At 36.2% G+C, this 55,693-nt stretch overlaps 4 protein-coding genes, 1 long non-coding RNA gene and 1 pseudogene across 8 annotated transcripts; 3 read left to right on the top strand and 3 right to left on the bottom strand.

Annotated features, from left to right (window-relative positions):
- Positions 1-248: 248 nt before the first annotated feature.
- LOC133851865 (ATP-citrate synthase alpha chain protein 2) lies at positions 249-5,777 on the bottom strand. The gene is made up of 12 exons (XM_062288467.1): positions 5,521-5,777; positions 4,486-4,662; positions 4,237-4,398; positions 4,051-4,131; positions 3,479-3,530; positions 2,625-2,739; positions 2,428-2,509; positions 2,188-2,283; positions 1,929-2,030; positions 1,722-1,838; positions 1,501-1,617; positions 249-640 (listed from the first exon to the last, which is right to left on the bottom strand). The coding sequence occupies exons 1-12, from the start codon at positions 5,617-5,619 to the stop codon at positions 569-571; spliced, it is 1,272 nt and encodes a 423-aa protein (XP_062144451.1). The 5' UTR covers positions 5,620-5,777; the 3' UTR covers positions 249-568.
- A 4,835-nt stretch (positions 5,778-10,612) lies between these two features.
- Positions 10,613-14,995, top strand: LOC133852136 (protein GET1-like). Of its 2 annotated transcripts, none has more exons than XM_062288814.1 (7): positions 10,613-10,794; positions 11,569-11,648; positions 12,638-12,708; positions 13,214-13,284; positions 13,375-13,456; positions 14,408-14,457; positions 14,833-14,995. In XM_062288814.1, the coding sequence occupies exons 1-7, from the start codon at positions 10,684-10,686 to the stop codon at positions 14,899-14,901; spliced, it is 534 nt and encodes a 177-aa protein (XP_062144798.1). In that variant the 5' UTR covers positions 10,613-10,683; the 3' UTR covers positions 14,902-14,995. The 2 variants fall into 2 exon arrangements, with proteins under 2 accessions (XP_062144798.1, XP_062144797.1); XM_062288813.1 differs by having other exon boundaries at positions 13,375-13,487.
- Positions 14,996-16,882: 1,887 nt separating this feature from the next.
- LOC133851700 (mediator of RNA polymerase II transcription subunit 10b-like) lies at positions 16,883-20,019 on the bottom strand. Its single transcript, XM_062288245.1, has 6 exons — positions 19,887-20,019; positions 18,379-18,649; positions 18,206-18,286; positions 17,995-18,097; positions 17,788-17,877; positions 16,883-17,152 (listed from the first exon to the last, which is right to left on the bottom strand). The coding sequence occupies exons 2-6, from the start codon at positions 18,600-18,602 to the stop codon at positions 17,093-17,095; spliced, it is 558 nt and encodes a 185-aa protein (XP_062144229.1). The 5' UTR covers positions 18,603-18,649; positions 19,887-20,019; the 3' UTR covers positions 16,883-17,092.
- A 7,532-nt stretch (positions 20,020-27,551) lies between these two features.
- LOC133852318 (phosphoribosylaminoimidazole carboxylase, chloroplastic-like) lies at positions 27,552-38,041 on the top strand. 3 transcript variants are annotated; one of them, XM_062289056.1, is made up of 16 exons: positions 27,552-27,850; positions 28,991-29,206; positions 29,306-29,417; positions 29,864-29,926; positions 30,045-30,183; positions 31,563-31,618; positions 32,701-32,774; positions 32,929-33,076; positions 33,218-33,391; positions 34,885-34,972; positions 35,073-35,189; positions 35,734-35,831; positions 35,930-36,047; positions 36,138-36,232; positions 37,229-37,335; positions 37,422-38,041. In XM_062289056.1, exons 1-16 carry the CDS (start codon positions 27,639-27,641, stop codon positions 37,513-37,515), a joined length of 1,911 nt encoding a protein of 636 aa, XP_062145040.1. In that variant the 5' UTR covers positions 27,552-27,638; the 3' UTR covers positions 37,516-38,041. The 3 variants fall into 3 exon arrangements, with proteins under 3 accessions (XP_062145040.1, XP_062145041.1, XP_062145042.1); XM_062289057.1 differs by lacking the exon at positions 27,552-27,850 and having other exon boundaries at positions 29,023-29,206; positions 29,302-29,417; XM_062289058.1 differs by lacking the exons at positions 27,552-27,850; positions 28,991-29,206; positions 29,306-29,417; ... (3 more) ...; positions 32,701-32,774; positions 32,929-33,076 and having other exon boundaries at positions 33,325-33,391; positions 34,885-34,958.
- A 7,088-nt stretch (positions 38,042-45,129) lies between these two features.
- On the bottom strand, positions 45,130-51,048 carry LOC133851034 (probable 1-deoxy-D-xylulose-5-phosphate synthase 2, chloroplastic; annotated as a pseudogene).
- A 1,375-nt stretch (positions 51,049-52,423) lies between these two features.
- Positions 52,424-55,321, top strand: LOC133852079 (uncharacterized). Its single transcript, XR_009895890.1, has 3 exons — positions 52,424-53,232; positions 54,651-54,976; positions 55,063-55,321. It is a non-coding gene; the product is annotated as an uncharacterized LOC133852079 (long non-coding RNA).
- The last annotated feature ends 372 nt before the right edge of the window (positions 55,322-55,693 follow it).

The following is a 55,693-nucleotide window of genomic DNA, read 5'->3' as shown; positions in this document are numbered from 1 at the left end:
CTCTCTTTCCTACATAAATTTTTGTCATCAACCTGGCCTTGTCTAGATAAACATGATGGAAAAAAATGAATAAATAAATAAAAAATCACATTTTGCAGTTTATGAATATCCCAGTACATAAATGGTACTAGAAACTCATCATCTTTGAGATTATGGGAGTTGAAATCAAATGTGGCCCACTATTGTACTGGTATTTGAGGCAACTCCTTCAAGGAGGGATAGGAAATGTTCTGATTACCAAAACAGCATCAAAAAAGAAAAATTTGCTTAGATCTCTCTCCTTGAACAAAATGTTTTCAATAGGGGTCAAAAAAAAAATGATCGACACTCAGATCATTAAGGATCACACTAGAGAATGAGTGGCGTTTACAACCAGGTCATGCTTGCTGGAGAGAAAAGTTACAAAATTTAAAATGAAAGAAAAAGTTTTAAAGAGTTCACAACAATCCAATCTGCTCGATCTTATTATGCCTTCAAGGAAGCCCAATGCTAAATTATTTCACGGCCCAACTTGCACCAAATTATTTTCTGACACATGTTGACAGAGGAGCAAAAAGAATTGTGAAAACTATGCTGCAGAGACGATGCAATCAATTGCCTGTTTGCAGATTCCGGTCATTGTGGCCTCGGGCCCATATACCTGCAACAAAAATATCAATTCAGCTCAGCCACAGAGGTATTACCAGAGAGATATTCCATATTTTTTTTTTTATAACTCATCATATATTGAAAAGCGTAAAGCACCCTTAAATACATAGGCAATATGCATAAGAGGCTCGAAAACCCAAGCCCTCAAACCCAAAACCCAACAAGCCCTCAAACCTAAGACCTACAAAACAGAAAAGCCCAAAACCCCCTGAGACACTCAACACTAGAAGACGTGAGACTTGCCTTTCCTCCGCCTAGAGGATATTTCAATCCTCGGAACTAGGAAAAAAGGGTGAAAAACCCTGGTGGAATTTCTCGGCAACTTTATGAATACCAATTAAAGAGCATTTTTCACAAAGGAAACTTTTGCCAACGGCCTCAGCTTTTTGTTTGCAAGTCTTGAAGGTTGAGGTAAAACTAAAACTAGGGGTCAAGAACTAATGCTATAAGATGTTTCAGCATTGAGTATGCCACTTATCAGCACCTTTCATCTTTACTAATGCAAAATGCTTTCAAATATGGTTCAACATAAAGGCAGCCTTAAGCAGACAGAACGTTGATTATAGATTCTAACATCTTTCGATAAAATAAAACCTTGTCCCAAACTTTCAGCCAGCAGGAGTAAGTGGCTCTGCTGTTTACAGTTTTATTTGACACAAGGTTTCCGAAAAACAGTGACCTCGTTTGCTAACGCCTTCTTTCTTTCCTTTTTTTTTTTTTTCCTTTTTACCGAAAAAGTAAAAACATTAACAAACAACTTTCAACACAAAACACTCACAAAAAACTTCAAAAATTACTTTCACCTTTATATCACACCAAAACACAAAAAACACCTCTATTGTCATTTCATACCTCTATGGGTACACCAAGTTCCTCTCCCAAAGTGCGCATCTTTGCCAAACCAGTCTGATAGTTAGGACCACCTCTTCGAACATAGATGTGCATTCTTGCTGCTTTTAGTTTAGACTCCTGTCACACAGAGAGAGAGAGAGAGAGAGAGAGAGAGAGAGAGAGAGAATTAATTGGTGAAAAGACAAACTAAGACTTTTGGGATAAATTTAACTAGAACACACCTTCTCTTTAAGGGCTCGAATTATCCCATTGAAAGTAGCAGCAACATCAGTGAAGTTAGCAATACCTCCTCCAATAATAAGGGCTCTCTTACGACCATCAGGATCTGAAGTAGCACACTGCAAGACCATAAAGCACACATTGTTTTACAACAAACGTAGACATGGAGAGAAGCTAAAGTTCCAAAAGAAGCCAAAATAGTTTCTTACATCAATAACAACCCTTGCATATTGCAACACCTCCTCCTCATTTGGAGCTCCGCTATACTCTGCATAGTTACCAAGCTCCTGCGCATAACCCAAATCGCCAACCTAGTTGAACAGAAGGAAAAATAAGTCACAGAAGTATCACACATTCCACCAGTCACTGTTAAAAGGTGCCACATTACTAAAATTTTCAGCAGAGACGATATTATGAGATCATGAGAATGGCAGCTGCGCTACTTGGTATGATAAGTGGAGCTCTTACAGTGTCAGCATATATAACACTTGCACCACCTCCAGCTACCATTGTCCAGATGCGTCCTTTTGGGTTCAACACCGTGAATTTCAAAGATGCACTTGTCTGCAGTGTCAACACAAGAATACGATTTATTCATTTCTCCTATGCTGTTGAAAGGAAAATTCCAGTTTCCATGATTGAACTCAGTCTTAGGCTGAAGACACTTGATGAATTTAAATATAAACATGATGACACATAAGCAACTACCTTTTCATCCAACGAGTGAATGAAACTTTCTGTTGGGTTCAGGACTCTTCCAAAAGGCAGCGGAAAGTCAATGTCACCCCACCTGAATGTATAAAAGTACATCCATGAGACAACACACTCTGCGAATTGCGTTTAAAGTGCACAGTTCTGATGTCAATCAAGCACGTCTTGAGAAACAAACATTAAGATATGTATACTTTTTAAAGTTCTTAAATGCAGCAGTGTCATCCAATTCGCCCCTCATATCCAAGGGATATGGCTCCCCGTTCACCAGCGTGAATGGATTCATCTCTATGAAACTGAAGTCAAGATCTATGAGAAGGAAATAAAAAGGTTAGGATTGAACAACATCAGTGTTAAGAAGATTTCCCACTCAAATACAAGTGATGACCAAAAGGTTAAACAAAAAAAGAAGAAATCTATTTTTCTTTCATAACAAAAACTATCAATATTCAATATTTTTTTTCAAAGTTATTTCTGCAAATAAATATACTCACAAAAATGAAATTAGTTTCTGTCCATTAAGATCCCCACATTATCGAGCATATAGATATGACTGAATAAATGTTGGCTGGACTCAAAAATCTTTCCCAAAAACTCCGTTTAGTAAAATTTTGAAATATTTTTGGGTTTTAAAAAGAGTTTTGATAGAGGGAAAAGTTGAGAATTGATTTGGTGGGGGCCACATTTGAATAAAGTTGAAAATTGGTTTGTTAAAATTTTGAAAAAAGAGTTTTGTAAAAATTAATAATAATAAAAAAAAAATGGTGGGTGGCCACTACTGCCACAACTTTTTTTAAAAAACAATTTTTTTTTTATTTTTTAAGAATTGTTGGGGTTCTGAGAAGAGTTTTGTATTTTGTTTTGGAAAATGTTAGCAATGGGAGTCGCATCTGAAAATCCTTTCGGTAAATCAGTTTTGAGAAGAGTTTTCGGTGTTTGAAAACCCATCAGGGCTTCTGAACAGTTTACCAAACACAGACCATGTTATTCTCAAAATTCCGCCAATGCGGCAGACCAGAAGCAATTTCTCTCGTTAGACATTGCATACCTTGAAATACAGCAAACACAGCCATTATGAAGTCAGAAATTTTCCCCCGAACCTGAGTAAAATAAAAGTAGAATTAGCGCATGCCAGATACACTAAGAAAGCAATACCAAAATGGAATGGACCAACAAGAAAGCAAGCAGGGCACTGAAAATCTGTAAGCATGAGATTTTTATTTATTTTTTATATAAGTAACTATCATTAATTAAGTGCAAAGGGGCACAACGTAACCCTACTACACAAAGAATATAGACAACCCCTAATCAGACGAAAAAGAAGAACAAAAATTCAAAAAATTTGCATAACTATAAACAAGCAAATTATAAGCATAAGAAATTTAAAAATCACAGAGATTAAATGGCATCTAAGGGCATTAAATGTGTCACAAGCAGACCCGGAAAACCAATCAAATGGTCACTTAGGCCACAATTTTCATGTAAATCTGGGCGGAGGTGCATTGAAAGTGAACCAGCTTAATGATCTCTCAGATTACTCATCACGTATCAGATTTTGCAAAAAAATAAAAGTCATTCTAACTGGAAAATGATAAATTAGAAAAGTATACCTAAACTCACCTCCAAGGGCAGTGTAGCTATCAATGGAGCGCAAACCTCCAATGTCATAGGCTTTTCAGTTGGAAGGAATATAGTCTTAACCTGCACAAGTCAAATACATGTCACCCTTTTGAGCTATAAATACACCAATCATAGATGAGGTAAAAGAGAACAATATAGGATATAAAATGAACTGTATGGCCATACTTTATCCCAGTTCTCTTCAATTTCAATACCCCCACATTCTGAAAAGCTAATGGTGGATCCAAGCCTGTCAGAGACTATTGAGAGGTAATATTCCTGGTCATGGGGAACAAACGGTTCAACAATGAATGTGGTGATTGGTGCCTTGCAACCGCCCATCTCAACCTAAAGAAGATCCAATACCCACATAACCAAATCAGTAATCACACAAATAATAATCAGAAAAATCCACAAATTTGTCTCGCCCATCACCTCAACCCCAAGGCGAGCTTTCACAAACTCAGCAACTTCAGCTAAATCCAAGTTCAGTGCCACCAAGCCGCTCTTTCCACGCTTCCCAAACAACATGTCGGGCTTCACAACCAATCTGGTGGATGAAAGCCATGGTTCTTGGTTTGTTAACTCGGCGAAGTCTGTTGCTTGCGTCACCTAAACCATAAAAATGTTTGTTTCTCACTCAGCCTTTTACCAAGATATATTGTTCTTCTTGTTTCTTTTTTTTTTTCTTTTGATTTATTACAAGTCAGCTTGATTGAACATTTACCATAAAAGACCAACAAAATCAAAACCATATAAATTTTAGTACCACAGGGGTAACATAGATTCAAAACACATAAACTTGGATACCAAAAATTCAACCTGTGTTGCTTATCCTATGTTTTTCCTGAAGAGATCACATACATACATTCATATACATGCACATAAAATTGAATATTAAGACTAGAATATCGCAAATTCACATGATACACAAAATAGTATCAAGTAATTGCATAGCGCAAGTATTTCCTGAAGAATCACATACATCCATTTATACATACATAGAAACACAAAAAAAAAATTGAATAACGTCGGATTCAATCCAATAAATTCTACGCGATGCATAATAATTACACACAAACATATAAAAATAGATAACGTTTTAATTGAATACCATAAATTCAACATGATACATTGATACATAATAAAATGCCAAGAATGTCGCTTAGCCTATGTCTTTCCTCAACATATCATATCACGTACAGGACATACACACATACATATATTGAAATTCATGCATATACACACATAGATAACTGACTGAACATGTTTAATTAGTCAGAATCGCAGCCAAACCAAAATAACGAATATCAAAAATCAAAATTTCTAGAAACTTCTGACGCCTCAAATATTCACTATAATCTATATATTTTATTATGAATCCGAATTTTCCAAAGCTAATCAAAAAAAAAGTTTCCAATTCTAGTAGGAAAAGCGGTTCTAGAAGATTCAAGAATCATCGGGATCAACCTGGGCGGAGTGAATTCGGAGGTCGATGTTGGCGAGGCGTTTGAGGTGCTCCTTCATGAGGCGCTTAGAGTCGTACTCTCTGATCTTCTTCCTCGCCATTTTCGCAACTGATTTTACAAATCAACAGCTAGCGCGAAGAAGATGAAGATAAAGAAGCGTGGGATCGGAGTGTAAGAAGATCTCGAACAAGTACCAATAAAGGAAAGTTTGGAGTAGAGCGGGTTGTTGGGTGCGTGGGTCTGGCCGTCTGGGTGGGTGGGTGGGTGGTTGGCTGGCGCAAATGACACAATCGATTGTCTAAATGCCACCAAGAATTCACTCGATTTTATAGGATAAATTACTAAATTAAATTTTAGGTATAATTACACTTTGGTCACATAGTTGGCCTAAATTATAAATTATTTCATGTGGTTTAAATAGTTTACGGAGGATTTTCATGGTAAACTATAATTATAAATCATTCTCTGAACACGTTTTTTATCCATCAAATTAACAGATTTCGTTAGTCAGTCACGTCACACCTGATAAGAATCTGTTAACTTGGTGAATGTAAAATGTGTCCAGTGACTGATTTGTAATTATAGTTTACCACGATGATTCTCCATGAACTTTTTGAACCACAGGATGTGATTTATAATTTAGGCCAACCCCAATGACCAATGATGCAATTATTCCTAAATTTTACTGCCTTAACTACCCTACCACATCATTTGCCCTTACATTCCTTAAATTCACTGCAATTCGCGCATTATTAAATTACCACTTATTTTGAAAACTTAAATTAATAATAAGAGATAAATTTAATTATTAATTAATACTTTAACATTCTCTCCTCACGTGTAGGCTCAAACTCTCTTTTAATAGGCGAGGCTTAACACGTAGAATGTTTAATTGAAATGGGGTAAATGATGGAGTCAGGAATATAACTCAGAACATTTAGCTCTGATATCATATTAAATTATCATTTATCCTAAAAACTTCAACCGATAAAAATAGATAAATTTAATTATTAATTAATACTTTGACACACACTTTGACCTACTAATATGTTAGAGAAAATAATTTCCTCAAATTATTTGTTCAATTTTTTTTTTAAATAATAAAAAAAAATTGATAAAATGGGTTTTACAAGTGGTATCTCACAATTATTTGTTCTAATTCACTTAAATTCGGACAAATAATTTAAAAATATTATAATCCATATGTAACCCAGTCAGATGAGAGGATCAAGTGCGGATGGAAAATGCCTAACACTTGACACTTGTTTGTTTATTTTTCTATAAATGCCATCATTTTGATTGTGCCAAAAGACAAAATTGCCCGACCTATTGATTTAATCTAAAATAAAATTGGTTTCCCAAAATACCCCTTATTTATTTGCCATAGTTTTTCAGTATTCAAACATAACTATTCTCCACTTTACAATGTTTTTATTTAAATCAAATATGTTTATATATATTAATGTTCTTCTTACGCAGGTATGGGATTTTGACACTTTTGCCATTTAAAAAGAAAGACCACACTCCCGAGCCAAAAAAAATGTGGATTTACATTCTTACTGAGGGTATATTTGATATTGTGATTTTATAAATAAATAAAAAAAGGAGTAATTTTAAATTAAATCACAAAAAAATAGATCATATATAATTGTATTTTTTTAAAAAAACACAGAATTTTTTATTTTTTTTCAAATCGAATGCAATGGGATTTTTTTAAAAAAAATTGTAATTTTAAAAGATAAACTGCAATTTTATAAGCCAAACTACAATTTTATCAAATTTTTAACTGCATTTTTGAAAATTACATTTTTAAATTACACATTTTTAAATCACAAATCTAAACATACCTTAAAAAACACTTATAGGATAATTCACATTCCCATGAGAATATAGATTACATCCACTTAAATGCAATCAAACAAAGCTATATTTTAGGATTCACAGCAATCTTAAAAGATTACCTGCTTTCAAACACCCCATACTTAAAAGTAAAATCAAAACGGCCAATACTTAAAAAGAGTAAAATCAAAATCAGGGGACAAGATGTTGTCCGCCAGCCTCAAAGCCCAATAGTTACTGAATTTTGATACTATAAAAACCAGAGTGTTAGAATTTTGAAGTATAAAAAGGAAAAAATTATATAAAAGTAATCTAATATTATTCAGGAACGTATTGAGTAATATAATAGAGAAGCAAAGATTGTAAATACCAGTACCGTGCTTCAAGCAGGCGACGGCATTGCCCGTATTTATGGACTGAATTTTGATACTATAAAAACCACAATGTTGGAATTTTGAAGATCTATAAAGGGGTAAAATATAAAAAAGTCTCATGAACTAACCTTTGATTTTAAAATAACCACTTAAATTTTTAAGTATGCTAAAGTGACTAATCAAACAACCAAAGTGTGCTAAAATAGACATTTTTTAATTATATTCCTATAATACCCTTATTCTATTAAAAACTAAAACAAAAATTAATAAAAAAACAATTTTTTAAACAAAAAAATAAAGGAATTAATATAAAATTAAAAAGTTAAATAAATTCTCAGAATTTGACTACAATGACTAAATTGTTATTTTTGGCATAACCTGAAGACCTTTGAATTATTTTTATTCCGCAGTGAGCGATTTGTAATTCAGGCCAACCACGTGTATTGATTTTGCATTTATTTTTTTCTTTTCTTTTATTTTATTTTATTTTATTTTATTTTTAAAAAAAAAAGAGTTTAGTTTTGTTTTTAAAAAAGAAAAAAAGTTTTTAAGAGAACAAGGGTATTATAGGAATATAATAAAAAAGTAGCATTTTTAGTACATTTTTGATAGTTTGATGGCTCACTTTACTACTTTAGCATACTTAAAAATTTAGAGAGCTATTTTAAAATAGATTGTTAGTTCATAAAGTTTTTTAATATTTTTCCTTTTATAAAGTTAGCAGCATATATTATGCCAAAAGAAAACTGAAATTAAAATTTTTTGGTTTGGTGTGAGCAAAAATAATACTAGTAAACAAAAAATGATTTTTCCGATCAACAACAACTTTATCACTATATGGGAAAAAATTGTTTGTGCCTCTCAAAAATATAATGGTGTGTTTGGGTTTACGATTTTAAAATAGTGATTTTAAAATATGCGACTTGAGAAAATACTTTTTAAAAATGCAGTTAAACGTTTGGCAGAATCGCAGTTTGGCTTTTAAAATCGCATGTTAACCTTTAAAATTTTGCATTTTCAAAAAAACACATAATTGGCTGCGATTTGAAAAAGTAATTTTCTACGTTTTCAAATCGCAATTTTCAAACGATTCATGTTATACGATTTGGTTTTAAATGACACTTTTTGTCTCCAAAATTACAATCTCAAATGCACGCCATGTCATTTTTATGACCTTGTCTTTCTTCCATGGTAAAGAAACTAATGATTACACAGAAAGATTTTGGCTTCCACACCTTTTGAACGTGTGGGCTGTTGTGTATTTATAAATCATTCAGTCAACAAGTCCACAAGCCTATTTTCTATTCAAACGTGATACATTTAAATTACTCCTAGCTAGCTGTTTAGGACGTTTCCATATATCGTGGGATCAATCTTGCTGTTAGGAGATTTCGCATGAATCGTGGGATCCAATGTGCTGTTTAGATTGAGTTGTTAATCAGCTTCAATATCTTGTGAGATGGGATTTGATGAGTGTGCTTTGATACTTCGACCTTCAAAGAAACAATAAAAAAATTTGTGATTTTCTTGAAAGTATTTTCAATCAAAAATATTTTTCTTCGGGAACTATTTTACGCTGTGACAAAATTTTAACCATTTTTAAAATTAATATTGGGAAAATTTTTGGTACATGCATTATTCATACGTTTGACGGTTTGAGTCACGCCACAGCCCCAAATATCTGCATGGTAGACGGACCGGGCTTCAAGCCAAGCCTTGGACTCCTTTTACCGTTGCTAACCCGCCCCATTAGAGTCTGGTTCCTGCTCAGCCCGAGTATTTAATTGATCTGCTCACCATAATCGTTAGGGGTGTATAAGCGGGACGGTTATTAATCGAAAATAACCGCTAACTGAAAAACCGAAATAATCACAATCGGATAACCGAGTATTCTATTGCGGTTATCGGTTATAACATTTTAAAAAATTGGTTAATAACCAGGTAACCAATAACCGGTTTTTATTTTATTATTATTATATATATTTATATATATAACCCAATGTTTCACTTCCATCTGGTCTGTTTGTTACCAAATTTATAAAACCTCTTCAATGCTCTGTTTCCTTTTATCTTGATTACTGTGGTTTTTAGGATCTAAAGACGAAGAAGCTGATTGGTGGAGGTCATTAAGTGAATGGTTTGTACTGCATCAATCATGTCTCTGCAAGTCCCGCTCTTCAATCTTCCTCAAGTTCTGATTCATTTCAATGGCATTGTCATCTTCGTCACCCATCTGTTCATATTTTGCGTCACTTAGTTCCTAGGCTCAAGTTCTAATTCATTTCAATGGCGCTGTTGTCTTGGTACTGATTCCTGTATTTTCCATTATATATATATATACATGGTATTTAACATTGAATATTGAATTTTACCAAAAAAAAAACTGAAAAGATTCAACAATATGGAAAATCGATTATCCTGTTAATATCTGATTTTTAATATCTGGATAGTAGGTTAAAACCACATCCGGTCTACCGGTAAACCGGTTGTGATTGCGGTTGCAATTGCAATTGCGGTTATTAAAATGAAAAGAATTGAATACTCTATAACCACACTCGATTGTACGGGCTTGTTTGGCAAGTAACATTACAGAACAGAACAGAGTAGTGGGTTGTTAGTTTTGAAATTAGTAAAAAGTGATAATGTGATATAAAATAAAAAGAATTTGTATAAAAAAGTGAAAAAATTTTGTATTGTAGTAAATTTTTTTATTTGAATAGTAATAAAAAATTATTGATGTGATATAAAAAAGTGAAAAAAGTAGGAATATTTTGATATTGATTAGTAGTGAAAAATATAAAAAAAAAAGAAAAAAAAGAAAAAAGAAAAAGTACATAAACAATACCGTAATGTATTGTTCGTTGACAAACAACCCCTACATCTCTAAATTATTTATTATTAAGTCGCTCCTTTGTCACGGTGAGAACAACGAAGAATCGAGCGAGAGAGAGATGGGAGGAGAAGAAACAGTAGTACATCGAGGCTCGCTCGCTGCTCCTCTAATCTTCATGATTGTCATCAGCTTCCAGCTCCTCTCCAGGTGGCTCGAATACTTACAAAAGGTACATTCAGATAAATTAAGCTTCATTCGGTTCCTGTGCGCTAATACATTGAAGATTCAAATACTGTTGTGTGATTTATGTGATACTTATTTCTGTGAATTGGAATGCGGTTGCGAGGAGAGGTGGTATCGCATTATTGCTTAGGAATCGGTATTGTAGTTGATCGATTGTTATACTTGATAGTTTTTAAAAATCTGTGGCACAATTTGAATTTTATAGAATTGAATTTTGTTCTCAAAATTGGTTGATTTTATATCAGCATTTTTTTTTTTCAGAATTCGCCTCAAAGCAAAATATACTGTTAACGGAAAAGCTTAACTGAAACTAAGACTATGAATCTTAGGTTATCTTGAAGTGTTTTGAAAGGTTGGGCATTGAAAATTACGATTGTCTGCAACGTAGCAGTTCACGAACACGTGTGTGTGCGCGCGCGCGTGTATTCATAGATAGATAGATGGATGGATAAATAGACAGATGTATATAAATATAGATATAAATAATGTTTGTTAACAGCAATAATTGTTTGCTGGTTTTCTCAGGGAAAGATTTTGGTCTGCTCACTCCCCATGCCATAATTTTTTGTTGTATAGGAACCAAGAGATTACTCTTGTATTGGATATCTGGGGATAAATATTTTGAGGTTGCAAATTTCTTTGACTAATTGAAATTTATTATTCTTAATATAATATTGGCAGTGAGGCACACGAAGTTGATTTCTACTGAAGTTGCCTGTTCTTAAATAAACTCTTATTGGGTCATGTGGTTTCTTTTCAGAAAGGATCCAAGAGTGCAGTGGTAATCCAGTTGCGTGGAGAGATAAAACAACTACTGAAAGAAGCGAGCTCCTTGTCACAGTGAGTGATTCTAGTGGTTTATGTGAAGTCTCTTCCCTCACCTCCCCATCTAAATCCATCATATAGAAATTTTGTTAATGTCATGGGCATTCACACTCACGTTGTTGCGAGGTTAAAAACTTCTTATTTGATATGATTAGCTTAGTTTACTTGTATGTTTGCCTGAAAAACTTTAAGCATATGTTGTTTGTTTAACTTCACGTTTTTTTTGTGTTAATTGACAGTTGTACTTCGAAGCATTTTACTTTCAATGATGATATCTCTTTTTTCTTTTCTTTTTTTCATATATATATATAGGTAATTGACCCCAAGGGGACTTTCAATGAAGATATCTCATGAATAGTAAATGCCGATTCAAATGAAATATAAAATTTGTGTCATATTTATGACCTGTTGCATGTACCTTTGTCATGATTGACATTGTTGCCATTAGGATGTAACACTTCTAATCATTCTTGTGTTGCCTTTCTCTTGTTGGTGGAATTTTTTTACCACATATATTTTTTAGTAGGGGCACTACTATCAAAACTCTGATTAAGCCTAAAACAACATTTCATGGGTATTAGTTTTCGGATGAAACAACTTGGTAAAATATTTTGTGACGTTTAATCATTAGTCGTATATTATCAAGCATCATGCAACCTTTGTAATTATTGCAAAATCTTGCAATGCACTTCTGTGCTGCCTAATGAGGACCCTAGACTCGTAGTAGATTATGTCTAGAATTAATTCTGCTTTAAAAAAGTTATGCTTGTCGGGTATCTATTTAGGATGAACTGAGCAATTCTTTGAAAATGTCTTTGATGAGACAATTTGAAATAAATTAATCACCTGTGCATTGTCATAAACATATGTAGTTCCCCAAGCATGCTTGAAACATCAATGGTGGAATTAGTGGAATATTTTGGTCTTAAATATCAATTTTCTTGTCAAAGAGTCTATGTTAAACATCGACATAACCATATGATTTGCTTCTTTATTGATTGCAGGCCATCAACATTCGCACAAGCTGCAAAACTTAGGAGGTCAGCAACTGCCAAGGAGAAGGAACTTGCAAATTGTGAGGCAATTTACAGCTCAACTCATTCGCTTATATTTATTCATTCTAGGGACTTGTCAGCATGTATAATTTATAAAGTTGTATTTCTTCTAATTTGTTGAATGATCAATTGTGCTATTATGGAAATTATTTGCTGCTTACTGATCACGCCGGTCATTGTCTTGAGTTTTCAGCCTACTAGCTTCCTTTAGATTTATTGTGTCGACTGTTATTCTTTTAATTCATTTATGTCTAATGTAGTTATCGCACCTGGCACCCCCATTATGCAAACCTTAAAATAAACCAACAAAAAACCCTTAGGAGATCCTTCTTGTGGAGGTTTTTGTGCTTTATCTTTTTATTTCCTATTTCGATTGAACTTTAACTCCTGCTGCTTTCTTTTCTGACATCCATGTCTTCCAGGTTGGAAATTATTCGACTTCTGTTAATTTGTTTTATTGTTCTAGTTTTAGTTTATTTTTTCCCCCATACAAAAGGAAACTTCTGACACTTCACTTATTTCCAGATCAAGAATCACAGAGCAAGGAAATGAAAATGTCATATGATTTGTATCTGAAAGTTCTATTTCTTACTAAGGTGATTTTGGAGTATCTTGGGGATTTGTCAAGTTAACTTGCTCCCTTGGTTGGGTTTCAAAAAGTTTATTAATCTGGTTGTGACTTGTAGGTTTTGACATATTTTGTGCTCATTTTCTGGTTTTGGAGGGTTCCCGTTGCCTCTATATCTCAGCAACTTGTGCAACCCTTTGGTAATTGCTTCTTTTTTTTGGATGAATTTTGGTAATTGCTTCTTGCCATTAATCATTTTATTATGTTTGCAAATGCTCTTGCAGTTCTGCTCTGTATATGTGTAGTTTGATTGATCAGCTTATGACATGCTTTTGTAAACTAAGACCTCATTTGTTTCGACCTAAAATGTTTTATCCCGTTGTTTAGTTTTGCTTGGAAAACATTTTTCGGTCAACTGTAAAACAACCCTTTATTTTCCATAAAATGGTTTACATTTTTCTAAGGCGTAAAACATTTTCTTTCACACAACTACTGTCTTCAAATATCTCCTTCTCGCAAACACCCACACCATGGCACACCCCAGTATTAGCCCCTCCTGCAAGCACCAACCCCTGTCGGAGCCACTCCCACCAGCGGAAAATGTTTGTGTGGAAAATTCAATGCATACCAAACAACAGGGAGATAGTTGAACATCGGAAAATAAGTAGTTTTCCAAGAATATGTTCAGTTGAAAGTCAAAATAAACGGGACCTAACATAAGAATGGACTAAGTAGACAAACAGCAGGTGGTGGGGCAGAACAGGGTACGCCTCCCCCTCAGACACACACACAGATACGTTATCTTATGTTTGCTTTTCGTGAAAAAACACCAATTGTGTATATATATATATATATAAAGGGAAATTAGTAAAGCCTTTGATTCAACTTTGCTCTTATGGTTATTTAATAAGTTAGGTAACCTCTGCAGGACAATACGTATTATCAACATAACCTCCAAATTTTATGTAGATTTTCATTTCCGCCCACAGCATTCTGTTTAAAATTTTATTGAGCTAATAATACTATGCTACTTTCCAAATTTCCTTCCACTGGTAGGCATGATATTCATCAAGAATAAAATTCAAACTATACAGAATATTCCTGCCATATTTTGTATTTAAGTATCTGTTTCTTTTTATTTTTCTTTGCAGGGAGGATGTTATCTTGGAGAGCTGGAGCTACCTTAAACAACAATGTTATGGTAAATAGCCTTTTATATTAACTTTTTCTCTTCTCTTATTGTATCCGCTATAAGAGTAGCCCTAGGTGAAGAATGGAGAATTTGTTACAGTAGCTATCCACTGAGAAATGGCTGGGCTGAGCCTCACTTCCTATACTGGCTGTAGTGCATCTTAAACTGTTGGGAATCCCTTAGAAAGGTTGGATGGAAATTTATTTATCAAGAGAACACTTGGTGCAACCTGATAATAGAAAAAGCTATGAAGTGGGTATTTCCGTGTTATCGTGGTGGCCATTGACCGATGTACAGGGATGAACACCTCCCATTGCATGCATTCTAATGCATATTTGTTCTTTTAATATTTGCTTCTGATTGGTCTCCCCATGTTAACTGCAGGTTGGGATAATACCTTGGTTAATAATATCTACCAGAGTAAGCAAACTTGTTTGCCGACTCTCCAAGTAGAAAAAGGATACTGGTGATTGCTATCCTCTCACTCAGAAATTGTATATAATTTTTGTTTTCTGAATTTCAAGGAAGAAAAACAATTTCATAACCATTTCCTGTTACAACGTACATTATTTTGTTTATTTATTATTTGTCCTGCATATAAATTCAGATAATGTAGTAAATAATAAAATAGCCTCTACGTCATTGTTATACAACGAGAGTAATGTGGCAGTCAAAATCAAATTTTTTTTTTATTTTATTTTATTATTATTATACAAATGCTGATCCAAGGGACACACTGATTCTAATAGAAATTGAATATTCCCAGTTGGTTGCTACAGCAATAAATTTACTCGTCAGCGTCATTGCTTTATCGTATTCTCCGTACGAACAATATGAGGATTTGGTCTTACAATTATCAAACCTGATTTCCCAAACACTATTAAGATTTAATGCAGTTCAACCTTATATTAAGAATAGATCAAGATGGTCAAAATTTGGCAGCGTTGGAAAAGGCAACGCCAAAAGCAATAGTCGGATGCACAATTTGCTTAGCATGGAACATTTGCTAACAACTTAATGAATGGCGGAATTCATACCAAAAAAAAAATAAAATGAATGAACGGCGGAAGACTAAAAGATTGCCCTTTAAAATGTAAATGCTTTTCTTCATTAAATTTCCCTTGCAGAACTTAGAGATCTTGTTGAAAAAGAAGTGTGCCAATGAAGCATAGCTAAGAAAAAATATTAGATAGAGCTAAGGGAGCTCTTTAGTCATATTAGACTTATGGTGAGTAATGGCTTCAAAAATAGATTCTAGCATCATGTAATGGGTGGGATCAAGCCCTCAAGATAGGCTTTTCGGCCTTGTTCAGTATTGTCTGTCATGACAGATCATTTGGAGCTTTCTAGTGTTTTTCATCAATGAAAAGTTAACTTTTTGAAGCGGTTCATGATTAGGAAGTGGATCACTTTATCTCGTTCTCCAATTTGTTGTATTCCTTCAAATAGAGACAAGGTAGTGAAGATAAATTTTGTTAGGTTCCTTCCAAACAAGGGTTGTTCAACATCAAATCGTACTACAACGTCCTTGTTCCCCATGATAGTACTCATTTCTCATGTATGAGTATTTGGCAGAATAAGGTTCACTTGAGAGTTTTTTTTTGCCTGATTGGCCACATTAGGGAAGATCATTTCCATGGATAATCTAAGAAAGCAACATGTCATTGTGGTTGATTGGTACTGCATGTGTTAAGAAGAGTGGAAAATCAGTCGATCATTTTCTACTCTATTGTGAGATTCCCAGTGCTCTTTGGAATATTGTCGTCAACAATGTAAGGCTAGCCTGAGTCATGCTTAGTCGGGTTGTAGACCTCTTTGCTAGCTAGAAAGCGCAAGGTGGTAGGCCTCAGTTTGATGCAGTATAGAAGATTTCGTAATGATTTATGTAGTATTTTTAGAGGGAAAGAAATGATTGAAGCTTTGAGAGCATTGGTGGAATTAAAGGCTTTATTCTTTGACATTATACCTTTGGGCTACTATCTTCGACTTTAATATTTCTAGCTTTCATATTTTTTTAGATATTTTTTCTTCTAGTTAAGTCTCTATCTCTTGTATACATCAAGTGCATTTGAGTTGCACCTTTGAGGGAATAATGAGGTGATGTCTATATATATTATATATATTACCTCTAAGCAACTCTCTAAATATCTCCCACAAATTAGGATTCCCTTGCAATGCACCAAAATTAATAATTCTGCCATGTCTTTCCGCCACTCACTTTTTCCTTTAACAAAATTGCCAACACTAACTAAAAAGAAAGGGAGGGATGGAGGGAGAGAGAGAGAAAGAGAGAGAGAGAGAGAGAACAAAATCTATAAAATCCAAGTTCATGTTTACTTGAGTAAGAAAAACCTGCAACTGCAGGAGATACTCTCTTTATAATACATCAGTTAACCATATGAAAGGTACATGCACTTATCTAAAAAGGATAATAGACAAGCCAAAATCATGGCAATCAAAGCCTTCACATTCCCAAATTTATGATCAGTATGTACTGAAAAGGAAATTAAGCCAAAAAAAAATTCTGCTATATTAGATCAATGTATCCATTTGGCTTTTATCAACAATCATAAGATCACATACATGCTAAGAGATGGACACTAATAACCAGATGCAATACTGACATGGGCACCAAAAGGTTGGCTTAGACTTTCGTATCTCCATTTGGTAATATACTTTGTGCTTGTGCAAGCCGTTTCGATTCCTGCATTAGATGTGAAAGAGCTTAAAAGCTTAAGATAGTTAAACCAAAAGCAAAATAGCATTTTCTTTTTCTGTCTACTTTAAGGTATATGCCTTTCAAATGCTGACTAACATCATGAATCAAAATTAACTTAAAAAGTTCGGAGTTCGAATTTTGTGTGCCATACATTCAGTAACAAATCTACAGTTGAGATTATACACATTGATGCTTCTAGCATTTCATTCTTCTCATTGATAACTTGTGACTTTGCCCTAGCTTTGTTCTTATTTGATTAATGAACTATCTGAAGTCATTACTGCCAATAACTAATCATCACTCATTAATAACATAATCATTCAGGGAATGAAATGCACATCCAGTATGTTCAAGGAAGACATGTGCTTCACATTGTATGCAACAACAGAAGATTACAACAAAAAACACTAACAAATAAAGAGGTAACCTTTTGCAAATAGTGATTAGATCTTCAACCAAAGCAGAAAGGGAATGGGGAGAGGGTGGTTGGGAACTTGGGAGGATGTTCTTGTAATTTTGGCAAAACAAAAAATGAATGTTATATGGACGAAAAGTTAAGGAGGCAAATCTGTAGAGAAAATCATTCTAAGAAACTGGAGGGTCAACAAAATATTACTTACAGCAGCAGAGGCTGCACGTATCTCTCTGTAAGATTCAACTTCATCAGGAAATGTTTGCTCGAGTTCTTCCAGAAGATGTTTGCGTAAACCCTGAAAAAATTAAACCACACACAAGCAAAAAATTCAATAGCAAATCTCAAACTTACTTGAAGCATTGAAATAGATAAATAGTTATATAAATGTGTCATATCAAGATATAAAGCCAACCTTAAAGGCATCCGTTTTGCCTTTGGTGATCTGATTTTTGGCAATACAGCTGTTTATGACATCCCTTGTGAATTCGTCTGGATTCTTTCCATCATCAATCAAACTAAAAGCAAAAGTAAAATATCAGTTATCAGAAAATAAAGAAAAGCTTGAATTAGGTCATAAAAGAATAATTGCAGTTGAAGAAGAGGCAATCATGGAAAAAACTCACCTAAGAACCTCCATAGGAACCTGAATGTTGCACTTCTCAGCTAATTTAACCATGTTGTCGAGCTCCATAACAAGAGAATTGCTGCAGAATCAAGCCCACATAAATAAATTTCTTGGTAAACCAAGTAACAAATAAAATAATTAATTGCAACAGAAAGGATTGCAGAAAGGTACAGGCGTTGGAGAAGAGGAAGCTGAGAGGCAGCATTGAAGGAAGACACAGTAAGGTAGAGCTGGTGAAGAAGGCCCAAATTTTTCTGGATAGAGTTAATGACCTGGTTCAAGTTCTGCTTTGGATCGTCCACATCAGTCGTTGCCGTGTCATTGGCTTGAGAGATGATCATCCCATTGCCGCTACCACCAGTCCCTGCTGCTGCTGCATTCTGTGACGAATCCATCGTTGTGTTTTACTTCCAAGACCTCTCTAAAACCCTTGAAAATGAATCTGTCACACAGAAATAAAGAATGTATAATATGAATGTAAAGAAAATAACATAAAACAATTTTTTTTTTTTTTATAAGTAAAACAATTAACAGTAAAATAACATAAAACAATTAACCGTAAAAAGTTGATCTTTCCTCAGATGTCAAAAAATGTTAACTCATCCATCGATATAATCCAACCAAGACAATTATCAGTGCATCAATCATATGTATAAACAAAACCACGCTATTTAAGAATTATATTCAAATGGATTTCTCTTATCTAATCCTCTTTTTGGCGATTTAAGAGTTATTTAGAATATTATCCATTCTTAAAATGAAACTTGTTGGCACCAATACTGCATAGTGTGGGCCAATTATGCAACATCTGCATCACTTCATCTCTAAACAATAACAGCAACAACACTGACTCTAGGCTTTTCATATAATTGCAGGACATCCTTAATTAAACGGAGAAACTATATGAAAAACATTTCCGCATCCAGTCACGTGTTTGTTACAAAAAAATGGTAAATCATTAGATTATCCAAGTAAGATATAATGTGAATAATCACCTTAGCTTCTTAGACTCTTCATTGGCCCCAAACAACGTAGCCAAATCCTTCACATCCTCCTCCCCACCAAGATTTTCAATTCTAATCATTCTGTGTTTTTCTTTTAGAGGATGAGTAAATCACTGCACCACAGATGACGTTGCATCTTTTTTCTTTTTTTCTTAAGAAAATATAAAAAAACAAAGACACATAAACTCTCAGTATATCTTTAGCTTTCTCTTCCTTCAGGTTTTAAGCGACCAACCAGATCTATTATCACTGCACAACTTATTCGACACCGTTTCTATGAGACTGTCATCATGTTGAAGGATCACTCAGCAGCATTAACACAAAGAACCCAGCATTTACACCACAATATCAAACCCCAGAAATCAATTTACCCTTTAAAATACAAATTACACATTAAATATCAGAAAACCAACCTGAACAGAGCAAACCCCAGAAACAGGTTCAAGAAACCCACATCAAATATCAGAGAATGGTACTAAACTAGCAAATCCAGAAGCTCAAAAAGCTAATTAGCACATACGTAACATGAAAAGGCTTCAAATTGATCGTAAACCAAGTAAAATTGAGAAACACCAAGATCAGAAATAGCTCCAAACAATCCAAAATTGCACACTTTTTGATATAAACCATGATTAGAAACAACCCCCAAAACAACAGAAAATCAATCGAACTTACAAAGTCTGTTCGACGAAAAAAGTGGCCGATGTATTCCTGTGACCGTTGGAGAGCCAAGAAAGCTAATTTGTGTTTTAGAAATTAAAAGAGTTTTGAGTCCAATTATAAGATCGAGTGGATTTTAATTTGGGCATTTATATTTCTAAATCTAGTCCCTATAAAATGGGAAATTATATTTCACACTGTATCGCCCATTATTTTTATGTTTTTTAAGAAAATATTTATATTATTCATCTCACAAAACAATAGGGATAATTGCACCACTGGATCCTGAGGTTGGCCTAAATTACGAATCACTATATGTGGTACTATAATTACAAATCACTCCCCAAACCTGTTTTCTGTCCACCAAGTAAACAAAGTCCGTTAGTAGATTACAATACAAATGATATTTAGAGGTTGTCTCACTACTTATATGACGTACAAACTAACGGATTTTGTTAACTTGGTGAACCAAAAACGGGTTTAGGAAGTGATTTGTAATTATATTTTACCACAAAGACCAATTTATTAACTTTTTGTACCACATGAAGTGATTCGTAATTTAGGCTAACTCAGAGACTAGTGATGCAATTATCACAAAATAATATTATAAATACAAAAACAAAAATCTTCCGTCCAATCTTAGTATATGACATATTTACCAACTGTTTTAACTAAACCATGAGCAATAGAGTGTACCTTCCATTTGACATAAACTATTTGCCAAACTGGCATCATTTTAAGCACATCTCTAATTTCGTTCATTAGATGTCTATATCTATTTTAGTATCATTTGCTCGATTTAATAGCATTAACTATTTAGAGCGTATCACTCTCCACACAATTTGTCGCTAACCCAAATCTCTACAAAACTTTGCATTAGGGCTGTCAACACTTCAGCAGTGATGAGTTCAAGATTTCCTAGCTTTGTCAGGCTTTTTGTAGCTATTACGTATCCCTCGTGGTCCCTTACTATGGCTCCCAATCCCATACGCCCAGTAATCTTATCAATTGCCACATCCAAGTTAACTCTGTAAACGTCAGTTGGTGGTGCTTCCCATCGAATATGTGTTATCCCTCCATTCGTTTGTTTCCCATCCCTCTGATAAGGAACTCCCCCCTTTAGGCCTCTATAGTGTTCTGACGGAACCATATTCTTCGAGATATAACCACAAATAACTTGAATTCTTCGATAAAACAATTTGAGGACATACCCTCCACAACTTGCAAAAATTCAGAGCCGTTACACGAGCTATCTTCATTTTTCTTCCCACACACTCCCAAACATCCCAAGCAAAAGGCAACTCCATAAAATATATATGACGCTTTCACCCACAATACCACAAATAGAAACATAAAGAGTCATTAGTAATACCTCGTTTCAATAAATTTTCTTTGCGGGCATAAGGTTGGGGCAGGCATGTCAAAGGAACATCTTTACTACATATAGTAATTTCATACTCCAGATAAGGCGCCAAATGTCTTTGCCTCTCTCACTATTGGATCCCTCTCATCGCCCTTATCTTAAAACGGCGTTAATTCGATACAATTTTGTCAAGTTATCCCTTATATTTTTTGTACTGGGTTTTTTTTTTTTTTTTTTTTTTTGATTGATAGCAAATCTTGTATATATTATTCAAGTTTCCAAACATCTCACTTAAGAGTACTCCGTTATGATTTGGTGTTAAATCCTAACTAAGTACCCAAAATACCCCTTTTTTTTTTTTTTTTTTAAGGAAAAAATGCTAAGATTTAAGTGTTGGTCATAATTTAACATAATTTACAAAAATATTCATGCCTGAATCTTTGAAAAATTTTATAATTTTTTTTAAAAAATAAACACATGAGTATTTTAAGAATTTTGGCAAGATTTAACAGCAACTCCTAATGAAGTACTAAGTGAGACGTTTAAAAACTTGGATACCAAAGTTTGAGACATTTGCTAGTTCAATACCATTATCTCAAAACGACGTATAATTCGTAGGGGTGTAAATCCGGACCAGTTATAACCTGTCAGGAAACCGACTCTGGGCACTAACCAACTCCGAAAAACATGGAAACCAAGTTGGTACCCAGTTATTTATAACCTAGTACTTTGACACGAAGCCAAGTATTAGTATTCAAAAAATCTGATTACAATCGGGTAACCGGCTCTGAGTCTATTAATATATTTAAAAAATAAATAAAAATTACCCCATACCCTTTTACCCTAACATGGGGACCTTTCCGCCATTTCACTTTTGTCTTAAGCCATTTTCTGATATCTCTACATTTCACTTTTACCCTAAAGCTTCACGCTGCCATCTTCTTGTCTTCACGAATCATGCCCTGCCTTCTTCTTCGGTTCTTCTTATTCACTCCTTCTTCAGTTCTTCGTCTTCAATTCTTCAAGGCCATTTCAGTTCTTCATTTTGACTCCTTCAATTCTTGAATTTTCAAATCCTCAACTCTGCCTCTAAAATCCCTTTCTCTTTACAATGTTAGGAACTCTAACCCTCCCCGCCAGAAATCCCCTTTGTTTCCACATTCACCAAGGTCGATTCGGCCACAAAGATGCATGCAGAGACCGTCCAGCCTGTACGAGATGCTCCGAGTCAAGTGGACGACGTCGCCGACGGAGATCAAGACAGCATATCACCCGGATGCGGTGCAATCGGACGGCCAAGATTTCATGGAGATCCACAACGCCTATGCCACGCTGTCCGATCCAGTGGATTTCATGGAGATTTACTTTGATCTGTACCACTTATTTTGTTTTGGTTGTGAATTTTTGTTGTTTGCAGTTTAGTTGCTGAGAAAATGCGAGAAATGAACGGAATTGGAATTCTGGTTTCTGTATGGTTTTTCAATTTTTTTAATTACCCGGCCTGGATAACCGGTTTTCACCCGGGTAACCGGGTAAAACCCAATTAAGTGGGATACCCGGTTTCGGTTACTGAAATTCAATAACTGGCTCCGGATTTACTCACCTAATAATTTGATACCATTTTTTGAAGTTATTTCAAAAATAAATTAGAAGAAAAAATTATATTTACCCATTCAAATTACCCCAAACAAAAAAAAAAAAAGTCTACTATTTTTTTGAAATGAAACAAAAGACTTCATTACTGAATATAAGCCCCACAGGGGATTACACTTGACCAAAGGCCAATACAAATACAAGAGAAGCTCATACATGCCTGAAGGCAAAAAACCACTGCCCGTAGGCCATTGTGGCTAGATTGTAACTAGAGATAAAGAAACTCCATCCACTAAGTCAAGAAAACCTGACTTAAAGTAGTCTGTCAATTGATAGATTGTGAGAAAGATCAAGAATATACATAACAACAACTACTCAAATAATAAATAAACATTACAAGGAGTAGACTTTAAGCCTCTCTTAACAATAAAACACAACTTAGCACAAAGAAGAGAAGAGAGGCAGATCTAGCATCAAGCCATCAAACAGTTCCCATAATGTCTGAAAATTACAAAGGGAAACCGTAACAGAAGACACAAGCAGAAAAAAAACAACACAGAGAAAAAACAGCCGGAGACAACGGCGTGTGAGGAACACGCGCCATCACCAGTACCACTCAGCCGAAGATCAGCCGCCGGAGACCCCATCCCCACCGTGCAAGGCCAGAAAATCGCGGAACATGGCCGTCACGTGTGCCAAAAAGCAAAGGACTCTCTGGCGCGTACAGGCCACGCGCCGAACTCCGACATACGGCGTGACCTATGCGACCGGCAGCAGGAGTAGATGGCGACGGAGAACTTGGCTAAGGGGTGCGTGTCTAGCAAAAATCGGCGGACGTGTGTAGATCTAGCTTCAAAAAGCTGAAGAAAAAACAATAGAAAACCGGCCAAAAACACTCCAACGACGACACAACAAACCGGCCACTCCCCCAACTTGAACAACTAGCGTTGAGACTTCATGCCTGAGCCAACAAAGCACAAACCATCATAGCCCAAAGGGCTAAGTGAACAGCAACCCCAACCGGATCAATCGGGGGAACAAAAGCTCCTACAGCCCTAAAGGCTGAGAGAATAATTAAACTCTAAGAAAACTAGGAGACACCACCACCGGGAGAGGGAGACGTAGAGCCTCCCTCTCCTAGCAAAACCAACTTCAAACTAAGGACTCTCTCTCAAGAAAAAAAAAAAAACGGGAGCTTCTCTCTCCTCAACTTTCTGTATCTTAACTGATGTTTATTAGACTTAATTTCCGATGATAAAAAAAAAAAAAAAAAAAAAAAAAAAAAAAAAAAGAGTCTACTTACACAAGATAAATTACAAATATCCTTATACAAAGCGAGGGCATTTTCATCATTTTTAAAGATATTTTTAAGATTTAACAGAAAATCTTAACTTGCAACAAATTCAAAGGTTGAGGGATAAAATTGAAAGTTTTAGAACTTTAAAAGGTAAATTTCAAATCCAATGAAAGTTCGAAGAATTTTTGAAATTTCTCATTTTTCTTATATCTTCTCACCTTCTTATTCCTTTTTCCTTCTATTTTCTTTCTTTCTTTTTGTCTACTTTATGCAACCTTCCATATTCGTGAAACATCTGAAATGGCTGCGACAAACATGCGGATCTGAAAAAACCTCTGCCTTATGCTCCGTTTGTTTCGACAAAAAATGTTTTTCAGGAAGTTATTTTTCAGGAAAATGTTTTTCGCTGAAAGCATTTTTCGGTGTTTGGCGCGTATAAAAAATCACCTGACATCACCCAAAAAACCCACTAAACACAAATAATAATTTTTTATAATAAATAATTATTATTTCAATCATTATTTCACACTACTTTTTATAACACCGATTATTATACACAACTTTTTATACATTCAATAATTTTTTATCATTAAAAAACACTACTTTTCAATCTAAAAAATCCAACACCCAAACACAATTTCAAAAAGAATTTAAATTTTATTCATCATCCAAACACATTTTATTTGCCTCGAAATTTACAAACCAAATAAGAATTCAATTCTGATTTCAAAAATCTAACACCCAAACAGACCATTAAGATTCGGAATCCTTATCTCATTCTTCTCCCTCTTTTTCGTTTTCCCTAGCCTTCATTTAGATTCAAAATCCCTAACTTTCACGTCCGTTCTCCACTGACGATGACCATCAAATACCAGGTTTTTGGGTTTTTCGTCGACAGTAAGCTTGACCGTCCACCGTCTTTCGTTCTCAAGCTTTTTGGTTTGTGGGTTTTTACCGTCAACAACCACTGATCGACGACGCAAAACCCAGGTTTGCGGGGGTTTTTTTTAATCCTTTTGCAGGCTTGTGGGTTTGGTTTTTTCTCTATTAGTCTCTCTTGCTTATGGTTTGTGTACATCAAGAACCATGGATCTATGCTTTTGATCCAGAGTAATCACGGTTGAGCGTGTGGTTAAGGTAATTCTGTGACGTCCCACATCGCCTGGGAATGAGGATGTGCTTATATGTATAAATGCACCCTTTATGACACAACGCGTTTTAAAGCCGTGACGGTCATGAACTTATCAGAACTCCGCAATTAAGCGTGCTTTTGCGAGAGCAATCCCAGGATGGGTGACCTTCTGAGAAGTCTGATTTGGGGAGCCAAAAGCGGACAATATTGTGTCATTGGGGGTGGGTCGTTACAATTGGTATCAGAGCCATTGCCCAGCCTGAGATGGTGGGAGCGTGCACAAGCCAATGAGGGACGCCAGCGGGGACGCTGGTTCCAAAGAGGGGGTGATTGTGACATCCCACATCGCCTGTGAATGATGATGTGCTTATATGTATAAATGCACCCTTCATGACACAACACGTTTTAAAGCCGTGATGGTCATGAACCTATTAGAACTCTGCAGTTAAGCGTGCTTCTGCGAGAGCAATCCCAGGATGGGTGACCTCCTGGGAAGTCTGATTTGGGGAGCCAAAAGCGGACAATATTGTGTCATTGGGGGTGGGTCGTTACAAATTCTCTCTTCCTCTCACTTATCAAAGCTTTAGTAACTGATTTGAAGTATAATTAGCAGCGAACAAGATTTTTTTACTTGTTAAATCGAAGCGTTGGGAGTAGTAGTAATAAGTGATAGATGTGATATAAAGTAAAAATAATTTGTATAAAAAAGTGAAAATGTTTTGTATTGCAGTGAATTTTTTTTATTTAAATAGTAATAAAAAATTATTGATGTGATATAAAGTTAGAATGTTAAGACCTCTCCCCTTTTTCTCTCTCTTCTTCTCCCCTCTCCAGAAACTTCTTCCCACCGTTTGGTCTTACTGCTTGCCGGGGGAGGGAGGCTTCAAGTCTCCCTCCTCCCGGTTTTTTTTGGTTTTTTTTTTTGTTTCTTCTCTCTACCCTTTTCGGGCTAGAGAGGTTAGAGTCTCCCAGCCACTAGGGCTGTTTGGAGTTTTCGAGTCTCCCCCGGAATTATTCCGGTGGTGGAGTTTTGCCCTCCTTAGTCCGTTTGGACTACAGAGGTTTGTGTAGTTTTTTTAGTTTTTTGTTTCTTTGGTTGACAGGAAAACATCCCAGTGAGGCGTCGGAGGGGGAGATTCCGCCGTTTCTGTGGTTGGCGGAAGTTTTGGTTGGGTCTCAATTTTTTCATCCTTTGAAGCCAGATCTGCGCTGTTCCACAGCCCCCCAGGCGACACGCGCCCCCTTTCCATGCTCATCGTCTTCCTCTGGTCCAGACGCTGCCTTCTACGGCCGGGGTGCTCAGCGGTTATCGGCGCGTGGTTTCCATGCGCCAGGGTGCTCTTCTCATTTTGGCCGCGCGTATGGGCACGTTTCGTGTCATAGCCGTGCAGGGTGGTTTCCCAGGGGTTTTCATGCTTTAGGCAGTTGCTGGGTTGGCCCCGAGGCGGCGCGTGTGCTGCACGCGCCGTCTCCGGTGGGTGTTTCCTCCGTCGGCAGCTCCTGTGTTTGGGTGTTTTTCTGCTTCTACAGAATGTATTTAACAGTTTTGCTTTGGGTTTAATTTAGCCTAGTCTTTGCTTGTAAGCACAGCTTTGTGACCGGCTCCATAGTGCATAGAGTTTCATATCTTAACGCAGAGGCACATTGCTGTTGATTAGGCTTATTAGTAGCAGCTGTTGATATATTCTGTGTTTTGGGTAACTGTTATGTGACTCCTGTATTATGTTGAGTCTCTGATTCCTTGTAATCTGTACTTCCGTTACCCTTTGGGTGTTTTTAATGAAATGTTTACACATTCCCCTAAAAAAAAAAAAGTTAGAATGTTTTAAAGTTTATTGTTTTTGAAAAAAGTAAAGATAGGATTGCCAAACAAGCCGAAATTTCAAAATCTAATTGCATCATTTTCTTCTATTTACGAGGGTCAACCAATTTTTGAGCAGACCGCTTTGCATTATGACTTATTGCTAAAGAACGATAATATGAACGAGTTACTCAAACAAATTAATTGATTATGAAGATGAGAAATTATAAAAGTTGAACAAGTTTTCTTTTTCTTTTTGAGATAAAGTATTTGTAGTAAAACTTGAATCCATTCTAACACTTTTTGAAGGTTCAGGTGATATTTGGTAATAATTTTCTATTTTCTATTGAGGATGGGTAAAATGGTAAAAAAAAGTAAAATGATTATTTTACCATTTTTAAATATACTAACCGGTTCTTAGAATCAGGAGGATGAAGCGCATATCGGGCTTTACATCTCCTAAAATTTTAATGAAATTATAAATTTTAAAATTGCAGATTTCTTCTGGTCATTCTTTTCTTTAGACAGAGAGAGAGAGACAGAGCGCGGCGTGGTCATCCAATTCAAACCCTCAGAGAGAAATGCTCCACCAAACGGCAACCGCCGACTCTCTCTTCGCTTCGGATCTCAGCTTTAGACCGCGTTTGGCTCCGCCAATAAGACCAACCGCACTGAGCTTCCCCATGGACCACGGTACCCAAGAAAAGCGTCTAACCAAGCAGCCTTCCAAGCACAAAAATCCACTCTTGGCTTGCGGGGCGGCGCGTGACAGTCACGAGACCTCGCCCAGTTTGTAAGCTGCAATGAGCGCTTTTGTTTCGGAAACTTACTTCTCTGCTTTATAATATTGGAATTTGAATAGATGAGGCACTGTTTGGCTAGCATGTAGACCCAAAAGCTCAGAAATGTTTTTGGGCTTTTAGAAGATACAAAAAATTAAAATAAGAAAGAAAATAGTACTTAGGAAATGCTAAGCAAGCGTTGCCTTAGTACTTTTTTTTTTACCAGGCTGATGATTAACAATCTATTTCATCTTTTAGATAATAAACTTTTTTTTTTTTTGCCTATTGTGTGGTGAATAGTTGTCTTGATATGATTATGTATTAATATTATTTGTGCTGGGTCTTTATCAATGTTTGAAACAGTCAAAGAATAAGAAAAGAAATATGCAATCTTATGTTACATGTTTTGTCTTCAAAAGTATCTAATTTCTGTAATAATAATCAACGAAAATGTGAAATTAAGTAATGAGACTTCAATTCTTTTCAACATATTTATTGGCTACCACTCTTCGCTTGCTGGAAAGGGCATTTTGGTAGGATTCAAAATGCTGCTACGTGGAAGATGGTTCCATCTTGCCTTATGTGGTGCCTCTAGTGGGAAATAAATGATCGGAAATTTGAAGACCATGGACGGACAGTGGTGGAGTTTTTTTTTTTGGAGAAATGCTTGGTGTCTCACTCCCATCCAAGCCTTATTTATGTGGACCAATAATGTGAGAGATATTAGAGAGAGTGTAGTGGGAGCCTTATTTTTTAACAACATTATTGGTCCACGTAGACAAGGGTGGGATGAGAGTGGGACACCAAGCATTTTTTTTTGTGATAAGTAATAAACCAATGTGGTGGAGTTGAAAATATTTTTTCTTTGAGACTCTTTTCCATTGGACAACTGTTTTAGACTTAAATTTTTTCCAGCTTTGATGTTTTCTTATCTTCTTTCTTCTTGTAGCTAGTTGTTTCTCTCATTTACTTCCTGTACTTAGTTGCGCCTTTTGCGCTCTTTTATAAATTATGTTTACTTGTAAAAAAAAAAAATTATTGGCTACTGCATGGACTTATATGAATGAACCTAGTGATATTATTGAAAATTATTTGGGAGGTGAAAGATTTATTTAACACAGAATCTGCCGCTACAATAATTGTATGTGTAGGAAAGATGATGCAACTGTACATGGACTATCTGATATGATTGTTGGAGTTCTGGGAGGAGGGCAACTGGGTCGTATGTTATGTCAAGCAGCGTCAAAAATGGCCATTAAAGTAATGGTCTTGGATCCGCTCGAGAATTGCTCAGCAAGTGCACTTTCTTATCATCATATGATCGGAAGCTTTGATGACAGTGCTATGGTCCGGGAATTTGCAAAGAGGTTAAATGTGTATGAGATTGATGACATTATGTTTATACCCATTGCCCTACATCTTTTGTGATTATCTGGTAATAATACGTCTATGTTCTTGGTAGATAGATGCGGAGTATTAACCATAGAAATTGAACATGTTGATGTTGCGACCCTAGAGATGCTTGAGCAACAAGGAGTGGATTGCCAACCTAAAGCCTCTACTATCCGAATAATTCAGGTATGCCTTTCTCTATGTTTACAATTTTTGTCTCTAGTGCCATCATGTAGAACATAACTACAAATAAGAAGTTGTATGGATTCATTTCCTTATGGATGAAGCTTTTTCTTTTTGAGGAAATACCTTCTATTTTATATCAACATAAATGGGGATCCTTGTGGATTTTTGGCGCTGCAGTAGATACCCACCCTTCCTTTAATTTAGGTTTTTCTTGCAAGTACTTGTTTTTGTGAAATAATTGTCAGATGTACACGATTTAGATAACAATGTTTAGTTGTCAATGTGCTACAAATGTTTTTCTTTCAACCTCTTTTAGGTTTAGTTGGCAGTGTTCTAAAGCTGTTTTCTCCCTCTTGTTATACTAAAATGAATGATGATTTTTTGTACATATTGATTCATATATCTTTGAAATAAGATGTTGATTATACATTTTTTGATTCTTACAGGACAAACATCTCCAAAAAGTTCATTTTTCTCAGCATGCCATTCCACTTCCTGAGTTTATGCAGGTTGGCTACATTTCATTAGTGTCAAAAATTGAAGGATTTAGCTAATCATTTCACCTTTTACATTTAATATCCATTGAAGATATTTTGATTCATTGATCATGAAACATGGCTAAGACAGATAGATGATCTTGAAGGAGCCAGGAGAGCAGGTGACCTGTTTGGCTATCCTCTTATGGTTAAGAGCAAAAGGTTGGCATATGATGGGCGTGGAAATGCTGTTGCTGGCAATGAAGGGGAACTCTCTTCTGCTGTAACTGGTAACATGTTCAGTTACTAAAGATTAAGTACTATAATTGTAGGAATTTCTTATAATTTAGTATTCAAATTGAATGATAAGCATGTAATGCCCTACTTATCTTTTTTGCTGCCATTAATAAAAGAAGCAAATTATTACCTTTTCTTGTTTGGTATTCTACATATGTGTTGAGTTGAAAACATTATGGCTGGAGAGAAGGGTATAATCTAATTTTCTTTTTAGAACTTTTTCTTTTTCTTTCTTTATGTTAAAACTAATGAACCAACATTGAGGAAAACAAAACTGTTTAGGTGAAGGCTGCATTTATGCAATCATATATGTTATTCCTTTTCATGATGTACTCCTTCATATATGTTATAAGGTTTTGAGGAATATTGGCAATTTCTTTTACTCCTTCCTCACTAGGGAACAGACATTAGAATATTTTGGAGCTTATGAGTATCTTGTGTGTGTGTGTGTGTGTGTGTTTAACTTCATATATGTTTAGCTCTTGCTTTTGGGTGTTTCTCTTGTATATTTAGTCACATGATTCAAGGGTTTCCTTTTTTTGACATGGAATTTATCACCTTTCCTTTGGAAGAGTATTTAGCGGAATAAGGCTCCCTTGAGAGTAGCTTTCTTTGCTTGGTCGGCTGCCTTAGGGAAGATCCTCATCATGGATAGCCTAAAGAAACAACATATCATTGTGGTTGAGTGGTGTTGCATGTCTAAAAAGAATAAGGAGTCAGTGGACCATCTTTTCCTCCATAGTGAGATCAGAGGTGTTCTTTGGAATACTATCTCAGCAGTGTAGGGCTGGTTTGGGTTATGTCTAGAAGGGTGGTAAATCTCTTTGCCTGCTAGAGAGCGCAAGGGGGTAGGTTCAGCTTGATGTAGTTTGGAAGATGATTGCGCCTTGCCTAATGTGATGTTTATGGAGGGAAAGAAACGATCGTAGTTTTGAGGGCCATAAAAGGACCTTAGTGGAATTAAAGGCTTTATTCCTTAAGACTCTATTATATGGATTGTTGCCTTAGATTGTAGTATTTCAAACTTTCATGCTTTCTTAGATCTTTTCTCTGCTACTAGCTAGGCTTTTCTATTGTATACTCCCTGTGTACTTGGGTTGCGCCTTTGCGCTTATTAATGAATTTGCGATTAGTTAAAAAAATTAAAAAATAAAACAAAAACAAAAAAAAAAAACCTTCCTCATCCTAGCTACCTTTTATATCTATGTAGTGTTTCATGTAGCCCATCTTCCTACCATTTTCTAGATATTTCTCTTTTTCTTGATTAGTAAACCCACTTGCAACGTCTTGTTTTCATGAACCAATATTTTATGTTTTCAAATTTGTCAATGGACACTTGCATTTCCTTATTAAGTTTGGGACTTTTTTGCAGCTCTTGGAGGATTTGGTCGTGGTTTATATGTTGAAAAGTGGGCACCTTTTGTAAAGGTTAATGAGCATATACTATTTATTTATTTATTTGTTTTTGTTTTTGTTTTTTTTTATATGTTTCTATCTGTATGTATTTTGAAATTTATGCATATATTTATACTGTAATGTGTTACACATATATTCCAAACTTCTGTTGATATGCATACGACTTGTTGGCAACGTACGTGTACTTCTGAAATAATAACTTAGTAGGTATTCTCTGAAGTTTTGCACTTACACATCCAAGCTTGATTTACTGCAACTTGCCCCACACATGTGACGTGTTTTCCATCCACATTTAATGGCCCAATCTAACCCAGGGTGCCACTCAGAACAAAATGGTAGTTTGTAGGGGCGAGTTGCAGTGAGTCAAAGTTTAGAGGTATGATTGCAAATGGGGTGGTAGTTTAGAGGGACAAAGTGTAATTTACCCTTATTTATAATAGAAGAAAGTAGCGAGCTTCCAATTTTTCTTTTGGGTATTGTAAATTGTGTGTCCCACATCAACTTCCTTCAGAAAAAAAAAAAAAAAAAAGGATGCTTATGAAATTAAAACAATTCTTTTAGCCACTTCTATTTTGCACATCATATGGAAAATACAAGTTGCTAATCTTGAAATCTCTTTTCAAAAACTTTTGTATATTTTACTGATATTTTGCCGTCAAAGCTATGTCTGCTAAAGAACCATAATAAAGTAATTCTCTTCAGCTTGATGCATAAAATTTTAATTACTTTCTTTAGGCTAGAACTCCTCTCCATTTTGACTTCCAAGCATTTGTATTTGGTTGCTTTTATATAATTTTGAGGTCTATACAGAACTCTGATTATAGTGCTGCAGCTTTTATCATTAGGATTTTAGGGTCATTTCTGTACTGAGGTTGCTTTTAATTTGATGAAAGTAAATTTTAAATCCATAAGTTTAGACCCTATTCAGGTCTTGCTTTCATATGATCAAATTTCTTTAACATTCCCTTTTTTGATATGTTCGGATATGAAACCCTTTATTTGTTTATAACTATCTTTTCTTTTTCCTTTAGAAAGTCTAAAAATGTAGCATCTTAATAGGTTTTCTTTACTTCTTTTTTGGGAAATAACTTTAGGAGCTCGCTGTCATTGTGGCTAGAGGAAGAGACAATTCTATTGCGTGCTATCCTGTTGTTGAAACCATTCACAAGTAAGATGTAGATTCAGTGTTTACATTGTCCATTTCCCTTTATGGTTTAATCATAAATAATCTAGAAGTATGTGAAAAGCATTCACTTGATGGTATTGACATTTTAACTTGTGCAACCGTGTACATCTCAATGAGGATCTTTGATCTCTTGTAGGGAAAACATTTGTCACATAGTCAAGGCACCTGCTAATGTGACATGGGAGATTAGGAAACGTGCTGCTGATGTTGCCTACAGAGCTGTTAGCTCGTTAGAGGGCGCTGGTGTATTTGCAGTAGAATTGTTTTTGACTGGGGATGGTCAGGTTGTCTGCTTCTTTCTTTGAGACTGCTAAATTATTGATTACTTCTTGACGCTACATTGACTCTTTTTTTTTTCTTTCAATCTTTGGCTTCAGCAATTTTCTGCTTTTGGCTAATCAATTCATGTTCTAAACTCTCAACAGATCCTGCTAAATGAAGTGGCTCCTAGACCTCACAATAGTGGTCATCACACAATTGAGTCCTGCTACACCTCACAATACGAACAACATTTGCGGGCTGTTGTTGGTCTTCCACTTGGTGATCCATCAATGAAAGCTCCCGCTGCCATCATGTACAATATACTGGGTGAAGATGAGGTGAAGTTCTTTTCATTTCTATTCCCATTTTTTCCCCTCCTAGTTTTTTTCTTTCTTCAATCTAATATTTGATTTGTAACAAATAAGTTGCATAAATTTTACCTTTGGAACCATTTGGTTAGATGTGCTTTTGAGAGCAACTCCAGCTGAGTAGCTAAAGAGTTCATAATAGCTATATTTAGCTATTATGAGCCCTTCGTCTCTAACAAATTAGCTTCAGAGGAGGCAAAGTGCAATTTTTGCTACAGTGAATAGCAAGAAGTCGCCGTTCTTAGTTGCAACTTCTTGCTATTTACTATAGCACAATGTTCAAGGTTTTTTTTTTCTTTTTTCTCCCTCTCTCCCTTGGTTGCTGTCATCGTCGAAGGGCTTCTCCTTTTGGAAGATGCATCACTTCTTCAAACTCTTCTTCTGCATGAACTCGTTGTCTACCGCGCAAGCCACAAAAGATCTCAAAACTAAAAACATATAAGAACAAACAGAACCTGAAGAGATCAGAGTGTGCTATAGGGTTTATCTGTCACGGTTCTTCACAAACACGGACCAAAATTTCTCTCATCATATCTCAGTCTGAATCCATCTTTTCTGAACAAAACTAACGTAACAAAACATTGTAAAGAACAAAAAAATTTGGGAAAGGTGGGGACGAAAGTAATCTCTATCATTTTGTTGCAGTTTTTCTCTCCTCACCTGATCTTGCTTCTGTGGCTTGCAATTGTTGTTTTTATGGCTTCTGTGTTTGGGAAAGTCAGAGAGGCCTTTTGAGAACAACGATGACAATGGAATATGTTTTGGGGTTCGGATTCTTTTGTGTAGGATTAAAAGAGGCTTTTCAACGGTAGGTTAGAAAACAATAAAAAAAAATATTGAAAAAAATATTTTAAAAAAATAGAGTGGAATAGATAATTTACTGGAGTTTGTTTTGAAAAATGAGTAGGCAAAATAGAAAAGAGGGCTTTTTGAGTAGCTAAAATAGCTCTTGCTGTTGGAGATGCTCTGAGGGAGAGAGAGAGAGAGAGAGATGTCTTGTACTTATGTTGACAGCATGAAGCTGAAGTAATTGGTCTTATATGTAGAGAAAAATTGGAAAATAAATTTCTTCCTGAACTCTGGACAAAAATATACACAGTTGACAACCTATTTCTTGTCATATATCTCCGATGAAAATATTCTACTTGAAGTTTGTTCAAGTTGCACTGATTGTATAGGTTGAAGTCTGTGCTTGAGCTTATGACATTGTATACCATTCTGCACAGGGAAAATTTTAGAAATCTTAATTATTTCTCCATGACACATACTACACATTTCCATCTGTTTTATCTTGTGAACCTTGTAAACGTTAGTGAAAATATGTATCTGAACATGGATATACTACAAAATGTTTTCAAATCTTTTTAGTAAGCATACCTCTTAGAAGATAAAGCAATTAATAGGGTGTCGTCTGCCGTGCCACTTCTTTTTCTTTTCTTTTCTTTTTTATAAAAAAATTTCAGGGTGAGCCTGGTTTCTTTTTAGCACACCAACTAATTAGAAGGGCATTGGGCATTCCAAGGGCTACTGTTCATTGGTATGATAAACCAGGTTATATTCTGCTTACACTCTCTCTCTCTCTCTCTCTCTCTCTCTCTCTCTCTCTCTCACATATTTGACAGTAGCCTGCATTGCCTCAATGACTTTGCAGAAATACGAAAGCAAAGAAAAATGGGCCATGTCACTATTGTTGGGCCTTCTATGAGTGATGTGGAACAACGTTTAAAATCAATGCTGAAGGAAGAAGGTTCTGATTGTCAGTCTGCAGGTTAGTTGCCCTAGTTATTTACTGAATGCCATGATGCTTGTGGACCAAGAAGTAAGTTTTGTCTAAATGCTTTATAGTTTGTGCTCATCATGTCTATTGCAAATATTTTGAAAGTTGCATCTATATGATCTGCCACTTTTATATTTACGGGCTATAGGCTCATGGGTAATACATTCTGCATACAGAAAACAGTCTTTCCTTTCCTGGGGTGGAAAAATGAGGGGGGGGGGGGGGGGGGGGGGGGGGTGGGGGTGGAAGAGGGGTGATTACAGGGAGGCATGGTTTGTCAAACTGCTTGGAGCTTACATTATATGATTTCCTTTTAAAAGATCTATTACTTCTTCCTTTGGCATTGCTGCTCTCATTCTCCACTATTCCTTGGGGGATGGGGGATATCCCACGCTTACATGTAAGCTCTGGCTCTGACTTTGATGATAGTTCCAAGAATTTTCCTTTTGTTTGAAGTTTATGCCTTAAGTTGTTGTGATTTTGAAGAAAGTTTGTTACATTCAAATTACACTAATGTTCTCCTTTCTGAGTGCAGTAACGCCACATGTTGGGATCATTATGGGCTCTGATTCTGATCTTCCTGTTATGAAGGATGCTGCAAAGATTTTGAATATGTTTGATGTTCCTTATGAGGTTTACTTTTCATGAATTTCTTTTTTGGGACTCATCAATCACTGATTCTGTTTTCTTGTATATTCCAGTTCTAACTGAACATGTATTGTAATTTGCAGGTGAAAATAGTTTCAGCACACCGGACCCCTGAAATGATGTTTACTTATGCCTCCTCTGCTCAGGAGCGAGGCATTCAGATTATCATTGCTGGTGCTGGTGGTGCAGCCCACTTGCCAGGCATATTATATCTAAACTACACTCCATAAATACTGTTGTAGTTCCTCAAATGTCTCACTGGCATTAATTAAGCTATGTCATGACTTGCAGGTATGGTAGCTGCACTTACTCCCTTGCCTGTTATTGGTGTCCCTGTGCGTGCTTCTGCATTGGATGGGCTTGATTCGCTGCTATCCATTGTGCAGGTATACCGTTTTTTAACTTCTATGTTATTAGCTTATGGGATGTAAAGTTTTGTGAAGATCCAGTACCCTACAAATACAATCTTAGTCTAGAAAGAATAGATTCATTTTTAATTAGATGACATATCCTTTCTTCTTCTTCTTCTTTTTTTTTTTTTTTAAGTAATGCAATTTATTAACAAGTGTAAATGGGTGCAACCCTAGTACGCAGGATGTAAATAAAAACAGAAATCCACTTTTCACAACATACGCTAAACCGCCATCTTGAAAAGTTCTGTAACATTCTCCCACATTCTCGTCTTTGAAGAGCAGTTCCTCCATTTTCAACAACCATATCACACTCAATTTACCCAAAATCACCGCTCGATAGACACCTTTACTTCTCTCTGCTAACTAAAATCCTCCGTTCCCAACTTCTGACCGTATCTCAAATGACTTTGCTTTGACTTAGAAAAATTCTAAGCATCCCCATTGCTTATTAGTACTAGCTCACGTTATGATGTAAATTCTGAAATCTAAGAGATGCCCTTTTCTTTTTCTTATTTTTTTAGTTCACCTTATTTGATGAGAGCACATTCTATTTAATTCTTCGATTTGCATTGGCAGGAAAACGATATTACTTTGTTCTTTTGTTGTTATTTAGAATTACACATGTTTCCTTGGCACAAATACTCCTAAAATTTAGGCAAGTGGATGGAGGCGATTTTTTTAACCATATTAATCAAATGCAGAATATATGTGGTAGCAAAATAATATCTGAATGGTGGAAGTATGCGGATGCTGCTTAATCATGTTAGTTTCCGCACAATGACTTCCATAGTAGTCAAATAACAGATCATAGAGCCTTAGAGAAAAATGTTGCTTTATTTGTGATCTCCAAGTTCATATTTGATCTCTGTTTCCCCATTTTTTTTCATTGATTTTTTGTTTTTTGTTTTTTTTTTTTCAATTGTCAGGCAGAAAGTCCTAAAACTTTTTTCCTCTTTTATGATTATGCAGATGCCAAGGGGTGTCCCAGTTGCAACAGTTGCAATAAACAATGCTACCAACGCAGGTTTGCTCGCAATAAGGATGTTGGGGATTCAGGATGCTGACCTACTGGCTAGGTTCCGTTCTGATGCGCACTGTGTTATAAACCTAAGAATTGTTAATATATCCTGCATTTACCATCTGGGTTTAACATTATTTGCAGAATGAGCCAGTATCAAGAAGACACAAGGAATGGTGTCTTGACAAAAGCAGAGAAGTTGGAGAAGGATGGTTGGGAATCTTATCTGAATCCGTAAGTACGAAACCGCTCTTCTCCGTGAGTTCAACACTTAACTGTGGAAGTTTGAGTTTGTCCCTCACTGCCACATAAAAGTTCAGAATGAACAGAAGATATGTCCAAATAATGAAGTATCAAGTGGATCAAGATTTTCTACCATGAATACAAATACTTGTTAAGAAAGGACGAGTGCCAATGAAAATTGAGAGGTCAAGAAGGAAAGAAAATAGAGAAAACAGAGAGGGGGGATGGGTTTGGGCGTGGGAAGAATCCCTGTACCCATTGTAATGCTACTGAGCATCTCCAGCAAATGCTTTAAAGGGCAGCCATTTTGACTATCTAACAAATGCTTCAGAGTAAAATGTTTGCTAAAGTATATGAAACTTTCATATGTGAAAGTTGACTGCAACACATTGAACGAATATAATCTTGAGGGCAATGGTTTACCTTTTGTTTTTTCATTGGTTTCTCTCAAAACATTAAACAATAATATTTATACTCTGTTTGTTTTGGCGTAAAATATTTTATGAAAAATATTTTCAGTATTTTTTTTGTATTTGGTGCAACCGAAAATAATGGTCAACACAAATCATTTTTAGTTTGACAAAAAAAACTTCTTTAATTTTTGGAAAACGATTTACGGTTTAAAACCGTAAGTCGTTTTCTGAATTAACTCTTCATTCTTGCACGCACGTTTGTGGGAATTCGCCACCGTCGGATGTTGGATTTTATTGGCGGCCCAAATTTGCGCCGAAAGTTATCGAATTTTAAGATTTGGACACCGGAATTCAACGACACTGGTTGTCGGATTCTTGCCACTTTTGTCTGATTCCGATCATTGTCGTCAGAATCCGGCCGAAAACTGTACATTTGCATCGGATTTTGGCCACCGTAGCTGGATTCTGGCAATTTGAAAATTTAACAAAAAATCTTAACGGATTGGTGAAATCGAAAAAAAAAAATTAAGAGATAAATATACTAAATTAAGACTTTTTTTAAGTTTAGGAAGTAATTACAAAAGCGGCGACAGTTTAGATGGGTTAAATGAAGTTTTTCCTTATTATTTACTTCCTAAAAGTATATATATTTACGTTGATATTTTTCTAACCTTGGCTTGTTTGTAAAACCTAATCTAAACGTCCTTATACCAAATTTTTATGATTAATCTCATTTCCCAACAAAAGAAGTGTACAATCATAAGCAAGAAGTCATTTATGGAAAATTAAGATACTTCTCAAGATTATATGAGATAATTATGTATGTATGATCCTACTTCGTCTATGATGTATCATTCTTAATACCTTTATGAGAAATGCTACGTAAACTCTCACGCTTATACTCTCTTACTTTCTAATATGGTAATTGTAGAAAGAGAAAAATACTCTCTTACTTTCTAATATGGTAATTGTAGAAAGAGAATAAGCACTTGGAAGTAAAAAATGTTGTAATAAAAAACCGACGTGACAACTGCCATCTTAGGGAGAGTAAAAGCACTTGAAAGTGTAAGAGTGTGAGTTTGTATAGTATTTTTCTACTTTAATACTTCTAAGAAGAGAAATGCTACACATATTTCTAAATGTTCACTTTCTAACATAACAGTAAAAATTACCATTAAATGCTACACATTTTCATTTGTCTTTCCCTCCCCCGTAATAATTTTTACTAACTAGCCAAGAACTTCACTAGCAAGAAGAGAATAGTATAGGTGTGGGAACATGTGCTTGTGTTTTTTTTTTTTGGGGGGGGGGATTGGGAGTAGGGATGACAATTTTTGACACGATCCGCAAACTTGACACGAAGTTAAAGGGTTAGGGTTAAGCTTAAAAGGGTTGATCCGTTAGACCCGTTTAATAAAATAGTCATTACAGGGTCAACCCGTTTGACCCATATACTTAAACCTCTTTTTTCTTTTTTTTTTTCAACATTAAAAATTAAATCTAAACAATCATGTTACTTCTCTCTTTCTCTCACTGTCTAAAGAGTAAAGACTAAACTAAAAAAAAATCACAAAAAACAAAACAAGTCTTTTTTAAGTTTAGGGAGTAATTACAAAAAAGGCAAAGACTTAAAAAATTTGCGGAGTTTTTTTTTTTTCTTTCAAGTTTTTGAACTTAGAAGTTGAATGAGAACAAGTAATAATGTTTTATATTTCAACTGTGAAATAATATGATTATATTTTTTTTAGTTTAAATTTGTGTTTATGTTTATGTTTTTATTTTTATTTTTATAGACTTTATTATATAATGGGTCAAACGGGTAATGTTGTATCAACCTGTTATTTAAGTGGGTCGTGTTAAAGTTGAAGGGTCTGACCATTTTATCTAAACAGATCGTGTCAGGGTTGATCCTTAACGGGTTGGCAGGTCAAATATGACGGGTTAAACGGATCGTGTCAATCCATTTTGACAACCCTAGTTGGGAGAGAGTTCAGAAGCCTTCACATCAAAGGCAGAGAATGCAAACATGTGAAGTGTGCCATAAACACAATAAACTCATCAATGCCTTAGCTGTCCATTTTTTACTGCAAAATCTAAAGTCGTATAATTTGGCACCCTTTTCAATGACCTTCAACCCCTACCATATTCCATAATACTACCTGTCTTGTCATTATAGTAAAACATTTTAATTTTAATGAGCAACTTAATAAATGTGGGTATGATTTTTATTTTATTTTTTAATATAAATTTGGAGTATCGGTCTCTAAGAAAAAAGTACCCAAACAGTATGAGAGTGTTGAGAATAATCTCACTCGGCCCAGCCCATCTAGCAGATTATAGGCCTCTAAACTCACACTGGCCCACTAAGTATCACGGGTCATGGGCTTGTGAAGCACTAGTCCTCGGATGCAGAGTGCAGGTCCCTAGAAGCCCCGAGAAGAGACTACCACGGGACCGGCATGACCATCCGGGAGTGGTAGAGATTGCAATCCCGAGAAATCAGGAATTATATCTAGTTCCAAGAAATTCAGGATCAGATTCAATCTCGAATAATCCGCCTAAAATCTTTTATATATATATATATATATAGTGTATTAAGGGGCACTTGGATTGTTTTCTTTTGGGTGAGTGTTCATCAAACTTCCTACATACTTCCCATGTATCATGAGCCCCTTACCTGCTACTGGGTTTCTGTTAAAAAAAAAATGTACAGTCTTCTAGGCTGGTGAGTGAAATGATGAGAAAGGAGAAGTTGCAGACCATTTTTTTAATAAAGGGAGTAAGCTTGTCGTGGACAAATGTCCATTACATTTCTTTTAAATAAAAGTACCTTTTTCTCTCTTTCTTCGTCAGACTTACCGAGAGAGAGAGAGTCTTCCGTGATTTTTCTGTCTGGCCGGAGGAGGGAGGCTTTGGCCTCTCTCCTCCCGGCTGTGCTTTTGCTTTTCTCTCAGCCTCTTGAGCTGTAGAGATTTTGTTCCCCCCAGTTTGAACCGGTGGTGGCTGGTTTTCCCATAGCTCTCTTGGGCTATGGTGGCTTGTGTTTGTTTAGGTTTTGTTGTTTTTTTCTTCTGGTGTTTTGGCAGTGAGATCCATTTCAAGAAGTCCGGTTTGGGGAGTGGCCAGACTCCGGTGTCGTCGACAGAGTACTTTGGCCGGTTTTTAAGTTTGTTTCTCTCGGTTTTCGAAGCCAGATCTACGCACATCAGTCGACTTCTGCTAGACATGCGCCACCCAGCTGTGTTCCCCGTCATATTCCGCCCTTACTGCCGGGAGCTTTGGCCGCGTGGTCCACCGGAGATCGGCGCGTGGTCCTCACGCGCCAGAGAGTTTTTACGCTCTGATTGCGCGTGAAGGCCACGCTCCGTCGTTTTAAGCCGTGCTTGTCGGCGCCGGGGGTATACGGCGTCGAATCTGCTGCTGGGTGCTTCCGGTGTCGGCGCGTGTGCTACACGCGCCGCCGCTCCAGCCGAGTGTTGGCCATTTCTCCACTGCTGGCGTCCTGCTTTGGGTGTTTCTGCTGTTGTGTTGTGCATTATTTTGTTTCTCCAGTACAGTTTGTCTTTGTATTGCTTAAATTTTACTAGAATTTTAGTGGCTAAATGCTAGATAGAGCCTCTTTTATTTTGAGAGTGTGCATTAATGTAAAGAGAGGCCCCAATGTAATTCTTGTAAGGTTTAAGTTTCTGCTAAGGCAGCTGTTTCTTAAGTCAGATCCTTCTGGCTTAGAGTTGTTGGGGTCTTGTACCTCCTTCTCATGATGTAAGCCTTTGGGTTTTTTCATCAATATATTGAGTAGCACATGCTACTTTGTTCAAACAAAAAAAAAAGTTGCTAGACATCCTCCTAATGAGTAAAGAGACGGTAAAGTGTACAGTTACAAAAAGACAAAAGTTGTACTGCAACAGTCTATGCTCTACGGTCCGTGTCAGTTATGGCAACCCCAGGTATTATCTGCTACTATGTACAAACAGCAACGCCCCTCTGCTGGTCGACCGAGCAGTGGGTCCACGTATCCCACGCGTATAGCCAAATGAGCGGGTCATTAACCACGGGGAGCCCTATAGGTACACCTGCCCTCATGACTATTATGTACACTGCCATCTGAAAGGGTTGTAAGGGAAAATGAGTGAGTTCGACAACTTAATAAGAAAAACACAACACCATAGGAATATAAAACATGCCATAAATAATAAACAACAGGAATTAAAATGCATAAATAAGGAAAAAAAATAATTTATGAATATTCAAGTAAATTCTTGATACTATTTTTCTTTAAAACTATACTGTAGTTTTCCCTTTTAAAAAAAAAACGGTAGTTTTCCCCTCATTTGACTCCACTCCGCTGTTAATCGTGAGCGGTGCACGTTAGTTTTTGTCCATAGGATCTATAGACTCAGCTTGTCGTCACAAGGAAGAGTGGCCGGGTTATTATGAGTTCAAGCTGAACTCTGATGGTGCTCTTAGATCAAGATGGGAGCATAAAACCTTAATGCATATTGGCCTCTATCTCTTAGCTTACAAATAGATTTTTTTTTTTTTTTTTTCTTTTTTTCTTTTTTTTTTTGGCCTCTATGTCTTAGCTTACAAATAGGCTCTTATACCAGGTATGAAGACTAGGCTGAATTATTGTGCTCAGATATACTTCTACCTCATAAACTTACTTAAGCATAGAAGTGAGATCCATTGTAAACTCCAGTGCGTTCTCATAACGATGTTGGTTTTTGCAGTGATCATCAATTCAAGAGACGGGAAGAACATCGAAGAACATGTACCTCACATCATACCAGAAACTGTACGAATAGAGAAGATATTAGAATATAAGATATGGTAACTATTTCTTATGAGATAATTACCTTATAAGATTGATTGATGATAATCAAATCAATCAACTTGGATTCTCTTATAAATATGAGTCTTTTGTATTGTAAAAATATTAAATGAATAAAAGCAAAATGTTTCCCTTTGGGCTTTATCATATGGATGTAAGTCATAGACTAAATTACGTAAAATCTTTATCTCTCTTTTATTCTTTTTAATTTTCTTTATTTTATATTTTCTTTCACATACCATCACGCTCCGCAGCCGATGTGAACGACATTCCACTCTATCGACATTGACCCAATGATACTCTTTTATCTTTTTGCGACTCCACTCATTTATTAGTATTCAATGACTTAATATCATGCTCATACATAGTATCAAGACATTTTAATCAAGTCTATAAGTCGCCTCCTCTGTGACTCAACTACAAAGCCGCAACCCATTTAGTCTCACACTCGACAAACTGCATCTGTTCCCATACTCAATGTGGTGGCTGACTTTAATACTAAATGACACAAATATTAGGTAGAACTCACCTTTAAAAATCAGTTTGCAAGGAAATAGTATCAAGTGTTTATATAACTCGAATGTCATTGTTCATGCTAAAATTTTACTAATCATTTTATTAAAATTTAAAATATTTGGTTTCATATTTTTTGTTTTTCATTTATAGAAAGAAATACTTATTGGAACCATTTTTTTCTTTGCTTATCTGTTGACTGGGATGCAGTAATTGATAAGATTTCCAGTCCCAGTTAACTTTGTAAACATCAATTGGTGTTGCTTCCCATCGAGTATGTGTTATCTTTCCATTCGCTTGTTGCCCATCCTCTTCATCACCAAAACATTATTATATTCATCAAAAGACTCCATTGCCCTTTTCAACACTAAATTGGGATCAAGAAACTCTCCCAACTACAGTGTTCTGACGGAACCATATTCTTTGGGATATAACCACAAATAACCCGAATTCTTCAATAGAACATTTTGAGGGCATACCCTACAACTTGCAAAAATTCAAAGACGTTGCACTAGCTTTTCTGAACTTTCTTCTCACACACTCCCCAAACATCCATATTCTTTGGGATATAACCACAAATAACCCGAATTCTTCAATAGAACATTTTGAGGGCATACCCTACAACTTGCAAAAATTCAAAGACGCTGCACTAGCTTTTCTGAACTTTCTTCTCACACACTCCCCAAACATCCATAGCAAAAGCGCAACTCCATACAATATATATGGTGCTTCCACCCCCGATACCGTAAATAGAAACATAAAGAGTCATTAGCAATACCCCGTTTCAATAATTTTTTTTTTTTGTAAGACCATTCATTGCAATCTTCCTATAAGTGTTTTGTTCCTTAAATTTTAGGAAAAATTTCAAGAAAGTTAGAAAAAATCACTCACAGCAGATACCCTATTTTTTTTTTTTATTCCTTGATAATGTTATAGTGCTACCTAATGCATTGGATAGCACGGTAGCATTCCCATAGATTATTATAATCTTAAAAAAAACACCCACACTCTCTCTCCTCTATCCTCTCACGTCTTCTGACTACCTTTGCTTCATAGGAGCCCTTTTGTATCCCAGCCGAGGATCTCTCATGGGACTACCACCGCCTCTCGGCCCTCCACAACCGCATGGACCCCAAGTACCCGGTGGTCTTCAACGCTCCCTTTGGCTTCCCACGTCCAAAACTCCTCCACATACAAACAGATAACCAAGTTTCTTAAACAAAATGAACTCAATCCATATAAATCCTAGGAAAATACAACTTGTAGATAACTAAAGGGCAAGGAGAGAGATCCAATAGTGTGAGAGGCAAAGACATTTGGCGCCTTATCTGGAGTATGAAATTACCAAATGCAGTAAAGATGTTCTTTTGGCATGCCTACCACAACCTTATGCTTAGAGCATTCTAGCCCAATGATTTTCCCTAAATATAGGGGACAAAACTATTTTTTGTTACACCCTACAACAACCTCCCTTTATCTTTCTCTAAAATATTAAAATATTACTTTTTACATTTTTTATTTATTTATTATTCTTTTCTTTTCTTCTTCTTCTTCTTCTCTCTCTCTCTCTCTCTCTCTCGTTGTCTCCGTCACACGCAAGCCCAAGATGCAGAAAATCATCTGGTAATGGAGTTGTTGGAGTAGGAGTACTGGTAGCGACAAGGGGTGTGGAGCCGGCTGGTGTGGTTGCAGCGGGAGAGTGGTGGGTGGGGGACGAGCCGGCACGGGGTGTCGAAGCAGTGGTGGGAGGGAGAAGGTGGAGGAAATTTGAGATGACCAGCCACATTCATCTTACATGAAAAAACCGGAGGCGAACTAGAAGAAAATTAGAAACTGATCGAGAGTGTTTGTGATATGGGTAGTTTAATCAGTAATGTATTTGAGTTGGTTTAACACAAGTCGGTCTAATGTACGTTGTCGGATTAACATAAGTGAGTTGGCAACAACAACATAGGTTTTTTCCGAATCCGTTTCTACTATGGATTCCCTTGTTAATATAGATTAGTGTAAGCAGTGGATCCAACGATCAAAGCTTAATTGGCTTGAAGCATTTTCAAAAATCCACAACTTGCAGTCCCAAAGAGCGAGCTGTTGTGATAGCCAAAACTCAAAAGGCTGTTTTTGTTTCTCCTACCAACGACTCTGTCGTGGAGGAAATTTCTTCCAGCATATGCTCCCTTAATCTCACATTCGTGATTACTGCAAATAAACTCTCAATTAACCAGCTATGAGAGCTGAATTGCACTGAACTGAAACGAACCCTTTTCATGCATGCAACAAAGGCCTTTGACAATCTTTCTTGTATATTTTTGGACGTCACGTTCGACCATCAACTTTCCTCCACTTTTCTTTATTAAATCATCAAGAGTCCCTCCCAAGGCATACTCCATAAATAAATTATAGAGCAATAAGCCATGTTCAGAGGTGACCTCAAATTCCAAACCACGAACAATTTCGGGACAGTTAATAAATCTTTGAGAATCTCTGCCTCCTTCACAAGTGAATCAAAGTGCTCAACAATGGCTGACTTCACTGCTAAAAAACCCAGAAAAAGGAGAAGAATCAATAGTGCTTGTGGATACCGCCAAGTGCACGGTTTCGTACAATCTTCTCCCAAGAACTTGGACTTTGAACAACAACTCGGGCAAGCAAAGGATAAACGGTAGAGAATAGTGTTGACACCCGGTGATACCCGCGGCCCCTACGCCCCCCCCCCCCCCCCCCCCCCCCCAAAAAAAAAAAAAAAAAAAAATTTCTGGTAAAAAAAAGTTTATAGGTTGAAACAAAAAAAAAAAAAAAAAAAAAAAAAAAAAAAAATCTAAAAAAAATTATCTTTAGGCCATTGGCCCCTTCTCAGTTCTCAGCAAATTTTCTTGGCCTAACCAATAAAAATTTTGGCCCAATAAACCTTAAAAAAGCCCTCTGCAATCCACATGACCACAAACCAAAAAAAAAAATTAAAGACCTAGACATGAAAATTTCAAAAAGAAAATTAAAGACTTCAAACAAAATTTCAAAAAACTTCTTTGTCTAACCTAACCTAATCGTTTGTGCTTCCGCTTCCTCATTGTCAATTTCTTCCGCCTTCCTCATCGTCGATTTCTTCCTCATTGTCAACAGTTACAGGAAACACCCACCAAGCCAAAGCAAAGCAAAGCAAACCCACCAAGCCAAACATAAAAACAAAGACTTTGTTTATATGGATACAGAAAATTAAGACAGTGAAGAGTTAGAGAACTCAAAGAGAAAAGTCTTGGAAGAAGAGATTTAAGAGAGTCGTCATAAAAGAGCTTCAATGCAAAGGTATTTTATTTTGTTGTTTCCTTTGTGGCTTTGTGTTTTCCTTAAGAACTAAGAAGAGTCTAGAAAAAGTGTCTTGGAAGAAGAGATTCAAGAGAGTCAAGAAGGGATTCAATAAAGTACTTTATTTTGCTTTTTTCTTTGTGGCTTTGTATAATCCGCAAGAGATTCTAGAGAAAGTGTACGGAAAAAAGAGTCCAGAAAAGATTGAGAGGAAGACAAAATATAAAATATAATAATGTTTAAAGTAGTATTTAAAATTTGAGAAAGTTTTAACCCTTAAAAAAAAAAGAGTGTGAAAATAGAATCATTGTCAATTTGTCATATTGTGATTTGTAAGTGAATTTTGTCTCTTTGAATCATGATATTCGTAAATGATGGCTTGAAAGTTGGGGGTTGAAAAAGTGGTCTAAGTACAGTTAATGGATTAATTAAAAAAGAAAAAAATGGGTAAGGATTAGAATTATTAAATAGCTTAAATGGTTTGTTTAGTGATTATTGAATGCATTGTTGACGATTTATTATTATTATTTATTATTATTATTTTAGTTTTTGCTTTATAGTATTATAAAATTTTGATTTTGGAAATTGTTGATTTAATCTGATTTTTACAACACAAAACAACAATTAACTCGCAACACAGAAGCGGTGCAAAACCACTCAACGCAAATCGCACTTTTTGAGGTTATTTTTCTAAGCTCAATTCCTAATATAAGTAGTATTATAATTTGGATATTATGATTATTAAATATTGAGAATATTGGTTATTATAGTTTATAAGTTTAAACAATTAATTGAAGAATTTGACACATGAAAGTTATTATATTCTGTTAACTACTTTGACCCCTACCTCCTATTTAAATATATTTATAATTTCTGCCTTGGTGGCTTGGCCCCTACCCAAAATACTTTCTGGTTCCGTCCCTAACTTGCAGGAACGATGAGTAGATAGCACAGAATGGCTTGAGGCCCTCTATGGCCAAGCTAGCCGCAAATGTGACAGCATGTTGCTCAGCAATCCCCACATCAAAGCAGCGATCTGGAAACTTCTTCTGAAAATAATTGAGGCCAGTCCCACCACCCATTGCTGCATGGATGGCTCCAATCTTGTTGTCTACTTCAGCTTCTTTTATCAGAGATTCTGCGAAGTACTGAGTATATGCAAGTGTAGAGGATTTGGTCTTAAACTGCTGGCCTGTTTTAGGATCAAACTTGACGACCCCTGGAAGCATAACGAAGTAAGAACTTTCTTAAGAACTCAAAACAAGACCACAGGTTATTGAATTAGTCTCACCATGCATTTTGTCAGGTGCTGCCTTAGCTGGGGTATAGCCTTTCCCTTTTTCTGTCACGATGTGGACCAGGACTGGCCCTGGAGCAGGCATTGCTCGTACTTTTCTGAAAAATGGTGAGTAAATCTTCAACATTATGCCCGTCCACAGGACCGATGTAATATAATCCGAGCTCCTCGAAGAGAGTGGATCCAGAAGCACTAACCATGCCCCTTGCGTACTCATCTACTTTCACAGCAACTTGGTGTGCCTGCCCTCCAATTTGCTTTGTGATGCTCTATTAACAAATAACGTCCTAGTCATTATCTTTCTAGATATTATAGAAGAGATGCAAGGAATTGGTAAAGGAAGGCAACACCATATATTTAAGCTTAGAGGTTTACTTTTGCGGTTTCACGGAGTTTGCGGAAGTTGGTGCTTGCTTGGAGCTTTGCTAAAGCACTGCTGAGGGCTCCAACTGGAGTTGCAGGACCATCAAGAGTAGCCGTGGGCAAAGAGACTTGCTTATTGTCATTCAATACAACGATCAGATTAGCATCAAGATATCCTGCATTGTTCATGGCCTCGTATGCTTGCCCTACAGTCATGGCTCCATCTCCAATCACGGAAATGACGTTGTTATTCTTCCCTAAAAGATCCCTTGCAACTGCCATGCCTGCCACGAGAGTATGATTATTAAACTCAATAATCTTCTTCTATGTATCTCATATATACAAAGGAGGGGAAAAGAATGTCGAGAACCAAACTCACCAAGACCAACAGATATGCTTGTAGAACTATGCCCCGCTCCAAAAGCATCATAAATGCTCTCATCCCTTTTAGGAAACCCTGCAAGCCCATAAGTTTTCCTAATGGTGTGCATCCTTGACCTTCTGCCTGTAAGAATTTTATGCGTGTATGCCTGCAAAATTTACTGCTTAGAACCTATAGCTCACAATGTTGAAACACAATGTTCTCAAAATATTATTCCGAATAAAACGATTTTCTTTTTTCTTTTTTTTTGCTGTTTTCGTTCAGAAAATAAAGTTTCTCACCTGATGCCCCACATCTCATATGATTTTGTCTTCAGGGGTGTTGAACACATGATGCAGAGCCACTGCTAGCTCCACCACTCCTAAGCTTGAACTCAGATGCCCACCTGTCTTTGATACTGTGTATACAATATTCGTTCTATGCTTTGCAGCTAGTTGTTCAAGATCCTGGAAAAAACATTTTCAATAATTATAATCAAAACAAAAGACAATTTTTTGAGCCGGCTGTGAACAAGGAAAGCCGTCTACAAAAAAAAAAAAAACCTGTGAAGATAGATTCTTCACGTGAGCTGGGTAATTGATTGTGTCCAGCAATGGAGTGGCAGGTTTTTCGCCCAAGAAATTGAACTTCCATTCATCTTTTTCTCTTCATATCATCTTCCCTTCCTCACCATCTGAGCCACTAGCAGAAGCTCTCAAGCAGAATTGTTGGAACGCATCATCAACAACCATTGCACCATGCATGATCATGGTTGTGAGATCATAATAATACCCACACCAAAAAAAAAAAAAAAAGCACCAAAACAATGATCTTAAAATAACTTCACAAGGGATTAAAAAAAAAAAAAGGCAGAGAAAAATGAGAAACATTATTATCTTTATTAAGTACCAAGAAATGAAACCCATTTGGCAAGTATAGTTAACAGAACAGGGAAGGAAAATGATATATGATTTTTTTTTTTTGGATGAATAAATGTTTTCTAAAGCCCAAACTCAAAAGTCTACAAACATTCCAGAGAACTGGAAGCAAGCTGATAAAAAAAATAGCAACAAACAAGGATCAGCCTCAGCCAATCAACAACAACCAGCAAACGCAACCACAAACAAGACAACAAAGCAACTACAAAAGGCAAAGAACCCCAAAAAAGTTGAAAAAAGACCACAAGAACAACAATCTTTGAGCAACAACATCCAAAAACCATCAACCCTTTAGCATATGCTGCAGACTCCAAATCTTAGCAAGTTGAGGATTCTTGCGAATCAACTTTGGTGAACATCGAGCTAAAAGTCTTGATCTCACATCTCTATTCACTTGAAGCACTAAAGACTCTTCAGTATGCAGCAGATTTCCATGAAGCAACGCAGTACGCTGCCTCCACAAGTGATAGACCGAAGCTCCAAGACAGAGCTTACAAACAATGGCAAATAAACTCCTACCCTTCAGATGGTTATTACACCAAAGAAGAAGCAAGTCCCAATCAATAGGAGGATCCCAAACCAAGCATCCCTCCATAACTTGGCGCCAAATACGTCTGCTAAAACTGCAGTTGAAGAAAATATGCTCACAACTCTCCTGGCAGGCAAAGCAGAACATGCACAATGTGGAACCCGAATAACCCCAGTAGCACATTCTTTCTTTGGTTACAAGAGCATTTCTGAATACCAACCATAAAAAGAAAGCATGCTTAGGAATCGCCAATGAGAACCAAACAATTTGGTGCCAACTGACTTCAGGAGATTTAACCCGAAGCAATTCCCATGTCTGAGCACTAGAGAATTTTCCAGTAGAGGACTTCCATACCGGCAAATCCTCACCACCAATGGGAATCTCGGGCAAACGACTTTGGATCTTCACCAAATCTTCAGATCGTGCACTCGGCCAGTACTAGTCTCCCTCTTTGATAATGGAAGAAACCCTCGGGCCAATTTTACTACCAGCATCATAAATGACTTTGTATCCATACCTATCAAACAGATATCCATCCGGATGCCATAAATCAAACCACAAATAAATCTTGCTTCCATCCCCTACTTTAAAGCTCAGGAACTGTTTAGCAATACTCCTAAGCTTCAAAAGTTTTTTCCAACTCCATGAACAATTTTGGGGAATAGCAACTTGCCAGAAACTCTCCCATTTCAATAAGTTTTCCTCAACTCAAGCCACCCATAAAGATCCTGATCTGGCAAAAAGAGTCCAAACATGATAAAGCATACAAGTTTGGTTCCAAACTTCAAGTCTCTTGATACCCAATCCACCCTCCTTTTTAGGTACACATACCTTCTCCCAAGCCACCTTAGCATTGGCTTTAGAGTCATTTCCACTCCAAAGAAACCTATTAAGTTTTTGCTCTATCAACTTAATCACTTTCTTAGGGAGTATGAAGACTCGGGACCAAAAAACATGAAAACTGCAAAGGACTGAGGTGATAAGCTGAAGACGGCCTGCAAAGGATAAATGCTTCACTAACCAAGACTCAATCCTTGAAATAATTTTAGCCACAAGAGTGTCACAATCCACAGCTGACAATCTCTTAGTGATGAGGGGTACACCAAGATAACGAACAGGGAGAGTTCCTTCACTCATTTGTAAAAGACTTAACAAAGTCTCTTTATCTCTGCCTGAAAAACCAGCACAGAATGCTAGACTTTTATCTGGATTGGCTCTCAGTCCTGAAAGCCCTTCAAACTCTACCAGCACACTCTTAATCACATGAATAGAATCTACTTGAGCTGCTGAAAAAATGAGCAGGTCATCGGCGACGCAAAGATGAGTAAGCTTAATAGATTTGTTCACCTGGTTTTTGCAGCTATGATTCGTAGTTGAAGTTTTCAAGTGGAGATAGAGAGATTGGTTTGGTCTAAAAAAAGAGCCGGAAACTGCCATTGCTAGCTGGTACAATCTAGTCAGAGAGTGGGATGAGAATACTGTCTCTGTGCAATTTAGAGAGGGGACATGAAAAGCTTATATAGTAGGAGGACAGAGAGAGATCTGCCTACGTGGCATAAGTACCTCGACCATTTTCTCGACAAGGAAGATGACTATTTTACTTAAAAATAAAAATAAAAAAAATCTTTATTGAACAATGGGTTTTAATAACCATAGTTTGATTTATAAAGAATATTTATTGAATTTTAATTCAAACGTTATTTTAAAAGTTACTTAAAAAAAGTGTGGAAATGAATATGAAAAAGTGAAAGTGTTTGTATTTTTTATACTATATTTTTATTTCACGACTATTTCATAAGGTTGATAGTGACGATCAACCAACCCTTGGTTGAGACTGCCAATTAGTATTGAGGGATAAAAATGTAATTATAGAATTACTTTTTTAAAAAAAAAAGAAAAAGGAAAAAGAAAAAAAATTAATAGCATTACTTGCTATTGTTAAAATAATTAGTTAGTAGTTGACTTGTCATCAATAATATTGTCTTAATGATTTTACCAATTATTAAGTGTTATCTTAGCTTAAAATGATTAGTTGGTGATTGATTTGTCAAGATTACACTCTTAAATTCTTAATCATTTTATCAATTATCAATTGTCACATCGATTTATAAGAAAATTGTAATAAAAGTTGCAATACTCAAATATTTTCAACTCAAAACGCAAATTGTATAAAACAAAACGCAACGTTTCATTCTTATTTCTTACAAAACGCAAAACGCAAATTGTACAAAACAAAACGCAACGTTTCAACTTTAAAAATGTAAAAAAAATGTTATGACCCATGAGTATTTCTGCCCGTCTGTAGATGCTCCATTACCTTACCGTCCTTACGATCAGAATGTCTCAAGGAAACCCAACACACCGTACACACGCATTGGAAAATGCTAGACTTACTACCAAATTCTTACAACCAAGTTTTTACAACCTGATTCCACATCAGAGATATATATATATATATATATATATATTTTTTTTTTATCTTCTTTAAAAATAAAAGTCTCTCTCTCTCTCGTTCTCTCCGGCCGGCGAAGAAGCTCGAGACGGCGGGATTTGGAAGGCCGGCGGGATCAGGATGACGGGTCGGGACGCTAGGCCAGATCTAGGCGGTTTTCTGGTCGGATCTGGGTTTGGATCGGGACGCATGGCTGGATCTGGGCGGTTCGGGATCTGGACGGCGTGGTTTTCCGGCCGGATCTGGGTTTCCGGCCGGATCTCTCAAACCCACGCCGGTGTGCGTGGGTTCCGGCCGGATCTTTCCCGAGCTCAGTCGCCGCTTGTCCATGGCCTTCGAAAATGGACGCTCGGCGGTGACTGTCTCGGAGGTGGCTGTGCCGGCGTGTTCCGGGGTAGTGGTGCCGGGTGGTTCGGGTGGGCGGTTTGTGTTCCTGGGTGGTGGTGCCGGGTGGTTTTGGTGGGCGGTTCGGGGCACCGGTCTTCCTTGTGTGCCTGAGAAGAAAACCAAAAAAAAAAAATACTGATGTGGAATGCCACATCAGGTTGTGGGGATTTGGGTGTGGGGAGTTGTGTGTGAGTGTAGCAGCCCTCCACACGCATTTATCGACGGAAATCGAGCAACGAGCAGACCTCCTTCGAGTCCGTCCTTTCCCCTCCCTCCACCCAAAATTGACCATCCGTGCGACGACAAACCGGCACCACTTACAGAGGTAGCTTTTCTTGTCCTTCTGATTTTCTTGATAGAACCAAAAGGGATCAGAATCTCCCTCAAATTTCTTAAAAATTTGAGATTCAAAGTAGCCATGCTTTACATCTAAAACCCAGGAGGCGAGCATAAGGCCAGAGACGCGAACCAGTCCCCACCTCTAGGTTTTGCTCCTCAATTCTGAGTACCCTTTTTAATCCTTATCTATTGCTTTTCTATAAATCCTTTGGTTGTTTGACGGCTGAAATCTTCGTTGGGGCCTTCGATTCCAGTATTTTTTTGGTATTTCTTTGTAGATTTCTGTGATTTGTTTCCGCTTGTTGATACTGTCTTTGGCTTCTATGTTTTTAAATAATTCCATCATATCACTATTACCCGTCTCTGCTTTGCTGTTTGATTGATCTGATCAGAATTGCGTGGTTACCTGTTTTGATTGCCTTGGATTCTCTCTCTCTCTCTCTAACGATTCTAAGCTAGGTTTTTGACCTATGGCTAGCCCATAATCTTTGTGGTTCCTTTTAATAATATCTTGGATGTATTAGCTGAAATAATACTTATATTGATTGTGACAGTTAAGCCTTGTGGACGATTTTGGGTATACTAACTCTATCACATGAACGCAATAGAAACTCCAGTTTCTTCTTCTCATCCCAAAGTAGTGGATGTGAACTCAATTTGACCTCCATCCTGATAACACAACATTATAAATATTACATATAAAATTCATCTACATAAATTTCTACAAATTTGAAATGAATATAATATATTGATACCTTATATTAGGATTTGTGTTTAACAGCTTGCTGATTAAAGGAACCGCTTCAGGAAAGCTTTGAAGCTTTAATACAAGTTTACCATTACTAATATTCGAGTAATGCTTAAATGGATTCACGCCCTGGGTAAGAACATAATGAAAAATCAGTCCTAACACAAAATAATCCGAGTGAATGCTTCCTTGATCCTGCCTTCTTTGTTGTTCTGGTGATTTTCACCATTTAATCCAAAAATCAAAGAATTATATTCGATAAAATCTTTCTTAATTTAATTAGTGATGTGAATCACTAATTAAATTAAGAAAGATTTTATCACTAATTTAATTGTGCAGATAATTGAATTAAATTGTGGAAATCACTAGAACAACAAAGAAGGCAGGAACAAGGAAGCATCCACTCGGATTATTTTGTGTTAGGACTGATTTTTCATTATGTCCTTACCCAAGGTGTGCATCCATTTAAGCATACTCGAATATTAGTAATGGTAAACCTGTATTAAAGCTTCAAAGCTTTCCTGAAGTGGTTCCTTTAATTAGCAAGCTATTAAACACAAATCCTAATATAAGGTATCAATATATTATATTCATTTCAAATTTGCGGAAATTTATGTAGATGAATATTATATGTAATATTTATAATGTGTTATCAGGATGGAGGTCAAATTGAGTTTACATCCACTACTTTGGGATGAGAAGAAGAAACTGGAGTTTCTATTGCGTTCCTGTGATAGAGTTAGTGACGAAAAAAGCGAAGATGAAAAGCAAATCAACTCAATCATTGAATTCGAGTCTGTTGATTGATTTGAAAGCAGCTAAAGGAAAAATAGTTGGGAATAGTTCAAGTTGGAAGGCAATTGTGAAACGAAAGCTGCTTAATTTTGGTCCAACTAACAAATATAACGATGATGTGGCGGACCTGCTCCTATTCATAAGAAATCGGATGGCTCATTACTCTGAAGACCCGATGTTACACAAGGTTAGTCTCTCAAAAATCAACAGTTTCTAAAATTAACAAAATATTGTTATTGAAAGCCTTCTTTCTTTCTTTTTTGTCTCTTGCAGTGGGATGGAGAACTCTACACTGCTGTATATCAGTCTTTTGATGGGGATTTTCCTAATCTATTGATAGAAGTTTATAATGTTATTTTGCAACATTGTAGCACTGAAACACTTAAAATCAGTGCTAGACTTGTAACAAGTCATCATGAAATGTCGATTTTTTCTTTGGAATGTATTTGAGACTTGTTCAGATATTTGAGTTGTTTAGCCACATATTTAGTTGTTCAGATATTTTGAAATGAACAATGGCATTATTTGATCATGCAATCAGTAAATTAAGGGATGCATGTTGTTGTGCTCATTTAAAGAGACAAGGGTTTTCCCTAATTAGTCTATAAAATTGTTACTTGTTTTTTTATTTTAATAGAAACGGTCTATAAAAAATTGACACTCGGCTAGGTTGGAGAATTCATTGAACCCAATTTGAACGGCAAGTATGCGTTCGTTTGGATGTTAGGAATCAATTAACAGTTTGTAAGGCAAATACAATTCTTGCACCTGCTCCCACCTTAACCCAAAAAAAAAGTGATATTTTTCAACATATAAGACTTGGAAGAAACGAAGAGCTTGATAACTATACAGACAACCTAATATTTGTGTTCTTCAAAGAATTCTTCTTCTCTTTTTTTTTTTT

The sequence above is a fragment of the Alnus glutinosa genome, chromosome 12 (assembly GCF_958979055.1).
Source record: "Alnus glutinosa chromosome 12, dhAlnGlut1.1, whole genome shotgun sequence".
Lineage (NCBI taxonomy): Eukaryota > Viridiplantae > Streptophyta > Magnoliopsida > Fagales > Betulaceae > Alnus > Alnus glutinosa.
This window is presented reverse-complemented; position numbering and strand designations above follow the sequence as displayed.

Bases quoted from the DNA above. Each gene is read 5' to 3' on its own strand.
- LOC133851865 (XM_062288467.1), bottom strand. From the start codon at position 5,619: ATGGCGAGGAAGAAGATCAGAGAGTACGACTCTAAGCGCCTCATGAAG. The intron at 4,132-4,236 runs GTATGGCCATAC...TGACTTGTGCAG, and splicing joins TTGAAGAGAACTGGGATAAA to GTTAAGACTATATTCCTTCC. The intron at 2,740-3,478 runs GTATGCAATGTC...TCCTTCTCATAG, and splicing joins TGTGTTTGCTGTATTTCAAG to ATCTTGACTTCAGTTTCATA.
- LOC133852136 (XM_062288813.1), top strand. From the start codon at position 10,684: ATGGGAGGAGAAGAAACAGTAGTACATCGAGGCTCGCTCGCTGCTCCT. The intron at 13,285-13,374 runs GTGATTTTGGAG...TGTGACTTGTAG, and splicing joins AAGTTCTATTTCTTACTAAG to GTTTTGACATATTTTGTGCT. The intron at 14,458-14,832 runs GTAAATAGCCTT...TGTTAACTGCAG, and splicing joins CCTTAAACAACAATGTTATG to GTTGGGATAATACCTTGGTT.
- LOC133851700 (XM_062288245.1), bottom strand. From the start codon at position 18,602: ATGGATTCGTCACAGAATGCAGCAGCAGCAGGGACTGGTGGTAGCGGC. The intron at 17,878-17,994 runs GTTGGCTTTATA...TAATTTTTTCAG, and splicing joins GCAAAACGGATGCCTTTAAG to GGTTTACGCAAACATCTTCT. The intron at 17,153-17,787 runs GTAAGTAATATT...CATCTAATGCAG, and splicing joins TACGTGCAGCCTCTGCTGCT to GAATCGAAACGGCTTGCACA.
- LOC133852318 (XM_062289056.1), top strand. From the start codon at position 27,639: ATGCTCCACCAAACGGCAACCGCCGACTCTCTCTTCGCTTCGGATCTC. The intron at 30,184-31,562 runs GTAACATGTTCA...ACTTTTTTGCAG, and splicing joins ACTCTCTTCTGCTGTAACTG to CTCTTGGAGGATTTGGTCGT. The intron at 33,077-33,217 runs GTTGTCTGCTTC...AACTCTCAACAG, and splicing joins TTTTGACTGGGGATGGTCAG to ATCCTGCTAAATGAAGTGGC.